Here is a 71,745-nt window from a genome sequence, read left to right as displayed (position 1 = left end):
AACATTATCAATTTATTTTTTAGTTTACCAAGATAATCAGGTTATCAATTTATTCTGTAAACCACCTACCGAATCAGGTTAAGCTTTTCATGTGTTGCTTTGGTATTCATTGAAGTCCAATTTAGCTAACAATGATTTTTGGCCTTTTCAGTTTTAGTTTTAAATTTCTGATGTGGTGTTGTTATTTACCAGATGCCAAGATTGAGAGTAGATTGAACTTGGCTATGAGCTTGGACATCTACGTTCCAAGGGATGAAAGGGCTGATCACTTGAAATTGTCAGACTTTCTTGCTAACGCACTGAAGTCCATTATTCAGGTTAAGGGTGGACATAAAATCCAAATTACAAAATCAAATCCATAATTATCCAAATTCATATTAGTTTTGATCCATTTAAATGGATTTATCTCAAATCCAAATCCATATTTTTTTATTTTAAATTCAATCCATTTAATTGGATATGAATTAGATATGGATTGGATACATTTTTGGATTATCCAAATTGTATTTTGGGTTGGATTTTGACTTGGCCCGATCCAGGTTGAGCCAAGACAATTTAGGCCCAAGTTGAGCAAAGTCGACCCAAGTCCACGTCGAGCTGAGTCGTCCGGGCCCAAGTCGAATTGAGTCGGTATGGACCAAAGTCTAGCCAAGTCATTTCGGACCAAAGTCGAACCGAGTCATTTCAGACCAAAGTCGAGCCAAGTCATTTCGGGCCAATGTCGAGCCGAGCAGGTTCGGGAAAAAGTCAAGCCAACCAAAGCCGGGACGATGTCGAGTCGCCTGGGCCGATATTGAGCCCGGGCTGATGTCGAGACGAGCGGGCCCGGGTCGATGTCGAGTCGAGCGGGCCCAGGCTGATGTCGAGTCGAGCGGGCCTAGATCGATATCTAGTCATTCGAGCTCAGGCCGATGTTGAGTCGTGCGAGCGTAGTCCGATTTTGAGTCGTTCAGGCCCAAATTGATGTCGAGGCGAGCGAGGCCGGGCCGATGTCGAGGCGAGCGAGGTCGGGCCGATGTCGAGGCGAGCGGGCCCAGACCGATGTCGAGGCGAGCGGGCCCAGACCGATGTCGAGCCGACCGGGTCCGGGCCGATGTCGAGCCAACCGAGCTCGAGCCGATGTTGAGCTGAGCGGACTCGGGTTGATGTTGAGCTGAGCGGGCCCGGGCCGATGTCGAGTTGTTTGAGCCTGGGCCGATGTCGATTCGTTCGGCCCAGGCTGATGTTGAGTCGTTCGGGCCCACACCGATGTCGAGTCATCCGGGTCGGGGCCGATGTTGAGTTGTCTGGGCCCGAGCCGATGTCAAGCTGTCTGGGTCGGGGCCGATGTGGAGCCGAGTTGGTCTACTCGGCTTAGGCCCAGTTCGAGCCAAGTTAGTCTTTGTCCATATCAAAATAGATTTAATGTAATTGACAAAGTGGATTTAATCTAGATTCAATCCACTTTAAATGGATTTAAAAAAAATCCAAATATATTTGATCTAGTTAAAGTGGATATGGATTTTAAATCCAATCCATTTATTTGGATTTGGATTTGATCTAATATTGGATTTTGGAAAATCCAATTCATGCCCACCCCTACTTCACGTTATCAAACCTGAGTTGGAATCTCTATTGGACAGCACCCGTGATGAGTTTAATAGATAGCTTTAAAGATGTGTTTAAACTCTACGAAGGTGGGATCAAGGTGTCTGAAGGTATACTTAAGAATGTTAGGGATAAAATTCCTGCAGAGCTGCTCAAAGAACTTCTCCGAACTGATGGAGAAAGGTTCCTCAAGTTTCCCGTGCCTCAAGTGATTAAAGGTATTTTTACTGTGCTGGCAAAGAAACCTGAAAATGTCACGTATTTTTGTAAATGACTCCCATATGATGATGACATTTTTTTAAATTTTTAGCCGAAGATAAGTCTGCATGGAGAACCGATGAAGAATTTGCTAGAGAGATGCTTGCAGGTGTAAACCCTGTTATTATTCGCTGCCTCCAAGTACGAGCAAGTGATTTTAGCCTTACTATTTTATAATAGATCGAATTCAACTAAAGAATTGTATTTATAGGTTATTGTTATTTAACATCTTACTATCAGTTTTTTATTTTATTTTACAAAACATGTTTTATATTAATTTAGAATTTAATTTCTTCTGAATTTGTATTTAAATATTACCTCTCAAATTACCAATATAAAGATTAGGGAATTCCTGTTGTTTGTTTTATCATATGAATTATCAAATAAAATACATCTCGCATAAAAAAAATGGTTAATATTTATTTATTGACAATTTTATAATTAATTTGGTGAAAAGGGTTGTTTAAAAATTGAAGAACTTATTTAAATTTTTTATTATAGTAAAAATAAATAAATAGTATTAAAATTGAACTAAGTGTATTGAAAAGTTTCTCTTACTGTTTAGTTAGTTACAACCTTTGATAGTGAAAGATCATTGCTCTACATACAAATCATTCATTAAAGTTACGTGTTTGGTGTTTGGAGGTTGAGCAGCATCACTCCGCTTATTAATTCCTAAATACAGATTTCAATTTTACCATAAAAGGATATCAATCTGAATATGAATCCAATTATGTAGTTTCAAAATACTAAAGTATAACCGTGTGTTTGATTCCACAGATATGTACGACACCATGGAAAGCGAAAACATATAAGAAAATATATAAGTTTGGATCTATTAATTTAATGAAAAAGGAGTGAGGAATGGATGAATTAGTACTATTTATATAAAACATTTATCGCATCAATTTTAATTCTAAAATTATGAAATTATTTTTTAAAGTGTCTAAAGAAGGAACCAATCCGTACCGATCCACATATAACCTTGGATTAGAGTTGGACAATACAAACTAGCGAATTCAAAATATTTATCTACCACACTTAAATGCGGCAGGTTGAAATATTGATACATATGGTCCCTAACTAAAAGTGAACAATTTAGGTTTTATGAACAAATTTTCTATTAACAATAATATCAAATTGAGGAAAGCGCATAAATAATAAGATTACAAAATAAAGCAATTAAAAGTTATTTAAAAGTACACGTCCCAGTCTGGTCCCATGTGTTGTAATTAAGAAATGGAAAACTAAGTTTTGTTAGTGTATTGTTGTTAAGGATGCAACGCAGGAGATCATTTAAGTGATTTAGTTGAGAGTTGTATAGAGTGAGTGAACTGAACTCCATTATAAGTAGAGAGACAGATATGATTCCATTATATTATATTTGTTAGCTTCAAAACATTTGGAGTGAACACTTGAAGATCTGTTATCGGGTTGAATTCTTTTCTGCTTCTTTCTTTTTTATTACTTATGTTTTCTGAGATGCACAGCAACAAACAGAAGCAGTGTAGCCAAATATTTTGAAGATGGTGGTGGGAGGATTTTATTCAAATGCTGTAATCTAACTATCACTCACTTACTCATGCACTCACACTCACACTTCCACGCATCTTATTTAGCTCCACCCCTTATTTAAATTCTATACTTTTTGTTGATTTAATGGTTAGGTGATTTGTACTGGAAATGGAATAGTTAGATTTGTTTGTAAGGGAAAAACTTGCTATATTTGACTAAAGAAAGTGCAAGTGACGTGGGACAAAAGAAGCAAGGTTGAAAGGAAAAGAAGAAAAAGAATAGAAAGAGAAGAAATGATTTATTGTTGGGTTATAGTACACAGTGAATGAGGCTTAAAGTGTGTGTGTATATGTATGATGCAGGAACAAGTAAGGTTAAGAAAATGTGGAGGTTGAAGATAGGAGATGGAGGGAAGAATCCATACATATTTAGCACAAACAATTTTGTAGGAAGACAAATATGGGAGTTTGATTCTGAAGCAGGAACTGATGAGGAACGAGCTCAGGTGGAAGCAGCTCGTCAACATTTCCATCAAAATCGCTTTAAGCTCAAGGCTTGTGCTGATCGACTATGGCGATTTCAGGTATTCTTCAGGGGCAAAAAGTATAGTAAGTCATTATTTAGTTATTTTAAAATTATATTATGGTGTCGAAAAGGAAAGATATTAAAGAAATAAGTATATTTGTACAGATTTTGAGGGAAAAGAAATTCAAACAAAAAATAAGGAAAGTGAAGATAGAAGATGATGAAGAAATAACATGGGAGAAGGCTACTCTCACCCTAAAGAGAACCTCTCATTACCTGTCGGCACTGCAAACTAGTGATGGTCATTGGCCTGCTCACGTAGGGGGTTCTCACTTTTTTCTTCCTATCATGGTAAGTTCAAATTATTTAAACTATATCGTTTTTTAATATTATAATTTTTTAAAATTATATTATTATGAAATTTTAATGAAAAACTAAAATTGTATAGTGTTAGTTTTTTAAGGTTATGTTTGTACTGAGGAGTGGAAATGAAAATTTAAGAGTGAATATCTGAATATTTAAAATGAAAGTGTGAATATACACTTTGTTTCTGATGACGGAAACATATTAAAAAAAAGGTGAAAAAAAAATTAATTTTTTTTTAAAAAAAGAAAAAATCTTTTCTCAATTTCCATTTTAAGGTACTAGTACAAGAAAATAATGAAATAGAAACCAATTTTTAAAGAACAAAATAATTAGTTGCAATGGTAATTAAATTAGAGACCATCCTATAAACTAAAAAAAATGGTTTCTAAAATTAGTTTATATTATTGTTAAATAGTTTCTAAATTAATATATAATTAGCCACAAAAGTTTTAGAGACCAATTTTAGAAACTAATTTAAAAACCAATTTTTATTTTAGTTTCGATCTCTAATTTAGTTATCATTGTAACTAATTATTTTGGTACCTAAAAATTAGTTTCTATTTCATAATTTTCTTGTAGTGTAAAGTCTTATTTTTAATAATTTATAAATTTATTTTATTATCATTAAATAAAATATAACAAGTATTATCTTTTATTCAAAATGATAAATATATAATAATTAAATTTATAATTAAATAAAAATATTAAAATGATTAATAAAATAAAATAAATTTTAATATTTTGTTAATAGATGTTTTATGTTAAATAAATAAAATAAAAATATTAAATTAATCAATAAAATATTACTAATTAAATTTAATATAATTTAATTTTAAAATAATACTTTTTTATTTATTAAAATTTAATAATATTTTTTTAATATAAATTTATTTTAACCTTAATTTATATTTTAAAATTTTATTAAATAATTATATGTTTTATTATATATATATATATATGTTTATAATTTCTATATTAAATATAGATTATATATTATTAATTAAAATTTATATTTATATTATAATAAATTTAAAAAATTTATATAATATAATATAAATAATAATAATAATTAAAATAAAAATAATAATATATGAAATAAAATAAAAATAATAATAATAAATTTATAAAATAATAATAATAATAATAATAATAATAAGATAATTAAAATTACAAAAAAGTAAAATTTCTGTCAAATCATTTAACTTTCATAAATTTATCTTCACCTTCCATTCTATTTACCTTAATTCAAATAACCTCACTTTCTCTACATTTTTCTCTCAAATCCACCCTTTAAATCATCTCCATGATCCAAACAAAGCATTAGTGTGTTTGGATTAGATTATGTTAGAATGAACTTTTGAGGAAATTTTTTGAGTTTGTGATTAGTTTGATGGTTGTGAGAGTATATTTTTTTAAAAAAAGTGTAAAATGTAAATTACAAATTTACCCTTGTCTTAAAAAAAAGAATAATCAAATATTAAGAATTTTTTTGTGTAAATTTGGATGAATTAAAATTATTAGTAGTATAATTCGATATAGTTCAATAATTAATAAATGAAAAAAATAGAGTTACTTGACAAAAAAGTAATTTACATGTAAAAATTGTCAATTATTATATAGAAATAATAATTTAAATAATCATAAATTTAAAAGTTGTAATTAAAAAATCTTTTAGCGTTAAATGTAAATAGTATTATTATATTTATAATAATAATTATTTTACAATTTATTTATTATATTTTTGTATTACAATTTTATTTTATTATTAATTATTATTCTTTCACTTTATTAAAATATTGTGTTAGTTAAATTTATTTAATAAGGATAAATTAAGAAATAACCCTCATGTTGTAGTGATTTTCCATTTATTTCTTAAGGGTAGAAGATATTTAATGTTCAAATTTATATCATCTATTTTTCTTTTCCACAAAACCTTGGAATCTAAATACTTATATCCTCTCACATTTTTATTTGTTAACCGTATATCCACATAAATAATCAGGCCTTAACCGTAAGTTTTTTCCTTATTAAATAAAAATAAAGTTTAAATAATAATATAAAGAAAGGAAAACTCAAATATGTGTTTTGATTTTTTTATGTGAAATGTTTATGATTTATTTGTGTTGAATCACCTAAATAATAAATATATATACGTATTTTAGATAAGCTTGTTTCATTGTCATAAAAACGAATATATAGAATACATATTTCAAACAATATAAGATTTGAAAATATAAGAAGTTGAAATTTATAAAAATCTATTTTTTTTATTAGCAAGATTTAGAAAAATTTATGCATTTTTTTTATCATCAATAAAGAATTAATAAATATGAACCATTTCAAGAATGATCTAACTCTTTATACAAATTGCACTTTATCCACGCACCTCCTTCCTCCCAAGAAACACCTACTTAACATAGAGAATCAAAGATACAAACAAAACAAAATGATAACAAGAGCATCAACAAACCAACCTCATGAAAGCCAAGAGGTCCAAACACCAATATATGCATAACATTACTTTTCTATATGCCTTAAACATTGCAAGTCATTTCTGTCTACAGTACGGGACATCTTGATTCTATTTTTCCGGAAGAATATTGTAAAGAAATTCTCCGTTACTTATATAATCATCAGGTAAACTTGTTCAATTTCAATATACTCAATTTACATATAATTTCTATCATTTTAATAAAAATTAAAAACAAAATACAATAATAAGAAGAATACTAATGAGTAATTTGATGTGAAGAACGAAGATGGAGGGTGGGGATTGCACATAGAGGGTGCTAGCACGATGTATGGTACCACACTGAATTATGTAAGTATGAGAATTCTTGGAGAAGGAGCAAATGATAATGCTTGTGCTAAGGCTAGAAAGTGGATTCATGATCATGGTAGCGTAACACATGTGCCTTCATGGGGAAAATTTTGGCTTTCGGTGTGTATAAGCTTTTATACAGTTTAATAAACAGAAATAAATGTAAGTAATTTCACTTATTTAAGTTATGTTATTCTTGCATTGCAGGTACTTGGTATAGTTGATTGGAGTGGATGCAACCCATTGCCCCCTGAATTTTGGATACTTCCCACTTTTCTCCCCATGCATCCTGGTTAAATTTTTGTTTTTTTACTATTTAAAAAATATTACTAAATCATTATTCAATTAACTACTATTGTATCTTATTTTTACCTTAAATAATGCAGGAAAAATGTGGTATTATTGTCGACACGTATATATGCCCATGTCATATATATATGGAAAAAGATTTGTGTGTCCAATCACACCATTGATCACAAATTTAAGAAAAGAACTCTTTACTCAACCGTATGATGAAAGTACGTGGAAGAAAGCACGCCACAAATGTGCTAAGGTAATCCTTAATGGAAATATGTCACATTAAATTCATGAAAATTACAATTTTTTTAATTAAATTGTAAAAAACGTACATAATTAGTTCAGTCAAAATATAAAAGAAAAATGATTTGAAAATTATAAAAGAAAATACATTAACATATGATGACAGGAAGATAATAGTGTATTTTATACATATGATGACAGGAAGATCTCTATTATCCCCATCATTGGATACAAGATCTAATATGGGATAGTGCTTATTTAGTTACTGAGCCACTTCTTACACGTTGGCCTTTCAATAAGTTGATTAGAGAAAAAGCACTTGAAGTAACAATGAAGCTTATTCACTATGAAGATGAAAATACACGGTATATAACTGGTGGGTGTGTGAACAAGGTAATCATAATAATTTTAAATCATAAATATTATTTCTAGAATGCTATTTCTAGAATGCTATTTCTAGAATGCATCAATTGGAATTCTTAGTTTTTCTCTAGAAAGAGACTTCATTTAAATACGCCTTTACCTTGTAGGCTTTATCTATGCTTGCATGTTGGGTAGAAGATCCAAATGGAGATGCTTTTAAGAAGCACATTGCAAGGATCCCAGATTATTTATGGCTTTCAGAAGATGGAATGTGTATACAAGTATAATACAACTGAATTGTCATTTTTTTTTTCACCAAAGAATTCTAATATCTAAACTCAAACTCAACTAACATCATCTTATTTTTAATCACTAGCAATACGATAATCATTAAAGATGATATTTTAATTAATGCAATTGTGTGTATATGTAGGGAATTAATTCACAATCTTGGGATGCTGGTTTCATTGTTCAAGCTCTTCTTGCTACTAATCTAATTGATGATCTTGGTCCCACACTTGCAAAAGCGCATGATTTTATCAAGAAATCTCAGGTGAGTATATAATAAAATTACAAGAAACATCATTTTTAATTAATATTCAATATATTCATAACTAGATATTCAATGGTTTAATAGAAATAATGAATTGATATTGTAATATTATAGGTAGTGGAAAATCGTTCAGGAGATTTTAAGAGTATGTTTCATCACATTTCTAAAGGGTCTTGGACCTTTGCTGACAGAGACCATGCATTACAAGTTTCTGACGACACTGCAGAGTGTATGAAGGTATTTAAGTAATTACGTTACAAAATATTTTAATTTGTTAAATAACTTAATGGATAACAACATACATATGTTATATAGTTCTAACTAACTAATCTTTCATGTTTCAGTGTTGTTTACTTTTATCTATGTTGCCAGAAGAGATTGTGGGAGAAAATTTGGAACTTGAAAGATTATATGATTCAGTCAATTTTATATTGTCACATCAGGTGAGTATCATAAAAATTGTGATCTATTGCCTTTATTTTTGTAAAAATGGTAACTTAAAAAATGTTGCATAAAGCAGACGAGTAATCCATCTCTACATAATTTAAAGCATAAAATGCTAATTATTAAAAGTAAAGTCATTTCTATTTTTTCTGATGGTATAAAACAAGCTATTTTATTTTTGCTTGACTTCTTTTTCGAGTTTTATCATATAAATCTTAAATTTAATTTCAGTCCCTTCTTTTTATGTTAAGACTTTTGTTATACCTTAAACAATTTACATAAAATTTAATTTTATACTTCTTAAATTTTATCGGCAAGCTCTTGAATAATTAATATTGCAGTACAACGTTGCGTTCTTTCCATTTAAATTTTAATTGTTTAACTTATGCACATGTTTTTCTCTAATTTATTTATTTTTATAATTTCTTTAATTGAAGTTTCTACACATTTAAATTTGTGATTTATGATTTTTTTTACTAAACTAGAAGTTTGATTACCACAGAGTAAAAACGGAGGTGTATCTGTGTGGGAGCCAGCAATAGCTCAAAAGTGGTTGGAAGTAAGTTTGAATTGATGCTTTCTTTAACAATTACTAAAAAAAATCTGATTTATTTATGGATTTTTATCACGAGTCTGAATTTATAGATAAATATAATATTATTTACAAATATTATTTATTGATTTAAATACGTAGTTAAATTAATATTATTTATAAATTTGAATCCGTAGATAAATTTAATTTTATCTATAGATTCTTATTCACAGATATGTATCTGCAGGTAAATTTTACATTATCTACCAATTTTACCCACAAATCTATATTTACAATGAATTTAATATTATTAATATAAATATCTTTATTAATAATATTAAGAATATAAATAATTTTAAATTTTTTAATAATATTAATCATAATAGTTATATACATAATATTAAAAATATTATTATAATATAAATAATTATAAAATTATAACTAATATTCATAAATAATGATAAATAATAACTATAAATAATCATTATAAAATAATAACTAATAGATATGTATACTATTAAAATTATAAAATTAACAATATTTAATAATAATATTAACAAAAATATTAATAATATTAGTATTATGAATAATTAATAATATTATTAATTTAAATAATAATAATAATAATATTAATGAAATTAATAATATGACTGATATTAATAATTTTTATATTATTAATTATATTAATATTCATAATCATATTAATAAGTATAATAATAATCATAACATGAGAATAAAACTTTATTGAGTTAAAACTTATTTAATTATTTAAGGGACTTCACGTTGAATTTCACTTGTTAAATATGTATAAATTTGTTAGCTAATGTAGATGTGATTTTTTTTATTTATTAATTTGTAGCATCTAAATCCTGCGGAATTTCTTGCTGACATAGTAATTGAGCATGAGTATCTTGAGAGTAATGGAGCAACAATTCAAGCTTTAGCGCTGTTTAAAAAAATATATCCAAAGCATAGAAGGGAAGAGATAGAGAATTTCATTGTGAAAGCAGCACAATTCATTGAAGATGAACAATTACCAAATGGAACTTGGCATGGAAACTGGGGAATTTGCTTCACTTACAGTTCCTGGTTTGCGGTAGGAGGTTTAGTTGCTGCTGGAAAGTCTTACAATAATTGTGTTGCCATTCGTAAAGCTGTGAAGTTTCTACTCTCAATACAAAATGAGGATGGTGGGTGAGGAGAAAGTTATCTATCATGTCTCACGAAGGTTTGTAATTAAATGACTATTTGTGATTATAATTTCCATTAACTTAAATGTCATTACTTATAAATATTAATGAATGAATATGTGCAACGAAGACATATGTGCCTCTTGAAGGGAATCGATCAAATATTGGTCAAACAGCTTGGGCTCTATTAGCTTTGATTCTTGCTAGTCAGGTATTCTCCTCATGTTCATATGTGTGATTTCAACATCTATGGTTTATTATTGTATCCAAAGTAAGTGTTCTTCTTACTCATTTTCTAAATTTTGCATGTAGGCTGAGAGAGATCCAACTCCCCTTCACCGTGCTGCAAAGTTACTCATTAATTCTCAATTAGAAGATGGCGATTGGCCACAACAAGTACATCTCCAATCTCTATCATTTTTAATTGACTCTTAGTTATGTATGATATTATATCATAGCAGCAACATTGTTTAATATTGGTGTGTGTGTTAATTGTGGCAGGAAACCTTGGGGGCGTATAAGAGAAACTGTTTGCTTCATTATCCATTATATAGAATTGTTTTTCCGATGTGGGCTTTGACTGAATATCGTAACAATGTTTTAGTATCATCCACTTCTGTTTAACTTGAGAAGTTGTAAGTTCAAAAACACAATGTCATACTCATGAAAAAATCCGACATATAAAATAAAAGTTGGTGATCAACTTTGTAACTTTATTTCTATTCTACTCTTAGTAATTCTGGAACAAACATTTTGTATTAAATATTGCTTAAAAAAAAGGTAATTATATGGAATATGTTCTCAAATTTATTTTCTATCTTTCAAATTTATATAAGTTTTAGAATTATTTTCATCTTTCAATAAATTGTTTTTTTTCTGGATGTTTGAACAGGGGTGTACAGTTTTAATTCTTTTATTTTTTTATTTTGTATAAGGGTTGACTCGTCCTCATTTATGTTTATTTATTTTTTTCTTAATAATAAAAATAAATAAATATAACATCTATAAAAATAAATAAATATAGCATCTACAATTTTAAATAATAATACTGAAAAAAAGTAAAATTTATGTTTCTCACTGTCCCCTTTAAAACCTCTCACTATTATAGTCTTTGAATTTTATTTTAAATTATCTTTCAAAAAATTATTAAATAGCAATTAAAATTTAAAAAAATTATCATTATATAAACTAAGATATACATTATCTTAGAGACTAAAATTTATTCCTATCAGAGTGATTTATTATTTATTCTGATTCTAATGATATCTATATAAAAAAAATATGATCATATATATTAGTTATTTAGTTTTTATCTTTAGAGTCTAGATGAAAGTAAACGGTTAGTATTTTATACAATTAATATTTTAAGTTTTTTTATTGATAAGTTATTCTATAAAAAAAAACAAAAGTTTATTGTTATAAAAAGCAATGACAGACAGAAGAAAATGTAACAGAACATAAATAAACATATAATTAATATACTTTGTGGTTTGGAGAAATTAAGAAAAGTCACGTACATTTTTCTTACCTTCCATTCCTTTGAAATTGGTAAGTTATTTTGAAATTGGTAAGTTATGGAAAACAAAGTCATTAATAGCCACTTTAAACTTCCATATTGATAGCTACGTTAAACCTCCTTGAATTGGAATTGCAATTCTCATCACTTTACAAGCTACGTTCTAAAAATATTTCATCCTATTTATATCATTCCAATTTCTGCAAAATTCGATTTTGCAATTTCCATTTTCTCTAAAAAAAAATTTATTACAGTCAATGGAGATAAATATTATTTCTCTTATGCGGTGCTTTAATGGATCGCACGTATTCGCAATAGAGAAAGAAGGTTTTGATGAACCTTAATTGTATAGGTATACTAACTTTTTATCATTTATTTTAAATACAACTTTTTATCATTCATTCTAGAATTCATTTTAAATATAAGGATAAAATGAGAACCTTACATACTTATCATTAAAATATATGTTATTTGTCACACGGGTGTATAGTTTCGTATAAGAGGAAAGTATTGTAGAAAACACAAATGTTGATTTAAACAAAGATATATGATGTGTTTTAGGGGTTGTGAGGATAAATATCAATTGAGAGGTTGTTTGTAGGAATGGAAAAGGATTAACTATGACCTCTTAAATAAATTTTTTTTCACTTAAATCTCTTCACAAGGTTGTACATAAAAACCAATATTTTCAATCTAGCATACTCTTTCCCGAGGCATCCTCCGTCGAAGGACACAAAACTGTAAGGAGCTGACACTTGTAATTATATATAGTATATATAATTATTTAATTATAATTTACCATCCACAAAAAATTAATGTGAAATAGCATATTAATTCATCTGAACATTAATTACATCTTTATTAAAAATATATATAATTAAACTACTTTTTATAAATCATATAATTTATAACACATGTATGAAAACAGACAATTTAAATGTTCGAAACTACATGTATACTATAATCGAGTAAATAATTAAATACAAAACAAAGTTGCATGAACTTTCATTTTTTTCCTGTGAAAATGTATACTATAATTGAATATATAATTAAAGAAAAAACAAGTTGCATAAACACACCATAATAATAATATTAATAATACTATGACAAAAACATAGTGAGAAATGAAGTTTCAGAGGAAAGAACAAAGAGAAGAACAGAAACGTGATAGAACTGAAGGAACGTGAGAGAGCTGAAGGAACATGAGATAATTTTTCAGGGATTGATAAATGTTTAAACGTGAGAGAGGTGAACTTTCGAATGAAGAATGTGTAAAAATCTGAAAAAAGGTGAGGAAGTTGTAGTCTGTGAAAAAATAAAACCTGAGAAGTATTGTGCCACCAACCATAGGGGAAAGTGAAAAATACAAAAACTATAGGAACTTATCTTGGGTTTAAAAGAACCCATGTACTAATGAAGGTTCTTATAACCTCTTTTAAAAAACCTGGTATTTTTTTTTAGTGTTATATTTGTGTTTATTTAAATGAAGGTATATGACGTGTTTTAGGATTTTGGGAGGTTGTTTGCAGGAATGGGCAAGGGATAACAATGATCTTTTTATCTGGAATAAGTTTTTCCTACTTAAACCTCTTTAGAGTCAATGAAGATAAATATTTCTTGAATGATGTTGTGCTTTAGTAGAGAGCACGTAATCGCAATGGAGAAAAGAAGGTTATGATGAACCTTGATTACAAAAAAAACAAGACAATGACTCAAGCGTAGAAACACAAAGAAAAGAAAATATAAATATAAAAAAAGGACTAAGACTTAACGAAAAAAAAAAAAAAAAGTTGAGTCAAATAAACAAAACACAATAACTTCAGACAGAAAAACTAAATATGTTAGTAAACACTATGTATATCTGTAAAAAAAAATGTAATCATATATATTAGTTAATATTTAGTTTTCATCTTTATTTAGAGTCTAAATGAAAAGTAAACGGTTAGTATTTTATACAAAATTCCTGAATATAGTGTATAATATTTTAAGTTTTTTATTGATAAGTTATTTTATAAAAACAAACAAAAGTTTCTTGTTACAAAAGCAATGGCATATAAAAAAATTTGTAAGAGAGTATAGGTAAGCATATAATTAATATGCCTTGTAGTTTGAAGAAATTAAGAAAAGTCATGTAGAATTTTCTTACCTTCCATCCTTTTTGGAATTGGTAAGCCATTGAAAATAAAGTTATTGATAGATACGTTAAACCTCCATGATCTGGAATTGCAATTCTCATCACTTCACAAGCTACGCTCTAAGAATATTTCATCATATTTATATCATCCCAATTCCTGCAGATTTCGATTTTGCAACTTCCATTTTCTCTAAAAAAAACTTCCTTGTCTGATGTGGTGCTTTAATAGAGCGCACGAAATCACAATGGAGAAAAAGAGGTTCTGATGAACCCTAATTGCATAGGTTTTTTTTTATCAGCAATAAAGATTGAATAACAGGAACCATTTAAGGGGTTGTTCAACCTTATACATACCTAAAAAAAAATGAGACAATTTCTCTGGTCTCCCAAACCAACAAATAGAGAGACAAAAGATTTACCACTAAAAAACCCGTACAGCCCAGTCCGTACAATTTCAAAAACTAACCCATACAAAATCAGAACTAACCCGTACAAAATCAAATCTAACCCGTACAAACTCAAACAGACTCAAAACAAAACCCAATACAATCTCTTTGCACCACAACAAGGGGCAAAAAGAACAACAGAAGCTTAGAACAGCAAACAACCCAATCGAAGGAGTAACTCTTATAAACCCTAATCGCATAGGTATACTAACTTTTTATCATTCATTATAGAATTTATTTAAAATATAAGGATATAAAATGAGAATTTTACATTCTAGAATTCATTTTAAATATAAGGATAAAATGAAAATCTTACATACTTATTTTAAAAGTATATGTTATTTTTCACACGTGTATAATTCTATGTAAGAGGAAAATACTGTAGAAAACACACATTTGTTGATTTAATCGAATATATATAACATGTTTTAGGATTTGTGGGGATAAAGATGAATTGAGAGGTTGTTTGCATGAATGGACAAAATCAACTATGATATTTTCATCTTGAATAAGTTTTTTCCACTTAAAGCTCTTCACAAGGTTTTGCATGAAAATTAATATTTTCAATCTAGCATACCCTTTCCCAGAACACATTCTTAGTCTCTGGGAAAATGTATACTATAATTGAGTATATAATTAAAGAAAAAACAAGTTGCATAAACGTATAATAATAATAATATGTTGGACTAGTTGGATGAATTTTCAAATTTTGATAAAAATTCACTCGAAATTCAAACTATTATTATATAAATTATCTGTTATTATAAATAATTATCTTTTCATTTGAGTAAAATAATAGTATTAATTATAAAAAAAATAATATGCAAACAATAATATTTTAATATAGAAATAATTTTAAATAATTTTTTATAATTTAAATATTTGAATATTATTTATTTTTATTAAAATGCATTTTTAACAATTTTTTATAATTAAATCATTTATATTTTTTAAATGAAATATTTGATTAATAATATTTTGAAATAGAGTTTATATATAAATAACTATTTTTTTAATTAATTATAATATTATATTTTTATTGATTAAAACACAAATTAAAACAATTTTTATATAAAAAATCAGACATATAAAATCAAAGTTGGTGATCAACTTTTATAACTATATTTCTATTATAGTTTTGTAATGCTGTACAAACATTTTGCATTAAATATTACACAATAAATAGCCTATTATAAGAAAAAGAAAAAGTTATTATATGTTATTTAATGTATGGTGAGAAAGGTACTAAATCATTTTTCTCTCGTGAGTTGTTCTAATGACTAATAACTTGAATAAGAGAGAATTTAAAACAATTATTTTTGCATTAAAATTATAATATTCAAATATTATAATTACATTTAAGGATGACCTTCTCAACTTTAGGAGAAAAAGTAAATATATTTTTTTTTTCTAAAAAAGAATGTTGCTTAAGTTACATATACAATAATATATGTTTTAGTGAATTTAAATAAACTATTTTATTACAAAATTATTATAATTAATATAAAATGATTTAAATAAAAAGTGAGTGTATTATAATAATAGAACATAAATAAATAAAAATATTAAATAAATTTAATTGTGTATTTTAAGGATATATATATATATATTATAACAACATAAAAAAAAATGTCACATACCCCTTCATTTTTTTTCTCTCTGTCCATCTCTCTTTCAACTTCTCTCTTTATTTTCTCTCCTATACATAATTTATTCCAAAATCTGATCACGTCATGTTGTAGCTAAAGATCTCTTATTATTTGTTTTTCTCTATAGTTTAGTCATCAACCTTAGTGAGACCAGTTGATAAAAATGTTTTTCTCAACTTGATTAACCTTAAACTAAAATTTGGTAATGTTTGAATAATTTGTTTTAGGTTACTAAAATTTTATTTTTACTAGCTTACCCTTGTTTTTCTTGTTGTGTTGTGAACTGCGATAACGGTACACGAGTGTACATGATTATACAGGTGTCAGAGAGTCTGAAAGACTTTAAATTTTTTTTTGAACTATGAATTGTAAATATTTGTATTTTAGTTTTAATCTTGTAATAGAAATATTTTGAAAAACTCCAAACCTATATAGAAATATATAAAACTTTGTAATAGTTAGATATATTTTCTGGTGTGTGTTATGTATGTTAATTAAGAAATAACATAAAATTAATCTAACTTAATTATGATTATGATAATGAGTTAAAATAAGATATTTTAGTTTTATCGATAATCTAAATTATGCATATTAAAACATATGAAAAAATGAAAGGTTCTCTATTAGGCTTTACGAAACAAATTTAATAAAATGTCCTAACTTTATTAAATTTTTAGTGATGGGTCCATAGATTTTTATAAGAATCACGTGTTCTTTTGTGAATAGGCTTGCTCGTATCTCTTTTAGTATTGTCTTAATTATTTGAACTTTTGTCATGTTTAAAAATAAGTATGATGATATTATTTCCTTAAACTTTATTGAGATAGGAGTTTGTGCAAGTATGAATTCTCATGATAGAGGTATAGATAGCTGTGAATTTTTAAATGTAAAAGAGTGAAAAATTTATATTTTATTTAGAATAACATATCCGTTTTATAATTGTATTTTTGATGATAAACATCATTAATATATGTAAATAATTCTAGAGAATTATATGCATTAATAATATAATTATAAAATATATGAAAAATATGGGGTTGAGTCTTTAAAATCCTAATTGGAGTTTGTTTAAAGTAATATTTATGATATAACAGTTAGAATAATTTACAGCAATTTAATTGTATATTATTAATTATTTATAAATTACCAATAAATATATTTTTATTTGTTAAAATATTTTAAATTTTAAATTTTAAATATATACTAAAATAATTTTGTTTTAAATTATCATTGAAATATTTATATGAGTTAAATTTTAAATTTATATTTATACTAAAATGACACACTAAATATACTTACAAATTAAATTTAAATTTATTAGTTTTTTATTTTACTAAAAAAATAGCGAGTACTAGTATTTAAAATGAGAATCTAGATTATTTAAAAAAATATTTTAGCATAATCACTTTAATTTCTAAATAATCATGAAATTAAGATCTCTTACTGTGTGAAAAAATGAAAGGAGAAATATTCATTACATATAATATGAGTTTCTCTTACTGTCTTGATAGGGAAAGATGATTGCTCTACACGGACAAATCATTCATTCAAGTGTTTGGAGGTTGAGCAGCAGCATCACTCCGCCTGGCCCGTTAGCCAAAATTATATAGATTCAAATTCATTTTGGGTAATTTCTTCCTACACCACGTCATGTTTAACCTGCACCCTATCATTTTTTTAAATTTTCAAAATTATACTTATTTCGGATTTTAGTAAATAAATTTTTAAAATAATAAATAAATTCTAAATAAAAAATTTCAGAATTTCAAAATGTTCTGGAAGTAATTTTGATCTACACTCTTTTTATGTATGGTTATTTTTGTCATTTAATTTCTATGATGCAGAGGAGAAATTGTCTTCATTTTGTGCTGGATTGGATTGGTGGGTTGATGGGCTCACTCATTATTTTCTTAATTTTCTTATCTGCATCTATTTATTTTATTTTAGTTATTATTATTATTTTTTATAATAAAAATGTAAGAAAAAAATATGAAATTGAATCAAATTTTAATAAATATTTAAAATCTAACAAAATAAACAAATATCAATCATACAATAAATTAAATAATATATATAAAAAATTGATTATAAATATAGTATTATATAAAACAGGTGGAAGCGCTCATCAAGATTTCTATCAAAATCACTTTAAGCTCATGGCTTGTGGTGATCCACTATGGCGATTTTAGTTACTTCTTCTTTACTATATTATTAAGCTTTATTAAATCATTCAAAATTATCAATAAAACATATTAATAAATATATAATCTCATATCAAAAAATTTGACATTAATCAATAATAAATTATTCCACCTTATTGATTAAAAATAAAAATATTTTATAATATATCAGTAAATGTAAATTATATAAAATTCAGTTAATTTACACTAACTTAAAAAAATAATTTTAAAATATAAAATGTAATTTCATTTTATTTTATAAAATTAAAAATAAAAAACTATTGACTTTTAAGATAATAATTTGCAAAGTCCACCGAATATTTTATAGGAAAATTATGAGTGGGTGACCATGTAAAACCTTTTTTTTTTTCAATACACAGTCTTTTTTTTCTTAATTGTCCTTGGGAAAATACTAAAATGAATATTATTGTGTGGCATTTCGAAAAGGATAGATATTAAAGAAATAAATAATATAACTAGACATTCCATTTTTGTACAGATTTTGAGGAAAAATAAATTAAAAAATAAATAAACAAAGTGAAGATGAAGATGATGAAAAAATTACATGGGCGACGGCTACTCTGATCCTAAAGAGGACCTCTCGTTACCTGTCGGCACTGCAAACTAGTGGTTACTTTGGCGTCCTCACGTCGGGGTTCTCACTTTTTTTTTTCTTCCGATCATTGGTAAGTTCAACTTATTTAAAATTATATTATTATAAAATTTTAATGAAAAAATAAAATTAGATTTGTATAGTGTCATTAATTTAAGGTTGTGTTTGAACAAAGGAGTGAAAGTTTAAGGATTTGAGGGAGTAAATATGTCAAAATTTGAGAGAAAAGTGTGAAAAAAGTTAGTATGTTTGGATCGAGATACGTTGAGAGAATTTGTGAAAAAAATGTACTTAAGTCTGTCAATGACGTGATGTGTGAGACTATTTTTTTTAAAAGTAGAATGTAAGATTACAAATTTAACCTTGTATTTAAAAAAATAAATAATCAAATATTATGTATTTTTATGTAAATTTAGATGAATTAAAATTATTAGTAGTTTAATTCGATATAGTTCAAAAATTAATTTATGAAAGAAATACAAGTTACTTTATGAAAAAATAATTTATTATAAAATTTTGAATATATGTAAAAAATTTCAATTGTTGTATAAAAATAAATAATTTAAATATTCATAAATTTAAAAATTGTAATTAGAATTTTTTGTTGTATTAAATGTAAATAGTATTATTATATTCATAATAATAATTATTATATAATTTGTTTATTATAAATAATTATATATTTTTGTATTTAAAATTTATTTTATTATTAATTATTATTCTTTCATTTTATTAAAATATTTGTGTTAGTTAATTTTTTTTTAATAATAGTAATTTCGGAAATAACTTCATGCCGATGTGACTTTTCCTTTTGTTTTTCTTCATTGTAAGGGGAGATAATATTTATTATTCACACTTATATCATATTTTTATCTTTTTCACAACTTCTCACATCTTAGTTTGTGAACAGTACACCCACAAAAGTAAATAAACCCTAATAATAAGTTTCTCGCTTATTAAATAAAAACAAGCTTACATAAAAATATATAAGAAAATAAGTTAAATATGTGTTTTGATTTTTTTTATATAAAATATCTATTATTTATTTTTGTTGAATAACCTCAATAATAAATATGGATAGGATACGTGTTATTATAGACAAGTATTTCAATTACTATAGGATATGGATAGGATACGTCACTACAAGAAAATCATGAAATAGAAACCAATTTTTAGAGACCAAAATAATTAGTTGCAATAATAACTAAATTAGAGACCATTTTAGAAACTAAAAAAAATTGGTTTCTAAATTAGTTTCTATTATTGTTAAATAATTTATAAATTGGTATCTAATTAGCAACCAAGGTTTTAACTACCAATTATTTAGTTTCTAAATTTGGTAGAAAAAACCTTGGTTGCTAATTAGATACCAATTTATAAACTATTTAATAATAATAAAAACTAATTTAGAAACCAATGTTTGCTTAGTTTCTAAAATAATCTCTAATATAGTTACTATTGCAACTAATTATTTTGGTCTCTAAAAATTGGTTTCTATTCCATGATTTTCTTGTAGTGTCGTGTTACAGGCAAATATTTAAGAAGTTCAAATTTAGAAAAATCTATGCATAATATTATTTTTCTATATGCCTAAAGCATTGCAGCTCATTTTTGTCTAAACATCTTGATGTAAATATATGTAAATAATTATAGAGAATTACAAGCATTAATAATATAATTATAAGATATATGAAAACAATATGGGGTTAAGTCTTTATAATACTAGTTGGAGTCTTTTTAAAGTTATATGTATTTAAATAGTTTTGTTTTTAATCATCATTAAAATATTTATATATTATTTACATTATTACATTATAATTTGTTTGGTCAATACAGTCTTCCTTTGAACAGCATAAATAATTTCAAATAATATTTAAATTTCTTCGAATATATTTTTAATAAATTATTTTTATTCTTTAAAACATTTTCATATATTTTAAAATTTTAATATGAAAAAGCACATTTATAAAATAAATAAATTCCATGTAAAATTAATTTAATTAACATTTAAATAAAATACTAAAATACTAAAATACATGCATTAAAACTTTTAATTTTAAAATTTATGAATATATGTTAATGTTGATATACAAATAATTAACATATATACTATAGTAATCCGATATTTTTAAATATCGATTAAAAATTTAAAATTTTAAATAATATTGTCTAATAATGCTTTAAATACAAAAATTAATATGGACAAAATTTAATAATATTTATCACATTAAAAAAGTTTAAAAAGTTGTATAATTATATTATTTATTTTATTCTCAGTTAAATTGAATTCTTCAAATTTTAAAAACATAACATTTTCATATATAGGAATTCATGTTGTTTGTTTTATCATATGAACTATCAAATAAAATACATCTTGCATAAATAAAAATGGTTAATATTTATTTATTGACAATTTTATAATTAATTTGGTGAAAAGGGTTGTTTAAAAATTGAAGAACTTATTTAAATTTTTTATTATAGTAAAAATAAAAGATCATTGCTGTACATACAAGTCATTCATTAAAGTTACGTGTTTGGTGTTTGGAGGACTCCGCTTACTAAGCCCTAAATACAGATTTCAATTTTACAATAAAAGGATATCAATCTGAATCTGAATCCAATTATGTAGTTTCAAAATACGTATAACCGTGCGAAAACATATAAGTTTGGATCTATTAATTTAATGAAAAATGAGAGTGAGGAATGGATGAATTAGTACTATTTACGTTGTTAAGTGAATTGCAAAGGAAGTTAGAAAGACTAGGTAGATCTAATAAAATGTAATTATGCCCTCTTTTATTGGTATACATGGCAATAAATTTGAAAATAAAAATTATCAAATTATAATTTAAAGTGTAGCCTCTGAATTTCAAGGCTGTCAATTTTGATGCAATTAATTTGCAGAAGTATTCAAGGCAGCACTCCGTTCCGCATGAGGTAGAGAGGAATGAAGTAAAGGGTGGGAAGATATTGGGATATGAATGGATTGAAGTGGCCAATAATAATGGTTGACAGGTGCAGCTGGGTGGTTTGTTTTGCAAATGAACCTCGTCATTTGCTATGGGAAAGAATATAAAAAAATGATAAAAAAATAAGAAGAAGATATGTTTCTTATTTTTTTATGTGTATATTACATGTATAAGAGTTTTTCTCCTCAAATTACCATCTAATTAGGTAGGATACTAATAATGAGATTCTATAATTATTAAATTAATTACATATAATTGAGTACAATATTATCAAATATTATATACAATAATTACATATAATTTAATAATTTTTTTTTTTTTATTAAACAACTTAAAGACTCTAAAATCATAGTATATTCTGTACTAGCTATTTAATAAGGGTGCATGGGTGAGGTAGATTTATGTGCCTACAAGCAGGTGGTGGGTGGCTGCAAGCAAATATTGCAATTCTTGGAATCAATGGTACAATCTAATGTTTATTTGACAAAGATCCGAGGAGCTGTTACAGTGCATAAGTATTATGCAGCTTTAATTACATGTAAGAGGGAGAAGTTTGGTTCTAAGTTAGGTCTGCACCCACTTCCTAATGCATAGCATAATTTTGCAGCAACCACGTGTTTTTTTTTCATTGGTTCTGTTGTATTGAATGTATTCTTTATCATATGGTTGTTGGGTTTTTTTCCTAGGGTTGAGTGTCCCTCTTAAATTTTATTTTATTCTTTTTTGTTAAAAAAATCAAATTGTAATTTAAAATATTAAAAATTTAACATAATCAATTATATTATATATAATTAAATACAATATAAATATAAATATTAAATAAATTTATGTTAAAATAAATATTTAATAATAATATTAATAAAAATAAAGAATATTAATAATAATTAATTATAACAATAAAATTATAATTTATAATAAAAATAAATTTATATAATAATAATATTAATCAATAAAATATTTTATAAAATTTTAATTAACTCAAATTAATACAGTACTTTTCATGCATATACAGATATTATCCTATATAGAGATTCCTGATCTTGACATTGACATACACTGCTATATATTTCATATAATAAACATTCAATATATATTTTTTTTATATAATTTTTTATGTTATTAATTATATATCATAATATCTTTAATTTTTAAACATACAATATGTTAGCCAAATTTTAAATACTCATTTACTTTTAAAATATATTAACTTTTTCATGAAAATTATTATTAATATTAATATTTTTATATAAATAATATATATATATATATACTTAATATGTTTATAACATAATATAATACAAATTAAATAATCATAAATAATATTAAAAAAAATTTAAATACATAAATTTAACTAATAAAAATATTTAATTATATTATTAATAAAATTAAATAATATTAATTAATAAAATGAATAATGAAATAAATTTTAATTAACACAAAAATATTTAAAATATTTATTTTCAGTTTTTATTTATTTATGATTCTAATTAACTAAAATCTACACAAAAATAATTCAAATTTCATTTTCCAATTTTTTTATACACAAGGATAAATTTGTAATCATACATTTTACACCATTAAAAATAATTTAAAATATCATCACAACCTTTACATCACTCCATAATTCAATAAACTTTCTTCACACATCTACTCTAACATACCTCAATCCAAATATACAAACTATTTTCACAATTTCTTATCAAATCATCTTACTTTCACTCCCTCAAATCCCCACACTTTCACTCCTCACTCCAGACACAACACAAAAGTAGAGTGGTTTGACATGTAGTAGTCCGCCAAAAGTAGGATGTAAATGCCAAAATTATTATGTTGAAATTGGTTAATGGACTCATTCGTCACTTTTTAAATTTTTTGTTTTGAATTTATTAATTTTATTTTAGTTATTGATATCACTTTTTAGACAATAAAAAAAGTAAGGAATGTTAAGAAGTGGGCTTTAAGCCTAACTCAACCTCATAAAACCGGCTTAATGAGGTGAGGTTTGCATCCACTTATATACTAGGAAAGGCTCTAATCTCTAGTCGATGTGAGATCTCCAACACACCCCCTCACGCCGAGGCTACCAACTCGTGCGTGGAGATATATGTTATGGGTGGTCCGATAACAGCCCGATAGCGGGTGACCTATCTCAATGTGTTTTGTGCGTTCATGAAATACTGGGTTTGCTACTATATGTAATGCCGCTTGATTGTCACAAAAAAGTAAAGTTGAGCTGGCAAATTACATGGCACCTTTAAATCCTGCAACAGATATCGCAACCAAACTATCTCCAAACAAGTATTGGCCATTGGCGCGGTATTCTGCTTCCGCTGATGATCTTGATACGTTTGTCTTTTTTTTTTTACTTCCATGAGATAATAAAGGAACCAAGAAAAATGCAATATCCAGATACTGATCTCCGAGTTGTTTGACAACCTCCCCAGTCTGAGTCGCAATAAGCTGTCAATGTCAGATTGTTTTCGGATGACAATAACAATCCTTGTCCTGGTGATCTTTTGATGTACTTTAGGACTCGAATTGCGGCATCCCAATGAGGTTTCCGTGGATCTGTATATATTGACTTAGGGTCAGAACCGAAAATGCTATGTCAGGCCGAGTAACCGTGAGGTATATCAGTCGTCCCACGAGTCGCCTGTATTTGATTGAATCCTTTAATAACTCTCCATCGTCTGGTGTGAGTTTTAGGTATTGTTCCATTAGAAATTTGTCTGGACGAGCACCTGTGAGTCCCGTATCCTGCAAAATATCAAGCGCATATTTTCTTTGGGACATGTAAATACCAGCTTTGGAACGGGAAAATTCAATCCTAGAAAATATTTTAGGTCTCCAAGATCTTTAATGCGAAATTGTTGTAATAAACAATCTTTAACACGCTGAATTTCTGTCAAATCATTTCCTGTCAAAAGAATATCATCCACATAAATCAAAAGGACAGTAAATGATGAGTTATTCTGTCTTGTGAATAGAGAGTAATCTGTCTTGGACTGTTGAAATCCCACAGATTTAATCACATGAGAAAATGTTGAAAACCATGTTCGAGATGCTTGTTTGAGACCATAAAGGGATTTGTTGAGTCGGCATACAATGTTCTCCCCCTGTTGATGATGCCCAAGTGACAAGTCCATGTAAATAATTTCATGCAATGTACCATGTAAGAAGGCATTTTGCACATCTAGCTGGTGAGTAAACCAATTTCTGGCTGCTGCAATGGTGAGGAGACACCTCAAAGTTGTTAATTTTGCTGTTGGTGAAAAAGTTTCAGAGTAGTCAACACCTTCAATCTGAGTGTACCCCTTTGCGACAAGGCGCGCCTTATATCTATCGACGCTACCATCTGAGTTGTACTTTATTTTATAGACCCATTTGCATCCGATGGGTTTCTGCCCAGCGGGTAACGGTGTCAAGGTCCACGTTTGATTTAGCTGCAAGGCGGAAAGCTCTTCGTCCATTGCTTTTTGCCAATTTGGATCAAGGATAGCTTGAGCATAAGTGTGAGGTTCTTTGGTGGCTGTGATGTTAGCAAGATATGCACTATGTGTAGAAGAAAATCGTGAATTAGAAAGAAAATGATGCATAGGATACCTGGTTCCATTCGGTCGGTCTTGGGCACTGGTCGAATGATTGGCTTGGGATCCCGTTACGTAGTCTTGAAGCCAGGAAGGTTGGGTTGATGTGCGACTGGATCGTCGAACAGGAAGGTCGGTTGGAGAAGGTTTGGTAATGGGTGCTAAACTTCTTGGCATGGGAGAAGAAGGTTGGTCTACTGGAGGTTCAGGTGTATTATGACAAGTAGGAGAAGAAGGTTGGTTTGATGGAGGTTCAAGTGCATTGTGACGAGTAGGAGAAGAGAGTTGGTTTGATGGAGGTTCAGGTGTATTGTGACGAGTATGAGAAAAAGGTTGGTTTGATGGAGGTTCAGGTGCATTGTGATGAGTAAGAAAAGAAGGTTGATCGAGTGAATGTTGGACAGGAGTGGGTAAGTCAATGTCAATAGTGGGCAAAATACCTTGTAATGGAGGTGAGGATTGTGTCTGACTGTTGGCAGAATGGGAAAACACTTTCATGGAAGATGACATCCCGACTTGTAAAAAAAGTGTCTGCATCTATATCAAATAATTTGTATGCTTTTTTACTGTGAGGATAACCAATGAAGATGCATTGTCAGGCACGTGGATCAAATTTTTGCTTAGGTGAAACAACAGTTGCGTAACAGAGGCAACCAAAAGTTTTTAGGTGAGAAAGTGAGGGTGGTTGATTATATAGTAGCTCAAAAGGTGATTTATTTTTTAGTAAAGGTGATGGCAAGCGATTAATGATATATGTGGCGGTTAAAACACATTCTCCCCAAAATTCTAATGGTAAATTGGACTGAAATAGGAGGGCTCGTGCTGTGTTTAAAACATGTCTATGTTTGCGTTCTACTACTCCATTTTGTTGAGGAGTGTAAACGCAAGTGCGTTGACATTCAATACCTTTTTTGAGAAAAAAATCATACATTGAAATAAATTCCAGTCCGTTGTCAACGCGGATGGTTTTAATAGATACCTGAAATTGATTTTGTGCAAATGTAATGAATGACTCTAAGAGATGTTGGGTTTCAGATTTGTGATTCATAAGAAATAGCCAAGTACATCTAGTATAGTCATCGACTATAGTGAGAAAAAAACGTTTTCCAAAATGAGTTGGGGTTTTATGAGGACCCCAAATGTCACAATGCAATAGATTAAATGGAGAATGAGATTTTATTGTGCTTAAAGGAAAGGGTAGTGAAAGAATATTTTCTGTTTTATTCAATCTGTCTTTCATATATAGCAATGATACATATATATAACCATAGCATTAGAACCGTACAGAACGGTACAGATTCTTTTCTAACATAACATCTGTAATTAAGACTAATTATAGGCCCATTAATAGTGATTATATTCCTATAATTAATTCTAATTATAGACTCATTAATAGTGATAATATTCCTGTAATTAAGTCTAATTAAGTCTAATAATGATTTTGTCCGGTAATATCCCCTCAAGTTGGAGCATGTAAGTCTTGAATGCCCAACTTGACCAAGATGGCTCCAAACTTTTTAGCACCGAGAGCTTTGGTGAAAAGGTCAGCTAGTTGTGTATGTGTGGGCACATAGGATGGAAGAAGGCGCTTGTGAATGATTTCATCTCGAACAAGGTGGCAGTCAACTTCAATGTGTTTGGTGCGTTCGTGGAAGACCGGGTTTTTAGCAATGTGAAGTGCTGCTTGACTATCACAATAAAGACGAATTGGGTCAGGATGAGGAACATGTAGAGAAGTGAGAATGTCTTTAATCCACTTTAATTCTCGGGTGGTCTTAGTCATTGATCGATATTCAGCCTCAGCAGAGGAGGCAGAAACCGTTTGTTGTTTCTGGGTTTTCCAAGAGATTGGGGAAGTGCCGAGTTGAATAAACCATCCGGTGAGAGATTTCCGTGTCAGTGGACAACTTGCCCAATCAGAATCACACCACCCAAAGAGTTGTAAGTTGTTCTCTCGAGGTAGGAGTATTCCTTGTCCAGGATGCCCCTTTAAATATCGAACAACACGAAGAGCAGCTTGCCAATGCTCGGAGCGTGGATTTTGCATAAATTGAGATAAAGCTTGGACACTGTAGGCAAGGTCAGGTCGAGTGAAACACAGATAAATTAACCTCCCAACAAGTCTACGATAAGTAGCCGGGTCAGAAAGAAAAGAACCAGTAGCGGAGCTCAATTTGTAATTTTCTTCACATGGTGTAGTGGCGGGCTTCGCACCCAACAATCCGACTTCAGTAATGATATCTAAGGCATATTTCCTCTGACAAAGGAAGATTCCGTTGGGGGAGCGAGCAACTTCAACCCCCAGGAAGTACTTGAAGCGGCCTAAATCTTTCATATGAAAGCATTGATTTAAGTAGCCTTTAAAACATTGGATGGCAGTACCATTATTCCCTGCAATCACAAGATCATCAACGTAGACTAGCACAACCAACTGTATGTCATTATTATTGAGAGTAAACAGGGAATGATCCTTCGGGGATTGTTGGAAGCCGTAACGAGTGAGAGAAGAAGATAGTTTAGCAAACCAACACCTTGGGGCCTGTCGGAGGCCATATAGAGACTTTTGAAGCTTGCACACTGCCCCTGGTTGAGATTCTTGGAAGCCAGGAGGGAGTTTCATATAAACCTCATCATCAAGATCACCATGGAGAAACGCATTATGAACGTCCATCTGATGAAGCTCCCAATCTTTTGCGGCTGCTACTGCTAGAGTTGTGCGAATGGTTACCGTCTTTACGACAGGAGAAAACGTCTCGTTGTAATCCAAACCCTCCACTTGATGATTGCCAATAATTACCAATCGAGCCTTGAATCTTTCAATTGTTCCATCCGAGTTGTATTTGATTTTGTAGATCCATTTACACCCAAGTGCCTTCTTTCCAGGAGGGAGAGCGGTGAGTTTCCAGGTGTCATTGAGTTCGAGAGCATGAATCTCCTGTGCCATAGCATCACGCCACCGGGGTTCTCGGACCGCTTGAGAAAAGAACAGGGGTTCCTGCTCGGTGTGTAAAGAGGCAAGAAAACTTTGATGATGTTTAGAAAAGGAATCACAATTCACAAAATCATGTATAGGATACGAAACACCTGAGGATTCTGTTGAAGGAGGTGACGGAACAGAGGGGCTTGACGGTATCGTGGTGGCTGCGAAAAAATCGCGTAACCGTATGGAAGGCAGCTTCGCGCGATGCCCTCGCCCAAGGGGAACCGCGGCCGTCAGCGGTGGTGAAGAAACCGACGGCGCCGTCTCCGTCGGACGCGGCGGTGGATCCGCGGGTAGCGTCGAGGCTTCTATACACGGATCAGAGTCGTTGATAGTGTGGTCGAAGTCATCTGTGAGGGTAGCATCCTCCTTGGCTGGGATGGGAGATGCAATGGGTTGGTTGACGATGCATTCATCTAGGTTTGAGGAGGCAACTTCATGAAGAAAATGTGGGTCCGTTCCAGTTTCTAAAGAGTTGGCAATAATTGGGTTTTGCAATGGTGGTGCAGTGTCCATCTTTTTGGCTTCAAAATATGGAAATTTATTTTCGAAAAAATGTACATCACGAGAGACAAAGAAAGTTTCTGTTTCCAAATCAAATAATTTTCATCCTTTTTGGCCATATGGATACCCGACAAACACACATTTTCGACTACGACTATCAAATTTATCCCGCTGTCTATTTTGATTATGAGCATAACATAATGAACCAAATACTCGTAAGTGCGCGTAACTGGGTACACATCCATGGATCACTTCATAAGGGGTTTTTCCTTTTAGAATGGAGAATGGTGTGAGATTGATTAAGTAGCCTGCAGTCAAAACGCATTCCCCCCAAAATTTAATGGGAAGATTGCCTTGAAACCGTAATGACCGAACAACATTCAGAATATGCCGATGCTTGCGTTCGACGCGTCCATTTTGTTGCGGTGTCCCGACACAGGAAGTTTGGTGAAGGATACCTTGTTGAGTGAAATATTGTTTTAGACACATGAATTCGGTTCCATTGTCAGAGCGAACCATTTTAACACATTTGTTGTATTGCCTCTCAACGAGTGTGAAATTTTTTTTCAAAGTCACTGATACCTCCGTTTTTTCTTTTAACAAATAGATCCAAACTGCCCGTGAACAATCATCCACAATTGTCAAAAAATATGAAGCACCACAGGATGAAGGAGTTTTATAAGGACCCCATAAGTCACAATGAATTAAATCAAAAATATTCAAAGCTTGATGCGCACTTAAGAAAAACTTATCTCTCGTTTGTTTCGATTTTTCACAAACTTCACAAACTTTATTCAACTCATCACGAGTACATTTCCCACTTATATCAGGAAGCATTTGCACAATCTTAAATGACGGATGTCCTAATCTTTGGTGCCAAAGTGCTAGTTGATTTTCCATCTTGACATGACATGCTTGAGTCTTCCGTACCCCACGATACCAATAAAGCCCATCTTTCCGTTCACCTGCTCCAATCAGCATCCTCGAAGTGAGGTCCTGTATAATACACAATTTATCAGTGAATGTTACAACAAAATTTTCTTCATCCGTCAATTGAGGTACTGAAAGTAAATTGCATTTTAATTTGGGAACATAAAGGACATTTTTCAATTCAAGTCCTTCTTCAAGAGTCACTGTTCCCTGTTCGCAAGCTAGAACACGTTCACCATCGGGTAACCCTACGGGGCACCCTTGTATAGTTTCCTTTTCACTCAAATTTTCCAGTGACCCGGTCATATGGTTTGATGCCCTACTGTCAATAATCCACAAATCCCAAATGCTCTTACCAGTCATTTTCTCTGATTCATTTGATTTTTGTTTGCTGATCATATCAACCAGTATCTTCCATTGTTCATTGGTCAGACCTGCCATCTCAAGTTTCTTGTCGTCATTGTTGGCTTGACTGTTGCTTCCACTAGCGTGTGCCACATTTGCACGTGTCGGGTTACCTTTGTTTCGCATCCCTTGGCGTCCCCTGCCGTTCCATTTGCCTTCACTTTTTGGTCTGTCACCCCACCATTCGGGATATCCGATCAATTGGAAGCATCCCTTCATGTCGTGACCATTTTTACCGCAATGACTGCACGCCATTAATTTTTCTACCATATCTCCACGCCCTTTTTCTTTGTAGTTGGCCTGCATCGCGAGACCCATGACCAACCCCCTTTCTTCCGTTGATTTGGCCATCATTCTCACTCTTTCTTCTTGTACCAACATAGCATATACGCGGTTCAGAGACGGCAATAGGTCTGAGGCCAGAATGTTTGATCTTACTGTCCCGTAGCTTGCGTCATCCAACCCCATAACGAGTTGATGAACCTTCTCCTCCTCCCTTCGTTTTTCCAACTGACACTCTTGCAAAAAGAAGAAAAGGATACGCTTTATTTAGTGCGGCTTTTGCGCTACCCGCTTTCGAAAAAAACGCGGTGGCATTTTTGAAATTATTTTGATTTACGAATGCGGTTATTTGAATAACCGCATTCGTAAATCAAAGCACTTGATTTACGAATGCGGTTATTTGTATAACCGCACTTGTAAATCAAAGCGCTTGATTTACGAATGCGGTTATTTGAATAACCGCATTCGTAAATCCTTTTTTACCCTAAATTTTGAAGCGCGCCACACACAATTTCAAACTTTATTTCTCGTCTTTGCCTTCGTTTCGCGTTCACACTCTGAGTTCGTCTCCTTCTACTGCATCTGCATTCCATTTGTGCAATGTAAGTTTCTTGAACTCTCTTTTTTCCTCTTCATCTTCACAATTATATACATAAATGTTTTTTGTTTTTCTTATATATGTTTTTTTCCTTGAATTGGTGGTCTCGAAGCACTCTTTCATTGTCTTCGTGGTTTCTTGTGGATTTTTTGGTTTGCTTCGTTGCTGCTTCCCTGTCCGTCGTCGCTTTTGCTGCCGCCACCGTTGTTCGCTCCCGTGACTCTTCATCAATCTTGGCTTCACACAAGATTGACGATGTTTTAAAATTTTTAATTTTTTTTTAATGATTTGGCATATACAAGTGCGGTTAAAGAAAATAACCGCACTTGTAAATGGTATTTATAAATGCGGCTATATAGCCGCATTTATATTTCTTGATTTACAAGTGCGTGTTGATCAAATGCGGTTATAAAGCCGCATTTATAAATTCAAAACAACCGCATTTGTTTTATGTTTCTGCACTAGTGTGAGCACCAATCCCACACTTGCATCCACCACACGTACAAGATGGAATTTTGTCACTGTTAGCAAGCTCATCCCAAAGGACCTTCAATTTTCCAAAGTAAGTTGCCACCACCATTCCCTCCTGCTTGCATCTTGACAAGTCCGACCTTAGTTGTTGAATTCTAGGTCCATTCACGACCGAGAATCTTTCTTTAATGTCTTCCCACAAGTTATGTGCAGTCTCAGCATATGCTACTGTGGATCGTAAGCTTGGTTCAATGGTGTTTAGAATCCAAGAGACAATCATGGACTGCACGGTCCACCAATCTTCAAGGTCGGGTGCCTCATCCTCTGGTTGGATATGTGTTCCATCAATGAAGCCCCATTTTCTCCGGGCACGAAGCGAGATCTTTACTGCTCTTGCCCATTCGTCATAATTTTCTCCGCGCAATTGGACTTGCGTGATTATGTTTCTGGGATTGTCACTCGCGTTGAGATCATATGGCGAGTAGGTCTTCTTAGCACCTCCTCCTTCGTGCTCTGCTTTGTTGGCATTATTCTTTTTTGGTGCATCTGTCATGGTTGTGCACCGTTGCCTTTGCTTTGTGTTTGTCGGGTATCAGAGTTTTGTGCTCTGATACCATAAAAGAATATTTTCTGTTTTATTCAATCTGTCTTTCATCTATAACAATGATACATATATATAACCATAGCATTAGAACCGTACAGAACCGTACAAATTCTTTTTCTAACATAACATCTGTAATTAAGACTAATTATAGGCCCATTAATAGTGATTATATTCCTATAATTAAGTCTAATTATAGACTCATTAATAGTGATTATATTCCTGTAATTAAGTCTAATTAAGTCTAATAATGATTTTGTCTGGTAATGTAGCCTTGTCTGTTTAGGTTTGGGACAAATACTACAATGATTATGAATGGGAATGAGATTTTTACTGATAGGAATAGGTAGTAAGGAAGATACAAGTTGTAGACACGTCGGTGAAGGATGTCCAAGGCGCTTGTGCCATAAATCAGGATATTTGAGATGCGTGGGCTTGGTTTGGAAGAGGGGACATGTAGTATAAGCCTGCGTGTTGTTTACCCGAGCCAATCATCCTCCTCGTAGCCAAGTCCTGTAAAACGCAACCATGTGGAGTAAAAACGACACAACAATTTAGTGAACTGGTTATCTTACTAATGGACATGAGATGTAAATTAAAAGAAGGAACACAAAGAACATCTTTGAGAGTGATTTTGTCATTTGAATTTAATTGTGCCTGTAGATGAGATGGACGCAGTTGAGCTTATGGGCAGATTAACATTTGAAATAAATGATGATGAAGTGTGTGTGAAAAATTGTGAATCAGATGCAATGTGATGGGTTGCTCCGCTATCCAAAATCCATGGTTTCGTAAAAGCAGAATTAAGCAGACCTGCAGAGCAAACGTGTCACTTTTACCGTTATCGTTGAGCGAGTAAATAGCCCTTGTCAATTGCTGAATTTGCTCGGCACTGAAGCGTTGTACGAAGTTTCTATCAGACTCCTTACTGATGTCTTCTTTGCCAGACATGATTTTTTATTTAGGGGATAAAAATGGAGAGGCTGTCAGGGCACCAAGATCGGTGCTCTGATACCATATAAGAAAATGATAAAAAATGGTAAGAAGAAGAGATGTTTCTTATTCTCTTATGTGTATATTACATCACTCATGTATGTATAGTAAATATATACAGGGGTCTCTCTCCCAAATCACTCATGTATGTATAATTATTAAATTTAATTGCATATAATTGGGTACAATATCGTCAAATATTGCATACAATAATTGTATATAATTTGACAATTATTATTTCCTTAATAAGGAAGAGTAATAAAATTAATCAATTTTTAATATTTTAGTTAAAAAAAAATAATGTCTAACAAAATAAAGTAAATATTAACAATGTTTTAATGAATCAAACAATATATAAAAAAATTAATGTAAGTACAGTTATATATACAACATTGACAATCACCAATTTTAATTTCAAAAATATGAAATTATTATTTAAAGTGTCTAAACTAAATAAGGACGAATTTGAACAAACTCATCTCGATCCACATATAACCTGTCAGGTTGATGAATTAGACAAATTAGACCAATACTAGTGAATTCAAAATATTTATCCATCTGACTTAAATGTGTCAGGTTTAAATATTAATCCGTATGGTCCCTAACTAAAAGTGCACTTTGAGGTTTTATCAACAAATTTTCTATTAACAATAATATCAAATTGAGGAAAGCACATAAATAATAAGATTACAAAATAAAGCAATTAAAGTTTTTTAAAAGTACATGTCCCAGTCTGGTCACATGTGTTGTAATTAAGAAATGGAAAACTAAGTTTTGTTAGTATATGAAAGGGTGGACATCATTAAATGATTTAGTTGAGAGTTGTATAGAGTGAGTGAAATGAAGTCCATAAATAGAGAGACAGATATGATCCCATTATAGTATATTTGTTAGCTTCAAAACATTTGGAGTGAACACTTGAAGATCTGTTATCAGGTTGAATTCTTTTCTGCTACTTCTTTTTTATTTCTTATCTTTTGTGGGATGCACAGCAAAAGAAGCAGTGTAGCCAAATATTTTGAAGATGGTGGTGGGAGGAGTTTATTCAAATGCTGTAATCTAACTATCACTTTCTCATGTACTGGAAATGGAATAGTTAGATTTGTTAGTAAGGGAAAAAATTTGCTGTCATATTTCACTAAAACTAGAAGAAATGAGGAAGAAAGTACACGGTTGACGTTGGACAAAAGAAGCAAGGTTGAAAGGATAAGAAGAAAAAGAATAGAAAGAGAGGAAATGATTTATTGTTGGGTTATAGTACACAGTGAATGAGGCTTAAAGTGTGTGTATATGTATGATGCAGGAACAAGTAAGGTTAAGAAAATGTGGAGGTTGAAGATAGGAGATGGAGGGAAGAATCCATACATATTTAGCACAAACAATTTTGTGGGAAGACAAATATGGGAGTTTGATTCTGAAGCAGGAACTGATGAGGAACGAGCTCAGGTGGAAGCAGCTCGTCAACATTTCCATCAAAATCGCTTTAAGCTCAAGGCTTGTGCTGATCGACTATGGCGATTTCAGGTATTCTTCAGGGGCAAAAAGTATAGTAAGTCATTATTTAGTTATTTTAAAATTATATTATGGTGTCGAAAAGGAAAGATATTAAAGAAATAAGTATATTTGTACAGATTTTGAGGGAAAAGAAATTCAAACAAAAAATAAGGAAAGTGAAGATAGAAGATGATGAAGAAATAACATGGGAGAAGGCTACTCTCACCCTAAAGAGAACCTCTCATTACCTGTCGGCACTGCAAACTAGTGATGGTCATTGGCCTGCTCACGTAGGGGGTTCTCACTTTTTTCTTCCTATCATGGTAAGTTCAAATTATTTAAACTATATGTTTTTTAATATATATTATAATTTATTTAAAATTCTATTATTATAAAATTTTAATAGAAAAATAAAATTAAATCAATGTAAGTCTAACTCAACTTTATAAAACTAGTTTATAAAACCTGTTATGAAATTTATTAATATCTAGTTAATATCTAGTTGCTGCGGCGTTTTTAACATCAAATTTGTATGATGTTAGTTTTTGAAGGTTATGTGAATATACACGTTGTTTCTGATTACGGAAACATATAAAAAAAAGTGTGGAAAGCTCGAAAAAAAAAATAATTTAAAAAAAAAAAAACTCTTCTCACAATTTCCATTTTAAGGTACGAAGAAAGTCTTATTTTTAATCATTTATAAAGTTATTTTATAAAATATAACAAGTATTATCTTTTATTTTAAAATGATAAATATTTAAAATATATAATAATTAAATTTATAATAAAATAAAAATATTAAATTATTAAATAAAATAATACTAATTAAATTTAATATACTTTTATTTAAAAAAAATACTTTTTTATTTATTAAAGTTTTATAATATTTTTTAAATTTAAATTTATTTTAACTTTAATTTATAGTTTTACAATTTTATTAAATATATTATATGTTTTGTTATATATATATATGTTTATAATTTCAATATTAAATATATATTATATTTTATATTATTAAAATTTATATTTATATTATAATAAATTTTAAAAAAATTGTATAATATAAATAATTATTATTATTAAAATAAAAAATTAATCATATATAAAATAAAAGAAAAAATATTAATAATAAATTTATAAAATAATAATAATAATAAGATGATTAAAATTATAAAAAATAAATTTTTCTATCACATAACTCTACTTTGATAAATTATCTCTTCACTTTCCACTTTATTTATCTTAATCCAAATAGTCTCACTTTCTCTACATTTTTCTATCAAATCCACCCCTCAAATCATCTCCATGATTAATTCAAACAAATCATTACTGTGTTTGGATTGGATTATGTTAGAGTGAATTTATGAGAAAATTTTTTGAGTTTGTGATTAGTGTGATAGTTGTGAGAGTATATTTTTTTTAAAGGTGTAGAATGCAAGATTGCAAATTTATCTTTGTCTTTACAAAAAATAAAATAATCAAATATTAGGATTTTTTTTTTGTAAATTTGAATGAATTAAAATTATTAGTAGTATAATGCGATATAGTTCAATAATTAATTAATGAAAAAAAATAGAGTTATTTGAAAAAAAAAAGTAATTTACATGTAAAATTTTAAATATATGTAAAAATTGTCAATTGTTATATAGAATTAATAATTTAAATATTCATAAATTTAAAAGTTGTAATTAAAAAGTATTTTTTTATTAACTATAAATAGTATTATTATATTTATAATAATTATTATTATATAATTTATTTATTATATTTTGGTATTACAAATTTATTTTATTATTAATTATTATTTTTTATTTTTTTAAATATTTGTGTTAGTTAAATTTATTTAATAAGGATAAATTAAAAAATAACCCTCATGTTGTCGTGATTTTCCATTTGTTTCTTAAGAGTAGAAGATATTTAATGTTCAAATTTATATATTTTTTTTCTTTTCCAGAAAATCTTAGAATCTAAATAGCTGATATTCTCCCGCATTTTTATTTGTTAACCTTGGAATCTAAACAGGTCTTAACCGTAAGATTTTCCTTCTTAAATAAAAATAAAGTTTAAATAATAACATATAAAAAAGAAGACTCAAATATGTGTTTTGATTTTTTATATGAAATGTTTATGATTTATTTGTGTTGAATCACCTAAATAATAAATATGGATAGAATATGTGTTCTAGATAAGCTAGTTTCATTGTCATAAAAACGACTATAAAGAATACATATTTAAATTAATATAAGATTTGAAAATCTAAGAAGTTGAAATTTAGAAAAAATCTATTTTTTTTATCAGCGAAATTTAGAAAGATTTATGCATTTTTTATTAGTAATAAAAAATTAATAAATATGAATTGTTTCAGGAGTGATCTAACCCTTATATTGCACTTTATCCACATCTTTCCTCCATAGAAACACCTACCTAACAAACAAAATCAAAGATACAAACAAAACAAAATGACAACAAGAGCATCATCAAACCAACCTCATGCAAGCCAAGAGGTTCAAACATCAATCTATGCATAACATTACTTTTCTATATGCCTCAAACATTGCAGGTTATTTCTGTCTACAGTACGGGACATCTTGATTCTGTATTTCTGGAAGAATATCGTAAAGAAATTCTCCGTTACTTATATAATCATCAAGTAAACTTGTTCAATTTCAATATACTCAATTTACATATAATTTCTATCATTTTAATAAAAATTAAAAACAAAATACAACAATAAAAAGAATACTAACAAGTAGTTTGATGTGAAGAACGAAGATGGTGGGTGGGGATTGCACATAGAGGGTCCTAGCACGATGTATGGTACCACACTGAATTATATAAGTATGAGAATTCTTGGAGAAGGAGCTAATGGAGGTCATAACAATGCTTGTGCTAAGGCCAGAAAGTGGATTCATGATCATGGTAGTGTAACACATGTACCTTCATGGGGAAAATTTTGGCTTTCGGTATGGATATGGTTTTATACAATTTAATAAACACATAAGTAAAAGTAAGCATGTCACTTATTTAAATTATGTTATTCTTTGTAGGTACTTGGTATAGTTGATTGGAGTGGATGCAACCCACTGCCCCCTGAATTTTGGATACTTCCCACTATTCTCCCCATGCATCCTGGTTAAATTTTTATTTTTTTACTATTTAAAAAATATGACTAAATCATTATTCAATTAACTATTATTGTATCTTATTTTTACCTTAAATAATGCAGCAAAAATGTGGTATTATTGTCGACACGTATATATGCCCATGTCATATATATATGGAAAAAGATTTGTGTGTCCAATCACACCATTGATCACAAATTTAAGAGAAGAACTCTTTAGTCAACTGTATGATGAAAGTATGTGGAAGAAAGCACGTCACAAATGCGCTAAGGTAATAATTATTTTATCACTAATTGAAATATGTCACATTAAATTCATGAAAATTACAATTTTTTTAACTAAAATGTAAAAAACGTACGTAATTAGTTCAGTCAAAATTTAAAAGAAAAATGATTTGAAAATTATAAAAGAAAATACACAACATAAGGTGTGTGTCAACCGTGTGACAAAAAGGATAATAGTGTATTTTATACATATGATGACAGGAAGATCTCTATTATCCCCATCATTGGATACAAGATCTAATATGGGATAGTGCTTATTTAGTTGCTGAGCCACTTCTTACACGTTGGCCTTTCAATAAGTTGATTAGAGAAAAAGCACTTGAAGTAACAATGAAGCTTATTCACTATGAAGATGAAAATACACTGTATATAACCGGTGGGTGTGTGAACAAGGTAATCATAATAATTTTAAATCATATATATTATTTCTAGAATGCATCAATGGGAATTATTAGTTTTTCTCTAGAAAGAGACTTCATTTAAATACGCCTTTACCAGATTTGTGTTTTGTAGGCTCTATCTATGCTTGCATGTTGGGTAGAAGATCCAAATGGAGATGCTTTTAAGAAGCACGTTGCAAGGATCCCAGATTATTTATGGCTTTCAGAAGATGGAATGTGTATCCAGGTATAATACAACTGAATTGTCATTTTCTTTTTCACCAAAGCATTCTAATATCTAAACTCAACTCAACTAACATCATCTTATTTATAATCACTAGCAATACGATAATAATTAAAGATGAAAACTTAATTAATGCAATCATGTGTATATGCAGGGAATTAATTCGCAATCATGGGATGCTGGTTTCATTGTTCAAGCTCTTCTTGCTACTAATCTAATTGATGATCTTGGTCCCACACTTGCAAAAGCGCATGATTTTATCAAGAGATCTCAGGTGAGTATATGATACAATTACAAGAAACACCAGGTTTAATTAATATTCAATATATTTATAACTAAATATTCATTGGTTTAATTAGAAATAATGAATTGATATTGTAATATTATAGGTAGTGGAAAATCGTACGGGAGATTTTAAGAGTATGTTTCATCACATTTCTAAAGGGGCTTGGACCTTTGCTGACAGAGACCATACGGTACAAATTTCTGACTGCACTGCAGAATATATGAAGGTATTTAACTAATTAGATTACAAAACATTTTAATTTGTTAAATAACTTAATAGATAACAACATATATATTATATGTTATATAGTTATAACTAACTAATCATCTATGTTTCAGTGTTGTTTACTTTTATCGATGTTGCCAGAAGAAATTGTGGGAGAAAAATTGAAACTTGAAAGGTTATATGATTCAGTTAATTTTATATTGTCACATCAGGTGAGTATTATAAAATTTGTGATAACACACTTTTTAATTTTATATGATTAATTTGGTAATCGATGATATATTTTCTTTATTTTTGTGAAAATGGAAATTAAAAAAATGTTGCATAAAACACACGAGTAATCCATCTCTACATAATTTAAAACATAAAATATTAATTATGGAAAGTAAAATCATTTCTATTTTTTCTGATGGTATAAATTAAGTTATTTTTTTATTTTTTTATTTTTCGAGTTTTATCATATAAATCTTAAATTTACTTTCAGTCGCTTCTTTTTATTTAAGACTTTTGTGTTATACTTTAAAACATTTACATTAAATTTAATTTTTTACTTCTTAAATTTTATCGGCAAGCTCTTAGATAATTAATATTGCAGTACAACGTTACGTTCTTTCCATTTAAATTTTAATTGTTTAAATTATGCACATGTTTTCTGTTATTTAAATTTTTTTATAATTTTTCTTTATTGAAGTTTCTACTAAATTTGTGATATATGATTTTTTTTACTAAACTAAAAGTTTGATTACCGCAGAGTAAAAATGGAGGTGTATTTGTGTGGGAGCCTGCAATAGCTCAAAAATGGTTGGAAGTAAGTTTGAATTAATGGTTTCTACATTATGTATAAATTTGTTGGCTAACTTGATGTGACTTTTTTTTATTAACTTTTAGCATCTGAATCCGGCGGAATTTCTTGCTGACATAGTAATTGAGCACGAGTATATTGAGTGTACTGGAGCGATAATTCGGGCTTTAGTGTTGTTTGAAAAACTATATCCAAATCATAGAAGGGAAGAAATAGATAATTTCATTGTCAAAGCAGCACAATTCATTGAAGATGAACAATTACCAAACGGAACTTGGCATGGTAACTGGGGAGTTTGCTTCACTTACAGTTCCTGGTTAGCAGTAGGAGGTTTAGTTGCTGCTGGAAAGTCTTACACTAATTGTGTTGCCATTCGTAAAGCTGTGAAGTTTCTACTCTCAATACAAAATGAGGATGGTGGTTGGGGAGAAAGTTATCTTTCATGTTCAATGAAGGTTTGTAATTTAATGGCTATTAGTGATTACAATTTCCATTAGCTTAAATGTCATTACTTATAAATATTAATGAATGCATGTGCAACGAAGACGTACGTGCCTCTTGAAGGAAATCGATCAAATGTTGGTCAAACAGCTTGGGCTCTAATGGTTTTGATTCGTGCTGGTCAGGTATTCTCCTCATCTTCACATGCATTTAAGGGTTGGGACACTTCTTAAGTGTCTCTAATTATTCTATTAATTTATTGTTGATAAAAAAAAATTGTATTTCAACTTCTTTGATTTATTATTGTATCCAAAATATGTGTTCTTCTTACTCCTTTTCTAAATTTTGCTTGTAGTCTGAGAGAGATCCAAGTCCCCTTCACTATGCTGCAAAGTTACTCATTAATTCACAATTAGAAGATGGCGATTGGCCACAACAAGTACCTTTCAAATCTCTATCCTTTTTAATTATGGCTCTTAGTTATGTACAATCTTATATCATAGCCTAATTTTTTGTAATGTTTGTCTGTGACTTAATTATGGCAGGAAGCCTTGGGAGCGTACAAGAGAAGTTGCTTGATAAATTATCCCTTTTATAGAACTGTTTTTCCGATGTGGGCTTTGACCGAATATCGTAACAATGTTTTAATGCCGTCTACTTTTGCTTAACTTGAGAAGTTGTAAGCTCAACAAGAGAATGTCATACCCATAAAAAAATCGACGGATAAAATCAAAGTTGGTCATAAACTTTAAAAACTATACTTCTATTATAGTTTGTAATTCTGAAACAAACATTTTGCATTATATGTTACACAATGACGCAATTATAAGAAAAAAAAAATGCTATTATATGTTCTTAAATTAGTTTTCTAACTTTTAAATTTATATAAGGTTTATAATTATTTATCATTGTCTCATAATACAAGAGTATGCTTTTCTCATGTTTTTTTATCAGCAATAAAAAATAAATAAATGAAAATCACTTCAGAGTGGTTCGATCCTTATACAAAATACACAAAAATCAACTTATAACAAATACCACCAAACTACCTAACAATAGTCCTACCCGTATGTATGTGTACGTCTTTAACTTAAATTGAATAGTTGAATTTCTCATGATAATATAAAAAATAACCAACTTATCATTTTCATAATATCTTATACTTAATTTAAAATAATATTTTAGAATGTATTCTATATATTTTTGATACATTTCTAAATTATAAAATCTAAATAACAACAATAACAAATGTTGGGACAAAGGTAATAGATAACTATATGAGTATAAGGTGCATGCGATATAACATGAAAATGTAAGTGTTATTGGAAGAAAAGTAAATATAGTTCATGAATAGGCATAGCTAAAGATGGCGATTACAAGTCTAATAAACCTTTTAATCAAAATACACCGAACAAAAGTATATTCCAATGAGGGTGTAGAATGTTGGGGTCCGTTTAAAAAAAATACAAATTTAGGCAAGTCGTGTCATGACGACAATTATAATTAATGGTAGAACTAAAGTGCAACAGGTAGGACTCAAAGCCAAGTCCCTTGAGATATATCCATAGAAGCTTTAACCATTACACCAGTTAAGTTTTGTTGTCATGTTATGATTATTATTATATTTATAAGTATGATTATCAATATTAATATAATTAATAAAATAAAAATTAATAACATTCTTCATATATTTAATATCATCATTATTATTAATATTATTAATATTGTTTAATATTATTAAATATTATTAATATGTATAAATTAGTTATGATTATTATTATTTATGAGTATGAATTATGTTTTTATAATTTTTCATATTATATTAATATTTCTAATATTATGTATATAATTATTATGATAATAGTTGGTAGGTAATAGAGATCAGTGGGTGATAGTTCGTAGGTAATAGAGATTCGTGAGTAATAGTTGGTAGGTAATAGAGATCCGTAGGTAAAAGTTGGTAGGTAATAAGATCCGTAGGTAATAGTTGGTAGGTAATGCTGAATTTATCTACGGATTCAGAATTCGTGGGTAATAGTTGGTAGGTAATGCTGAATTTACCTACGGAATCTGTAGGTAATGTCCGTAGGTAATGTTGTTCATAGGTAATATCCGTAGGTAATGCGGAATTTACCTACGGACTCAGATCCGTGAGTAAAAATCCGTAGATAATACTAATTTTTTTTGTAGTGACGACTTTAGTATGACATGGCAGAAGTCGTGCCTAATTGAGACGACTTCTGCATATGAAGTCGTCCCAATTAGGCACGACTTGCCTAAATTTGTAATTTTTTTTAAACGGACCCCATTTTGATAAAACAAAAAAAAAATAACTCCATCATGATAAAAAACCAATATTTGGGTGTCTAAACTCTGGACAACAAAAGATTGTTATCATTTCTGTAATTTGGTGCGAGTTAACACTTTTTCTTCTAAAGAATCTGAATGAGTTTGATGCAAAATTAATATTCATCATCTAGTTAAACAAGACATTGTCTCATATTCCTGTTTAGAAGTACTCAAAATTGTAGAAATCAGGAAGATAGTAAAAGTGTAAGAACAATTTCTGACACAGAAACACCTATGTATTTCAGAGGGAGCATAAACTATCGCAATGCAAACGCTAGTTGTGAGGTAGAGGCTGACACTTTTAAATACCTTCCAAAGAAATGCAGACCAAACTCTCAGAAAGAATCATAAAATTTCAGTTGTTTCAGGAAGCTTACAAGATATGGTAATAATTCTATTAAATGTCCAGAGACATCAGTAAATGAAAAGAAATAGCATAAATACAGAGAGCAACTTCAAGTAAAAGTCAAACATTTAACTAAGTAATCATCATGGTTCAGCGTTGTCAAAAAAATTGTGGGAGAAAAATTGCAACCAAACTATATGATTCAGTCAATTTTATATTGTACTTGTTATAAAATTTATTGTAACACACTTTTCAATTTTATATGATTAATTTGGTAATGGTGGTCTATTTTCTTTATTTTTATGAAAATGTATGGATCCTGTAGTGAGAAAGATAATAAATCATTTTTCTCTCATCTGAATTTTAAGTGGTTCAAATGATGAGTAATAACTTGAATAAGAGGAACTTCCCTATAAAATTATAATGTTCAAATATTATAATTACATCTAAGGATGACCTTCACGACTTGAGGAGAGAAAGTAAATATCTATACAATAATATATGTTTTAGTGAATTTAAATAAACTATTTTATTACAAAATTATTATAATTAATATAAAATAATTTAAATAAAAAGTGAGTGTATTATAATAATTGAACATAAATAAATAAAAAATATTGAATAAATATGTTGTAACAACTTAAAAAAAAACTATATGTTAACTATACATATTCAAGAAAACATCTAATGAAATGATTTTTTATTTATAAATTTTAAATTATTTAATTTAATAATTAATCATATATACTATAATAATATGATATTTTAAATATTGATTTAAAATTTAAAATTTAAAATAATATTGTCTAATAATGCTTTAAATAAAAAATTGAGATGGACAAAATTTAATAATATTTATCACATTAAAAATGTTTAAAATATTGTATAATTATATTATTTATTTTATTCTCAGTTAAATTGAATTCTTCAATTTTTAAAAACATAACATTTTCATATATAGGAATTCATGCTGTTTGTTTTATCATATGAATTATCATATAAAATACATCTTGCATGAATAAAAATTGTTAATATTTATTTATTGACAATTTTATAATTAATTTGGTGAAAAGGGTTGTTTAAAAATTGAAGAACTTATTTAAATTTTGTATTATAGTAAAAATAAATAAATAGTATTAAAAATTTAACTAAGTGTATTGAAAGTTTCTCTTACTGTGTAGTTAGTTAGAACCTTTGATAGTGAAAGATCATTGCTCTACAGGTACAAACCATTCATTAAAGTTACGTGCTTGGAGGTTCAGCAGCATCACTAAGCTCAACACTTACAAACCATTCATTAAATTTTTTATTGGTATACCTGCCAAAAAATTTGAAAATAAAAATTATCAAATTATAATTTAGAGTAGCTTCTGAATTTCAAACCTCAGCTACTGTAGTAAAGGGTGGGAAGATATTGAAATATGAATAGATTGAATTGGTCAATAATAGACAGATTCAGATTGGTGGTTTGTATCGCAAACCTCCTACTATTAATTAATAATAGTGTAGTTTAAATTTAATTCAACTTATGAAACCAGTTCGTAAAGTTTAATGATAAAATACTTTTATCGATTAAAGATGTGGATCTCATCATTACCTATATTGTACTATGTGGTCATTTAAGAAGGTAAAGGGGTGGGGTAGATTTATGTTGGAATCAATGGTACTATGTTACACTTCATAAGCATAAATTTGGTTCTAAGTTATGTCCTGCACCTACTTCCTCATGCATAATAATGCAGCAACCACGTCTTTTTTTTTTTTTCAGTGGTGGTGTTGTATATTATTTTTCATGTGGTTGTTGGATTATTTTATAGTGTTTGTACACTGCTGAATTTTGTCCCTTTCAAATTTAATTTTATATTTTATTGTTAAAAAAATCAAATTGTAATTTAAATATTAAAAAATTAAAATAATCAATCATATTATATATAATTAAATACAATATAAGTAAAAATATTAAATAAATTTATGTTATGTAAATATTTAATAATATTATTATTAATAATTAATTATAACAATAAAATTATAATTATAAAATAATTATTTATAATAAAAATAAATTTATATAATAATAATATTAATCAAAAAAATATTTTATAAAATTTTAATTAACTCAAATTAATACAATACTTTTCACTTCATACATATACAGATATTATCCTATAAAGAGATTCCTGATCTTGACATTGACATAGACTGCTATACATTTCATATAATAAACATTTAATATTTTTTATTTTTTATATCATTTTTTATGTTATTAATTATATATCCTAATATCTTTAATTTTTAAACATACAATATGTTAGCCAAATTTTAAATACTCATTTACTTTTAAAATATATTAACTTTTTCATACTAATAATGAAAATTATTATTAATATTAATATTTTTATATAAATAAAATGTATATACTTAATGTGTTTATAACATAATATAATAGAAATTAAATAATCATAAATAATATTAAAATTATTTAAATACATAAATTTAACTAATAAAAATATTTAATTATATTATTAATAAAATTAAATAATATTAATTATTAAAATGAATAATGAAATAAATTTTAATTAACAAAAAAATATTTAAATATTTATTTTCATTTTATTTTTTTTTATTTTTTTTTTATTTTTTTTTTATTTATGATTCTAATTTTATAATATTTTAATTAACTAAAATCTACAAAAAAAATTAATTCATATTTCATTTTCCAATTTATTTAATACACAAGGATAAATTTGTAATCATACATTTTACACCACTAAAAATAATTTAAAATATCATCACAACCATCACATCACTCCATAATTCAATCAACTTTCTTCAAACATCTACTCTAACATACATCAATCCAAATACACAAACTTTTTTCACAATTAATCCTCAATTCTTCATATTTTCACTCTCTCAAATCCCCACACTTTCACTCCTCATTCTAAACACAACACAAAAGGAGAGTGACCTGATATGTAGTAGTCCGCCAAAAGTACGATGTACATGCCAATATTATTACGTTGAAATTGGTTAATGAACTCATTCGTTACTTTTTCAATTTTTTGTTTTGGATTTATTTTATTTTAGTTATTGATATCACTTTAATAAAAAGGTAAAGAAGAATAATAAAATTAATCAAATTTTAATATTTTATTTTAAAAAAATTTAATGCCTAACAAAAAAATAAAGTAAATGTCAATAATGAATCGTATAAAAAATTAATGTAAGTACAATTATATATAAAACATTAACAAGATCAACCAATCTGTCCGATCCACATATAACCTATTAGGTTGATGGATTCCACAGATTGGACCAATACAAGCAAATTCAAAATATTTATCCATCTCACTTAAATAGATAAATGCAGCAGGTTAAAATATTGATCCGAATGGTCCCTAACTAAAAGTGAAAATTGAGGTTTTATGAACAAATTTTCTATTAACAATAATATCAAATTGAGGAAAGCGCATAAATAATAAGATTACAAAATGAAGCAATTAAAAGTTTTTAAAAGTACAGGTCCCAGTCTGGTCACATGTGTTGTAATTAAGAAATGGAAAACTAAGTTTTGTTTGTGTATTGTGATTGAGGATGCAACGTAGGACATCATTTAAGTCATTTAGTTGAGAGTTGTATAGAGTCAGTGAACTGAACTCCATAAGTACAGAGACAGATATGATTCCGTTATATTATATCTGTTAGCTTCAAATCATTTGGAGTGAGCACTTGAAGATCTGTTGTCAGGTTGAATTCTTTTCTGCTTCTTTCTTTTTATTACTTATGTTTTCTGAGATGCACAGCAACAAACAGAAGCAGTCTACGTAGCCAAATATTTTGTAGATGGTGGTGGGAGAGTTTATTCCAATGCTGTAATCTAACTATCACTTTCTCATGCACTCACACTCACTTTCTCATGTACTGGAAATGGAATAGTTAGATTTGTTAGTATAAGGGAAAAAATTTGCTGTCATATTTCACTAAAACTAGAAGAAAAATGAGGAAGAAAGTATATGGTTGACGTTGGACAAAAGAATCAAGGTTGAAAGGATAAGAAGAAAAAGAATAGAAAGAGAAGAAATGATTTATTGTTGGGTTATAGTACACAGTGAATGAGGCTTAAAGTGTGTGTATATGTATGATGCAGTAGCAAGTAAGGTGAAGAAAATGTGGAGGCTGAAGATAGGAGATGGAGGGAAGAATCCATACATATTTAGCACAAACAATTTTGTAGGAAGACAAATTTGGGAGTTTGATTCTGAAGCAGGAACTGATGAAGAACGAGCCCAAGTGGAAGCAGCTCGTCAAGATTTCTATCAAAATCGCTTTAAGCTCAAGGCTTGTGGTGATCGACTATGGCGTTTTCAGGTACTTCTTCTTTACTATCTCAACCAAAACCTCATTCTTCAGGAGCAAAAACATAAAGTAAGTCATTATTTAATTATTTTAAAATTATAATATTGTGTGGCATTTAGAAAAGGAAAGATATTAAAGAAATAAATAATACAGATTTTGAGGGAAAAGAAGTTCAAACAAAAAACAAGGAAAGTGAAGATAGAAGATGATGAAGAAATAACATGGGAGAAGGCTACTCTCACCCTAAAGAGGACCTCTCATTACCTCTCCGCACTGCAAACAAGTGATGGCCATTGGCCTGCTCATCTCGGGGGTTCTCACTTTTTCATTCCTATCATGGTAACTTCAACTTATTTAAAAAATAGTATCACACTCCTAAATTATTATTTCTCTTTATATTTCTTAATATTATTATTATAATATAATATTTTATTATAAATAACAATTGTGAAAGGGATGTAGATAAAAGGATGGTGTCAAAGAAATAATTTTGTTAAAATATATCAGATTTGCTTTTTATTATTAGAATTTATTTAAAATTGGTTATTAAGTTTTAAAAACATAATTAAGAAATTTTAATGAAAAACTAAAATCATACTTGTATAGTATTTCAATCGATATAGGATTCGGTAATCTAAGTTGAAATTTAGAAAATTAAATGCATAAAAAATACTTTTATATATGTATCAGGTCATTTCTATCTACATTACGGGACATCTTGATTCTGTACTTCCGAAAGAATATCGTAAAGAAATTCTCCGTTACTTATATAATCATCAGGTGCACTTGTTCAATTTCAATATACTCAATTTATATATAATTTCTATGTTTTAATAAAATTTAAAAACAAAATACCACAATAAAAAAAATACTAATGAGTGATTTGATGTGAAGAACGAAGATGGAGGGTGGGGATTGCACATAGAGGGTCCTAGCACCATGTATGGTACCACACTGAATTATATAAGTATGAGACTTCTCGGAGAAGGAGCTAATGGAGGTCATAACAATGCTTGTGCTAAGGCTAGAAAGTGGATTCATGATCATGGTAGCGTAACACATGTGCCTTCATGGGGAAAATTTTGGCTTTCGGTATGGATATGATTTTATACAGTTTAATAAACACAGAAATAAATGTAAGTAATGTTAGTGATTTAAATTATGTTATTGTTGCAGGCACTTGGTATAGTTGATTGGAGTGGATGCAACCCATTGCCGCCTGAATTTTGGATACTTCCCACTTTTCTCCCCATGCATCCTGGTTAAATTTTTTACTATTTAAGAAATATGACTAAATCATTTTTCAATTAACTATTATTGTATCTTATTTTTATAAAAAATAATGCAGCTAAAATGTGGTATTATTGTCGACATGTATATATGCCTATGTCATATATATATGGAAAAAGATTTGCGTGTCCAATCACACCATTGATTAAAGATTTAAGAGAAGAACTCTTTACTCAACCGTATGATGAAAGTATGTGGAAGAAAGCACGTCACAAATGTGCCAAGGTAATCCGTATTTTATTATTAATTGAAGTATGTCACAATAAATTTATGAAAAATATAATTTTTTTTAATTAAATTGTAAGAAGTGTACGTAATTAATTCAATCAAAATTTAAAAGAAAAATGATTTCGAAATTTAAAAGAAAATACATTAACATAAGGTGTGTGTAAACTATATGACAAAAAGGATAATAGTGTATTTTATATATATGATGGCAGGAAGATCTCTATTATCCCCATCATTGGATACAAGATCTAATATGTGATAGTGCTTATTTAGTTACTGAGCCACTTCTTACACGTTGGCCTTTCAATAAGTTGATTAGAGAACAAACACTTCAACTAACAATGAAGCTTATTCACTATGAAGATGAAAATACTCGATATATAGATGGTGGATGTGTGAACAAGGTAATTATCATAATTTTAAAGCATATATATCATTTTCTAGAATGTATAAATTAAAATATTTAGTTTTTCTCCACAAAGATTTCCTTCAAATTTGCCTATATCATATTTGTGTTTTGTAGGCTTTGGCTATGCTTGCATGTTGGGTAGAAGATCCAAATGGAGATGCTTTTAAGAAGCACGTTGCAAGGGTCCCAGATTATTTATGGCTTTCAGAAGATGGAATGTGTACACATGTATAATACAACGTGTATTGTCATTTTCTTTTTTCACTAGAACATTCTAATATCTAAATAAAACTCAATTATCATCATCTTATTTATAATCACTTGCAATAGGATAGTAATTAAAGATGATAACTTAATTAATGCAATTGTCTATATATAGGGACTTAGTACGCAATCATGGGATGTTGGTTTTATTGTTCAAGCTCTTCTTGCTACTAATCTAATCGATGATCTTGGTCCCACACTTGCAAAAGCACATGATTTTATCAAGAAATCTCAAGTGAGTATATGATAAAATTACAATTAAGAAACACCATTTTTAATTAATCTTCAATATATTCAGCACTAAATATTCATTAGTTTTAGTAGGCAATAATGAATTGATATTTTCATATTATAGGTAGTAGAAAATCGTTTAGGAGATTTTAAGAGTATGTTTCATCAAATTTCTAAAGGGTCTTGGACCTTTGCTGATAGAGACCATGCATTACAACTTTCTGATGGCACTGCAGAATGTATGAAGGTATGTAACTGATTAGATTAGAAAACATTTTAATTTGTTAAATAACTTATGGATATCAACATACATATGTTTCATAGTTCTAACTAACTAATCATTCATGTTTCAGTGTTGTTTACTTTTATCCATGTTACCAGAAGAGATTGTGGGAGAAAAATTAGAACCTGAAAGGTTATATGATTCGGTCAATTTTTTATTGTCACTTCAGGTGAGTGTTATAAAAAATGGTACACTTTTTAATTTTATGTGATTAATTTAGTAAACGATAGTCTATTCTTTTTATTTTTATGAAAATGGAAATTGAAAAAAAGGTTGCATAAAGCATACGAGTAATTTATCTCTACTTAATTTAAAACATAATATACTATTTATCAAAGGAAAATCGTTTCTGTTTTTCATATTGCTATAAAATAAGTTATTTTATTTTTGTTTTACTTCTTTTTCAAGTTTTATCATATAAATGTTAAATTTACTCAGTCGCTTCTTTTTATATTAAGACTTTTGTTATAGTTTAAACAAATTACATTAAATTTAACTTTTTACTTCTAAAATTTTAGTTCGGCAAGCTCTTAAATAATTAATTAAAAAAAATTAATTGCAACGTAAGGTTCTTTCCACTTAAATTTTAACTGATTAGATTATGTACATCTTTTTCTGTAATTTTTATTTTCCTATATCAATGTTTCTTACATTTAAATTTGTGATATATGATATTTTTTTACTAAACTAGAAGTTTGATTACTGGAGAGTAAAAATGGAGGTGTAAGTGTGTGGGAGCCAGCAATAGCTCAAAAGTGGTTGGAAGTAAGTTTGAATTAATGGTTTTTACATTATGTATAAATTTGTTAGCTAATGTAGATGTGTCTTTTTCTTATTAATTTGTAGCATCTGAATCCCGCGGAATTTCTGGCTGACATAGTAATTGAGCACGAATATCTTGAGTGTACTGGATCAACAATTCAGGCTTTAGTGTTGTTCAAAAAACTATATCCAAATCATAGAAGGGAAGAGATAGATAATTTCATTGTGAAAGCGGCACAATTCATTGAAGATGAACAATTACCAAACGGAAATTGGCATGGGAACTGGGGAGTTTGCTTCACTTACGGTTCCTGGTTTGCAGTTGGAGGTTTAGCTGCTGCTGGAAAGTCTTACAGTAATTGTGTTGCCATTCGTAAAGCTGTGAAGTTTCTACTCTCAATACAAAATGAGGATGGTGGTTGGGGAGAAAGTTATCTTTCATGTCCAATGAAGGTTTGTAATTAAATGACTGTTTGTGATTACAGTTTCCATTAACTTAAATGTCATTACTTATAAATATTACTTAATGCATATGTGCAATGAAGACCTACGTGCATCTTGAAGGGAATCGATCAAATGTTGGTCAAACAGCTTGGGCTCTACTAGCTTTGATTCTTGGTGGTCAGGTATTCTCCTCATCTGCACCTGTGTGATTTCAACATCTGTGGTATCTTGGATTTCAACATTTGTGGTTTATTATTGTATCCAAAGTAAGTTTTTTCTTACTCCTTTTCTAAATTTGCATGTAGGCTGAGAGAGATCCAACTCCTCTTCACCGTGCTGCAAAGTTACTCATTAATTCTCAATTAGAAGATGGTGATTGGCCCCAACAAGTACCTCTCAAATCTCTATCGTTTTGAATTATGGCTCTTAGTTAGGTACGAACTTATATCATTGCGTGCAAAATTGTTTAATGTTTGTGTGTGACTTAAATGTTGCAGGAAGCATTGGGAGTGTACAAGAGAAGTTGCTTGCTTCATTACCCATTCTATAGAACTGTTTTTCCGTTGCAGGCTTTGTCTGAATATCGTAACAATGTTTTAGTGCCATCCACTTGAGAAACTGTAAGCTCAAAACGACAATGCCAAATCCATAAAAAGCTCAAAACGACAATGCCAAATCCATAAAAAGTCAGACAGATAAAACCAAAGTTGATGGTGATCAACTTTAATAAGTGTATTTCTATTATAGTTTTGTAATTATGGAATAAACATGTTGCATTAAATACTATACAATAAAGGGTAATTATAAGAAAAAAAAAGATACTGTTATATGTTCTTAAATTTATTTTCAACTTTCAAATTTATATAAGGTTTGGAATTATTTCAAATTTATATAAGGTTTAGGATTATTTCACATTGTCTCGCAATACAAGAGTATGCTCCCCTTAGATATACGTGTCTTAAACTTAAATTGAATTGAATAGTTGGATTTTTTTCTCTATATGACAATTCAGACAATTCCATAATTTCTTCTCTTACCATGATAATATAAAAAATAATCAACTTATCATTTTCATAATATCTTATACTCAATTTTAAAATTATATTTTAGAATATATTTTATACCCAATTCAAAACTACACTCTAGAATATATATTTTGATACATTTCTAAATTATAAAATCTAAAATTCCTTTTTGGAATAACACATTCCCAAAAAATATTCTCAATTTCATAATTTATAATAAGTTCTGAATATATTATGGCAATGAGACATTAATCATATCTATACTGAGAGTAAGAGAAAAAAAGTATGAAAATAGAAAATGAAATAACATCAGATTAATGCACTGGACTCCCTAAGTAAATCACTTTTTCCATTTTAAACTGTCAACTGACCTAGAGTTTATATTTTCGCGGTCTATCGAGATAAATTTCGACTTTAATTAAATTGAGTTTAATGTATACATTAATTTGTGACAGTTCCCTTATAGAAAATTTTATAAAAGATGTTTTTTAACTTGTAGAAAGATTATTTCATATTTCCTTTTTAATTTCTTCTAGAAATGCTTATAAAATAATTTAGCCCATTGATATTATGAGTCATGCATGAGAAAATACTGCTTGAACCTTTACAAAAAGCTTTGAATTGAAACAAACTGGTAAGGAAGAATGTGATCCATCAAAATCTTATAAAACATAACAAAACCATCCACACTTTCCTCAGTTCATCTTTCCATCTTTTCCAGTGTGTCGTAAGGTCCCTTTTTCCAATCTTATGAAATCCCCTTGCCCTTGAACATACACACCTAACACTAAATTTTCACATCAAACAGAAAGATGACAAATTAACTGAATGATGAAAACACGTAACATCATTACAGAATGCTCTTACCGATGGAGTGGCATATATTGTTAGACAAGGTAGTACTCAGACATGAGAGCCACTCCTATGATAACTGTCAAGAACAGCAAGCATATAGCATCTGCAATCCCAAAAGATGATTCTGACAAAAAGTAAATTTTATGACTGCTACTGTCCCCTTTAAAACCTCTCACTATCATAGCCTGCGGAATTTTATGTTAAACTATCAGAACAGAACCTTCGATTTGTTTATGATGAATACAACCATAACAACCGATTAATGTGAACAAGTCAGCTTATAAGATGTCCAGGGAAATTGAGTACGGTAACATGCTAGACTAATTTAATAAAAGTAAATATTTTCTGAACTCAGCATTGTTCATGAAATCAACATATAGTTCAAACTATCAAATAAACGAAAGAACACATTTCTAACTGTTTCTCTTTTCATATATGGGAACTGAAAGTAACAGTAAGCTTGAATCTGAAAAACCTTCAAAATGGTTTACAAATTTGGAACAAAATCATCTGATTATTTAACAGATCAAGCATGAGTTGCAAATATGATAAAGTTGAAGAATTTAAAAGAAACCTAGACAAAGCAGAAGACTATGTAAATTTAAGATAACCTGAGAAATTTGCTCTGCATGGTTGAAAATATTTTTGAAGATGCGCCGGAAGTAATTAAAAAAAACTGCAAAGTCATATAAGGGAAACAAAAAAATCAATGACAATGAAGAAATATCTTCAAGTAAAAGCTTTAAGTCTAATGTAAACCCATTAAACATTACACTAATTAAGAATAGTTAGTCCATTGCAGAACTAAGTTTCCAGTACTAACTATCTACCGCATAATATAATATCCTAATTATACTGCATGCAAAAAAAAAATCCTAACTTCTTTTCATTCTTTGTCATTTAGAAGGAGGTACACATACCTGTTAGCATTACAGATGAAGAAAGTTAAATGTGATTATTATACTGGCATTCGTTATAGTGTTCAGGATCAGACAGATGTGATATAAGGTAACTATGGCAATTCATGTATCAGTCAATACTGTCACTTTATTATAACAAACTGTTGGAACAAATGTAATAGATAACAATATGAGTATAAGGTCCATGCCACATAACATGAAAATGTAAGTGTTATTGGAAGAAATGTAAGTGTAGTTCATGAATAGCATAGCTAAAGATGGCGATTACCAGTCTAATAATCAACCTTATAATCGATATACTCCGAACAAATGTGTTAGGATAAGCACTTCGTTGTATCAACTTCTAAAGCCTAGACTACACATCAAACAGTACTTATACTCCTGTTTGGAATGTATATTCCACTAGGGTGTAAAATGTGATGCTCAACCAATGTATATTCCATAATTTTTGCAGTATTAACTTACTATCAATGGTCTCCATAACAGTCAGCTGCTTCCAATTTATCCTACGGGATACAATCCCCAAAGCAATGTTCCGGACCTGCAACAAAACAGTATGATATTATGGATTTTAATGAGTACAGAAAAAGGAAAATGAATGGATTAAGCTTAACAGTTGAATTGGATTATAACTGTCGATTGAAGTTGTTGAGGAAATGCCTAATTTTACTTCCACTTGTTAAAGGATTTTTATTGATTCACATATTTACTACTATTATCTACTTGTGTGTTGTACTTGGCTAATATCTAGGCCTACCTTCCCACTATATTATCTTAAACTGCTAATATTATCTTTGCTAAATCTAATACAATCATGAGTAACGACTGAAAATTTTATTAAACAAGACATTGTCTCCTTCCTGTTTGGATGTACTCCAAAATTGTATAAATCAGGAAGATATCTTTTACCACACTGTTTACTTTCCCATAGTATATCCTTAAGTTTGATCTCTCCGTGTTTTTTATGGCACCTCCCAATACCCAAAGGCTCTAACTCTTCTGAATTGACAAGATACCCCTTTCTTTCACATCTACTGTCTTATTTCTCTAATTATCTCAGCCCCACCTAACTAATATAACAGATTGAAAACTAACAGCTACCTAACAGTTTTCTAATTCGTTATTCATAAACAAATGCAACATCCAAAACCCTAATTTCTTGCAACAAGATGCAGTGTTTATTACACTGATTTAAACCAAATCACACACGCTAGTTAACAATCATCAACACTAGTTAAAACAACAACAAAAAAGACTTCATCAGTAACCAGCAATATCTATCGGAACAACCACCACACCTCATGTGCCTATGCATGGTCGTTTTAGTAATCATGGAAGCATATAACTTTGAAACAATTAAAACAAGCTGTATATTTATCAAATTCAGATGAAAACTATATTTATCAAATTCATAGGTTGTATGTAAAATCCCCTAATCTCCTACCTCATCAAAAACGAGACTGATAAACCTCAATGACAGTAAAAGTGTAAGCACAATTTCTGACACAGAAACACCTATGTATTTCAGAGGGAGCAGAAACCATCGCAATGCAAACGCTAGTTGTTCGGGGGTTGTAGTTGTGAGGCAGAGACTTGCACTTTGAAATACCTACCAAAGAAATGCAGAACAAATTCTCAGAAAGAATCATAAAATTTCTGTTGTTTTAGGAAGCTTACAAGATATGGTAATAGTTCTATTAAATGTCCAAAGACATCAGTAAATGAAAAGAAATAGCAGATATACAGAGAGCAACTTACAGTAAAAGTCAAACATGCAACAGTGCTTGCTACAGATAGGCCTTTTCGGGTAAAGGTTAATGGACCTAACTTTGTAATTGTATATGCATAACCTGTTAAAGATACAGGAAGATTAGGAAGCCCCATCATTGCAGGTGGTGGTGTTCTCAACTGAACAAGTGCAGGTACACCATCTGAACCCAGCCCCAATGTTATGAATAATAATCCTGATAGCAAATAAACTCTTCCAAGTTGATCCTACAAATGAAATTATCAGGAAATTTCTCCAATCAACATATCATTCAAGAAAAAACAACAACTGAATAAATAGCCAACAACCAAAAAGATTTGACACAACATAAAGGAAATCCAACTTATTTATGATATGGTGCGAGCTAGCTCAAATCATAGATAAGCATTAGGAATGAGAATGCGATGAGCTTAATTTTGAATAGAGGGAGAGGAAAAAGCAATTAACATGATGATTAAAAAAAATAGTCAACATCAAATGAAACACAATGCAAAGCTTTAAGTGACAAATCAAACACCATTGAATGATTAATCGCAACAGCCCCCTAATTAATGATCAAGAACCTACTATAATTAAGCAATGTGAACAATCCATCTATATATGAATATGATCCCACTTCCTGTGTTAGATAAATCAAAGATTAACAATTATTTACCTTCCAAGCATTTCTCGGTAGAACCCACATTGAAAGCAAAGTCAGGTATATCACTAATCCAAATCGCATAACTATGTGAGACCTTGCAGGTAGAACAACCAGAGCTAAAAGCCATACCTGTGAAATCAGACTGATTGGTCACAAAAAACACATAAACCAAGTAACCAAAACAAACAACTCAAACATTTTTCCACCTACACAATCAATATATTAACAACATTGAAATATCCACCGCAATTTATAGCTGATAAGATCTCTGACGTTAAACACCAGAAAGTGAAAGTACTCAAACATGTATCAAAAGCAACGTCACTACCAGTAAAATATGTTCACAGCAGTCCAATTCCATAGCTGATCAATAAGCAAATGGCGTTTTAGAATTGGAAAAAAACACAAAATCGGCTCACCCAATGATTTATTCTTATGTTTTATTTACCGGTTTGTTGTTGCATTTCTCTTTATCAAGGACAATCGCAAAGTAGAGTCAGCAGAAGCCAACCAAAGCCCAGGTTACATGAACAGACTTGGTACACATTTGAATGCATTTTGCAAACTGAGTTTTCAAAAGCAACCTTGGTATTGCTTTTAATTGAAACTTGACAGTGTGCAAACAAACTTGTAAGAAAAACCAAACATATCATTAAAGTGAGTTTATTGAAAAATCTTGAGCTAGCAGAGGCCAAATAGGAAAGCAAACATAGCCTTAAAATATTTTATATTATGCAGAATACACTCTCACTAAACTCTCTTGGCTCACACATTGAATTCACCAATTTCTGTGCTAAAATGATGATGATTTTATCAAAAGTTTATTTATTTTTTAATTTGTCACGACTTGGGGTTACTCAATTTCATATTACAGAAAATAAAATCCCTATTTCATTTTCACACTCTTGTACAAAAAAAATACTCTAAACCCAAAACTAAAAGACTCCACAGTGAATACCTACTAAGGAATAAATTATCAATTTAGTCCCTAAGTATGACATTTTCTCCTGAATAGTTCTTCAAAACTAATGAAATTATATAAGTAGTCTCTAAAATATTTAATATCTATCAATTTAGTTCCTCGGTTGATTATTTATACAAGAGACTAATTTGAAGAATTTTGCAATACTTAAGAAACTCTGCGACATGATTACTGGTATTGTAGAGACTACTTATATAATTTTATAATTATAAGGACTATGCGACAAAGAGGATGAAGACCAAATTGTTCGTTTATTCCTGAATAATCAAAACTTAGCAGAGAACATAGCACAAGTTTTAAGTGGCGAAAGATAAAAAACCATAAATTGATATTACATGACTGACCAATTTAACTCGAGGGTCGACAGAGTGAAGAAACGTGGTGGGGTACGCAACAAACTGGCCAATGGGACTGGCGGTGGCGCCGGCGATCAACCTGAAAACTTTGTCGGCGGCGAAAGATCCCACGGGGACCCACTGGGACCAATTTGCTGCCTGAGCATTTCCATCACCCTTTGAAGCGCTTGCTCTGACTCTGAGTCTCACCTTCCTGACCAAAAGGGTTTGCTTCGGCGTGAGGTTTGCGGAAAGGCGTTTTGGGAAAAGCACGGAACTTGGTGGCGCGAGAGAGACCGAAATGAAGGTGGCATGGTTACAGTTCATGGGTGGGTAAGATGAGAGGCAATTCGGTTTTGAATTGCCTCACAGAATCGGTGACTTTGCTGCAATCTCCGTGGTGTTGTAATCATGCGATGTTTCAGAATTTGGTCCAGTGGTTGAAAGATCGATAACAAGTTAGCTATGGGTAGCACTCTCTTCTTCGTCTTCACTGTAATTACAGACTTTCTTATTATCATCTAACTCGGAGGAATTAACAAATAATTTTTAATATTTTTTGCTTTCTTTTTTCTCCCAAAACAATCTTATTTCGAGAACATTTTTTCTGCCAGATTAACTTTTTTTCTATTAAACTCAACCTAGTAATTTGAAGAAAAATACACAGATCTTGGAAAACTTAACCTATTTAGAATCAATGAATTACATAAGAAAATTTTAACAATGACATGGGACCAAGCTAAGATTTCCACCATTTTTCTTCTTTTGAACATGATAGCAGTGGAAAGAAATTAAAATATTTTAGCCTCTCTAATATATCATTTTAATCTAATATAAAAATTGATAAATATATATATGACAAAACAGATAAATTTCATTATTATTTTGTATATATTTATATATTTTTAAATATTAGTTAGTTAATTAATATTTTCAATTGTATTAATTAAGAATATTTTTTTTATATGTTAAATTATTAAATTATAATTAATAGTTGATATATAATTGGTAGGTTTTCATGATTTAAAATGCAATTTTATTGTATGTTTACATTTTTTAATAACATAATACAAAATTGTAATGTTAAATTATAATTATTTTATTTTATTTTAATAAAGATTTGTAATATTTACATATATGATATAAAATATACAAATGCATTATTAGATAATGAGATTGGCAGGATAAAATATCATCCCCTCTAGTAATATTATCTGATGTATCATCACTACTGAGGAAAACCTTGACACCAGACACTAAAATAGTACAAACTCTGTTATGAATTTCTCACTGTTATTAGCGGTGACAGTTCATTCTCTCTGTTTGGCCTACTATAATCTCTTGTTTAGTACTGTGTAAATTATTATTAGTTTTGGTAATACTGAAGACATGTTACTTCTCCACACGCAAATGAATATATAATCTCACAGACACATGATAATACCATAACAAATATATTCATATAAAAGATAATTGGATCCTGGTAGATGAGTTGGACAGTATAATACAGCAGAACAAGAAAACGATCAACAATGGCTTGATTCCTTCTTGATTGAAGAATAACAAGATATAGATAGATAAGGAGGAAAAAACACCAACCAACAGAAAACGGTTATACAGGTGGAAACTAACTATAACTTACAGAAGCTAACTATAGTCAAGCCGACACACTTTTTCTTTAAAAATCTAGCACGGTTTGTTAATTGATACCGACCAATTCATTCAATTTCTTATGTATGTCGCTTGTACGTGTACACTTCATACGTCTTCGTTATCAACTAATCTGATTTGTTTTTACTGATAAATATTGTGAATGTGTGGATAATATAATATCACTGATATGTAGCTCACAAGACAGGCTCACTGACAATGACACGGTTCTTTTCCATCACCCATTAACATGCGCACACAAAGGATGGTTTGTAATTTCTCCCACCATTTTCCGGTTTTACTAATGAAAGGGTCAATAAATCTTTCACACAATGTCTTGTTAATGTTCCATGTTCTTTACAAGGTTCTCAATATTTTAATTGAGCTAAGTCTTCCCTCCGAAGAAACAGTTGTAATGTGAGAAAAATTGAACGACTTCAATTCTGATCTATACAAGCTCAGTTATTTCTAAGCAAAGAAATTATGTGGGAACGCTGAATGTTACTAAGCATAAATGAAAATTTGTCCTGAAGCAGATAGTACCAACCAAACTTCTGATATTACGATGTGCATTTCATATGACAACCAATATAACTGGGCATGGTAACCTCTTTGGTCCAAACAAGTAATGATGTAAAAGGAAAGTGCGAGAGCTTTCAAGCTCCTTACAAACTACAGGCTCCGTCCAGAATGCCATCAATCAATAAATTTAGACCTTCAATGCTAACTTCTGAGCTGCAAGAGCTTCAGCCTCCAGAGTTGGCTCCCACAATAGTGTACTCTCTGCAAGTAAAGATGTCACGACATATGGATCCATGTTTGAAGCAGGGCGCCTGTCCTCCAAGTAACCTATGATCAAGAGGATTGGTAAGGTTAATAACTCATCTACAGTAATGTTTGACAATTTTAGATATTGTATAACTTTGGTATTATTTTGGTGGTATAATAAAATATTTGGAACAGAAAAAGAAAGGAATAAACATTGACAATTTGCTAAGAGAACACGTGAATTAGGAAAGAAAGACATGAGATTTTGCAACACGTGAAGGAGAACAATAAAATTAGAAAAATGGGACCAAAGGGACACAGCAAGAATATCCAAATCAATAAGCCTAATAGTAAGCTGAAGTTGTTGCATTGGCAATTAGCAATTATTCAAAAGTCAAATAAGATACTAAAGAATTTCAGATATCAACTTCAGCACAAGCACAACTAACTAAAGAAGTCAGATAATAATCCCAAATTACAAGTCTAAACGTTTGTATATCTATTTCATCTAATGCCAGTAAACAGTGACCATAAAATTGTTGTAAATGACCTACCTTTGCCATTCTTCTCGGTGTCTCTTCCCACACGGATTGAGCAACCACGATTGGCAACTCCCTGCACGTTCAATTTTATTAGTATCTTTCACACAAGAAGAAAAACTTTATACTTGATTATCGTGTCCTTAACAATAATAGGTATTGGCAATTTTGAAAACATACCCAAGAAAATGTGTTAATGCTTGCTGTCTCATGCTTTCCTGTCAACCTTCTTTCATTTCCTTCTCCATATGCACTAATGTGCTCTTTGTGGCGAAGTGATAGATTCAAAATTGCCTTCTTTATTACCTCAAAGCCTCCATCTTCCCTCATGCTCTTTGTACTAACAGGCAAATGTGTTTTACTAACTTAGTAATTTAGTAAATAAAAAAGACACATGCAAAGAAGCATAGGCAAAAACCTGTAATTGGTGTGGCATCCTGCACCATTCCAGTCACCCTATGTTCACCAAAACAATTAGTACAATTAAGATAGGATAACCGATACTGCCAATTAGAGCATTACGGTACCTCTATTGGTTTTGGATCAAGAGAGAGCACAACACCAGCTTGTTCAGTAATTCTCTGTCAGGTCATACCAAAAATGTAATATTTTTAATTAGAAGATACAAAATTGGACAAGGGACAAGAGAATAAGCTCAAAGTATTGTTTACAGGGGACAATCAATAATTTTCAGTTACAAGCAGTGGCATGAACCTTTCACCTGCCATCAAACTTATTCTTAAAGAATGCTAAAGACTTCAGAGATCTAAAGAATTGTACAAAAATATAGATGGAAATTTATAATAATTCAGGGTTTTCTTTGACCTTACTTATCTGCCTTTAAAAGAAGATTTATGGGCAGTAATTGTCCATTGAATATAATGAATAACTACAAGCACAAGGAGCAATTCTCAGGTAAGCAAACAAATAATGACAACGTATCAAGCCTCGCGCAAAGAGTCACTTCTTACAATTCACCTGGACATGAACAAGAATCACACAAAAGCCAAAACCTTTGACATTATATTGAACCAAAAACCTCCACAGAATTAAGATACTGCGCTAAGACATTCTTTAGGAATTGGTTCTTTCAAGAGTTTAACCTTTCTGTGTCAAATAGTCCAACAGTGTGTGTGTGTAAAGGTAGGCCAAAGTGAATTACCTCGAGGATGTACCTTGATGCCCAGATATGATCACCAGCCTCAATACCTACACTAGGACCAACTTGATACTCCCACTGCAATGTGTATAGAAGAAATAATGAGAAAAACTGATGTGACATTCATTGGATTTAAAACAAAGGGAAATGCAAGAGATGTACCTGCCCAGGCATAACCTCCCCGTTGGTGCCACTAATGTTAATTCCAGCAAATAAGCAAGCCTTGTAGTGAGCATCAGATATATCACGTCCAAATGACTTATCTGCCCCAGCACTGCAATAATAAGGACCCTGAAATATGAAAAAAATAAGTAAATCCTCGTTATGAAATTGACATATTGCATGGAGTAGGAGATCAGTGTGAGTAGCAGTCTCATAATATGTAAAAATGAACAAGTGGAACAACATACAAGTGAGAAAGACCCAAAAACTGAATTTCTTAAGGCCCTTGAAGAAACACATCCCCCACCCTAACCGGGAAATGTGAATAAAAGCCAAAAGAAATAAAAGAAGTGACATTACCTGAGGACCAGGATAGCCACCAACAGGCCAACCTAAAGGCCAGTTCACATTTGTTTGAAGTAAGGTGTACTCTTGTTCTATTCCAAACCTTTGAACAATCAACATACAACATTAGCACGTTTTCTATTAAGATTGTAATTCAAGACCAAAGTTCAGTTATCTTCTACAGTAAGTGTAATCAAACAAAGGAAAAAGATCAGTCATGATTTGGTTAGGCATCACAAGAAATATCAAACCTGTCAGAATTTTAGTTCCACTATTGCTCGTTAAGTCATTATCTATTTTTATTTTCGGTCATAAATCATCATACATAGAAGTTGTGCATATATCACAGTAATAAGTACCCAAACGCTTGGAAAACCCAATCTCAAAAGCTAGCTACAAAGGTTAGGCATCACAAGATATGAAATACTAAACAGGTCAGAGTTTTAATTGACATTATTACTCATTAAGTCATTATCTATCATATCACCCTATTCAATGTGGAACCTGGACAACCCATAATACCCAAGTACCTATCACAGTTATTCAACAATAGTTGGTATTAACACTGAACCAAGAATAAATAAATAAAGAAATTATTTTATGTGTAAAGATAAGAAGAATTATATATACCATGGAACTTCAGCAATGACCCTTGGGTTACTGAAAACTTCAGCAGCTCTGTGTCGCTTATTTGTAGGGATAGGTTCACCAGCAGGTGTGTAAGCATCACAAATGACCTTAGCAAAACAAATATCAAGTTAACTTGATAATATCTGTGTTTTAATTTCAATCAACATGTCATGAGACATCATTCAAGCATAACAGCCCTCACCAAAATATTGTTACCACCACGGAAAGGATCTTTGAAAATTGCCTGAGGACTGGGAGAATAAAAAACAGATTCAAATTAAGATTGCAATGTCGTAGAGTTAGCAAGATTAGTAAAAGGATGGGTGCCAAAATTCTTACTATAGGATTACTTCACTATCTTCACCGGGTGCCTGTCCAGTACTAGATCCATCATAGTTCCATTTAGGAAGCTCAGAGGGATGTTCAACAGGCTTTGATATTGTCTAAAAAATGAAGTATAGGGTTATCATGAGTATCATGAAATAATTCAAATGACAATGGTAACACTAATTCCTGTTATCCTGTTTATAACATTATAAGTAACATACTCTTGATTTACTGCGCACATCAATTCCTGTCCCCCCAATCCTGTTTCAAAATACAAAAAAAAAAAACAGTTTTAATTACCTGGCATTGTCACCCAGGAAATAGTTAGGATATCAACAAACTTCTCTATAAACATTTCTAAGAGACAAAAATGAAATAAGTTTCTCCATAAACTAAAATTAGTTTATGTATAAATTAAAAATTAACTTAAAAAGAAAATATACGAGAAAAAAGTTACAAATTAATTCATGCGTGAGCTAATTTTAATCTTTCTGATAAGTTTGTTTCATTTTGGCTGAATTATTGATTAATCCTTGAAATTTAGGATGAATTTGGTTTTGGAAAAAATCATTTTAATCTCTCAATTTCAGTGACTAAGAATGTTTTTTTTTCAACTTGAGGGACTAAATATTTCTTTAAAAAATTTAAAGACTAAATCCGGATTTCCCTCAAATTTTAGAGACTAAACATAATTAAGTCCTTAAATTTTCTTCTTTTTTTTTTGTATTAGAAGTACTTGTAGAGAAGTTTGTCCTTATATGCTATGAAGTATGATATTCAAAGGCAGAATAGAAAGAATACCAAATGTACTCAGCAATTATCTTGTCCGTGAATGGAGTGATATCCAAATTAAGTAGACCCTCCAGCCTGTTGATGGTGCTACCATCAGACTTAACTGCCAGCACTCTAAATTTAGCAGAACTGGTTTTCTTATTTTGTTTCATCAATAAAGAACTCCACGTGTTTGATGTAATGGGACTTGCATGGCGAGAGGATTTTGTGAATCTCATCTGCCATTGTGTAGAGGGAGCCAAAATCTGTGCCATGTTCTGCAGTTCTGCTCTGAAAATGAATGAAATTAGAATACATAATACAATTTTCTGTCTAATATTAAATAAAAATTATACTACACATAATTATAATTTAATGCATAATGTTTGTCAACTATTTTGCAACCACTGACAAATGATGACTAATGAAGCCAAACATAAAATCATTCTAATGTAAATGAATTAATCCTTCTTAAAACTAACTCCAGCGTGTGAAAAAAGGCAAAAATCATAAAAACTTCCCCTCCCAGAGGGAAAAGAATCAATGTTGGCTAGATATAATCATCGGGATAAAACAACAAAGAGCATTATAATCATTGTGATAAAACACCAAAGAGCATTATAATCTACAAAGTGACATTTATCTACATCAACCATACCCAATGACTACTTAAGATCATACTGAAAATTAAACAAATTCTAATTTAGAAACATGACAGTCCAAACTGAGTCACCGTCACACTCTATAAGATGCAAATTGCATAATATCAGATTAAATGCTCTCAGATATGAATTAAATATGTTTATCTAACCATCATAGAAGAGAGTATAATTGACTAAGAATTTGCTTTGGAGTTCAGACTTAGATCAACATTTAGCCATCGTTACCACACAACCAAACTTAGTCTTTAATCAAATCCCGAATACCCTCTGAACCATTATAGTGGCCCCTCTTTCCCTGCTACTTTACCTTGTTCTTGTAGCACATTTTAGCTTCTTCTCCCTTTCACACGCACTAAACATGTAAATGGGAGCATTTATATTAGACCTAAAAAGAAACGTGAATAATCCTAAACTATAGGCTAGTTTAAGAAACCACAATATGGGAATTAAAACTTCCCCGCTTTGGTAGTGTATAATATGAAAATTCAATTTGCTTGAATTGAAAATGGCACCCTTTTTAATCGTTAGAAGTCATACATACAATGACGAAAAAGTGAGTTAGGCTGATAAATAAAGTCACGTGTGAAATAAAGACAACAAGTTATTCACTACCCAAGTTCATAGACATGTGAAACAACAATTTGAAGCAACCCCCTGTAAACCAGGTCTGCAAAAAGCATCACCAAATAATAAAACAAGCCACTCCTTTTTATTCTATATTTTCTTCGTTTATAACATAAGAAGCATTATAATTACTTGACCAAAACAAAATTTGTGATTTGATGAAAGAGCAGTAGAGATCACATTCTGCAGTTGTTAAGCACTCACCAAACCTGGCTTTTCAAGCCTCATACATTTTCATTATTTACAAAAAAAAAAATACTGTAAACTTACCCTTTGAAGTGAAAAAACAATAATAAAAAAAATGGTGATGGGAATGGGATGATGAGTGAAACTTTACTAAGGGATTATTCCACAGCATAAAAGCCCGTGATCACTGTATCAAAAAGCTAGCATGAACAAAAACAGATTCACAGCCACAGAGAAAATAAATAATACTAAAAATGTGACCCTTTACGCTTTTGCCCCTCAGAAAAGAGTTTGAACACAATGACACAGAGAAACTCACCAATACAGAGTAGAAAAAATGGGGAAAGGTTGGAACTTGGAAAGTGGGTTGAAGTGAGTCTGAGTGTGTCACCACCTGAGACACAGTGAGAAGAGCAGCTATAGTATATCAGAGTAGGAGAGACTGGTGTAAAATAGGGGTTGGTGGACACAAACTTTCTTGGCTTTTCTAAAACCGATAGGGGTGTGTTACGAGTGGATGAAATTTGTTTTTGGTCCCTTTAAGAGCATCAAGAGAACCTTGCTCTCCAAATGTTACAGATAAGGTTCTTCTCGGCTACCTTTTTTTCTTTCAACATATTATGCAAATACCTTTTTTTAAATCATAACATAACACATGTTGTCAAGGGAACTTTGTTTTCTGCTTGATTTATAGTAATCACAGTGATTAACAAATATTTTGCATTTGTCTCCTATAGCTTTTTTAGATCTTGGATTCACTTCTTCACCCCTGATATGGCAGTTCCAGTGTGGACTTTCTTATTTCTAATAGTTCTTATATTAATGGTATATCATAACTAAATTCAATTTGATTATTATAATAAGGGAACATTTTAGGTATTAAAAAACAACAAGAGTAACGAACGGGGTTAAGTACAAGAGGACAATGGATAACAATGTGACCAACCAAAACTTTAGGAAAAATGACATTTATAAATTTTCTTACATAATTAATTTAAATTTCACTATGTTTGTTTACATTAAATATTTAAGTATGTCTCAAATTTAAAGAATTTTTTTACTTGGAGAAATCAAAGTGAGAATTAAATTATATGTGTACTGTGAAACCATTTATGGAAGCATTCTACTATGATATAATAATTATTATAATAAGAGGTGGTTTTGTTTGGTGCATTGTCCCACTTTTGCCTAAGCATTGGAGAAATCTAGATTTTGTTGCGTTGGTCATGCTAGATTAAGTAACCATTTAAATCGCTATTCTGTCTTTTTCTGGAATAAAATATCACTTACAAGCACATCAAATTTTAAAAATTTGAATTAAAATATAGAAAGCGCGTTTTGCTTTCAAACGAGCGATTGGTAAATAAAATAAGTTTCTACTTTTGCTAAAAAATTGATCTCACTTCACCATATTCTATCCATTTCCTATGTGTTAGTAGAGTTTTGTTTATATCAAATTGACTATTTTATTTTTAATATAATAATTAAAATTTTATTTTAATATTATCATAAATAAATATTCAAACTAATATGATTATATTCATTGTTAATGTTAATTACAAATATCAATTTGGTGGGACAGAAAAAAAATCAGCTTAAAGTGGGTTGAAATTTAAGTAAAGTGGTGTAATTTTGAAAGTAGTTTACGAAAATGAATAATTTAAAATAAAACACGCATAATTTGAATAAATCATATTTATAAAAACGGCTTTAAAATAAAATAAAAAATTATATACATGGAACATGTTCAGTAGAAAAATATACAGCATAGTGACTGTTGCTAAAGTCTTGGATGAACTTCTTTTAATCTATTTACTTTTTAAGATTAAGATTTCCATGCAGATAACTCACTAATTATCAAAATGCAATTAATGTTGAACAAATACACGTGTTAAACCCTAAATCTAATCTAATACTAAAAAATAAAAATAAAATTTAGGATACATTACTTGAATGGATTGGAATAAACGTGGAAAAAAAGCAAGAAAATATGACACTTTTAAAGTTGATAAAATTAATAATTTAATAGAACAAATTAAATTGAAAAAAAAAAGATAAAAATTAAAATATTAATCTAAATTTATCGGTCGTATCAGACAAGTTATGTTACTCAGTCTTAATAATAGACCAACCGGTTGAAGACACATTTAAAGTAACTACAATAAATAACTTGTAAGAACTCCCTGAGAATCTAAGACACGTTTCACAAAATCCGGGTAAATTATGAAAAATTATGGAACCTCCATAAAAATAAGTTAACATTGGTATATGATATATTCAGCCCACTAAAATATATGACTCATTACCAAATACTATAAATAAACAATTTACGAAAATCTGAAATAAAGTAAATTTTCAATTAATTCTTAATATACACTCTGAATACTAAATACTTATTTGATTGTCATCAAAATACCTTTTACAAATCAAACTCGACCGATAAATTGAAAAAACTTAAAATAAGAAATGAGTAAAAAAGAACGAAGAAAGAATGATTGAAATATCAAAGAGAATTGTTACCCCAATAATATATATATATATATATATATATATATATATATATATATATATATATATATATATGCCACAAGTAGATTAAATAAGAAAAAATTATCTGTAAAAATGTACATGCATATAGCTAGACTTGAAAGGGTGCAGGACCACTCTCGGCAGATTGGGTCTGCAGGTTAAAATTTCAGGTGGCTAAATCTTCTAATTTCCTGTGTTGGGTGTGAAATCAATTTCCTTTTATACACATTGGTTAGAAAAATAATAAAAATTGAAACTTAGCTTCTGCGGGTAAAAAATGGGAGATAGGAGAGAAAGTGCTCACAGTTAAAGCTTTTTTTTTATTAATATATATTTATAAATTTTTTATTTTAAACTACAGATTTTTTTTAATATATAAAATAAATTACAACATTTTATTTTAAAGTTTTCTTAAGTATATTTATCTATTTTTTAATTGAATTTATATATACTTTTATTTTATTATCTTTTTTTATTTTTTAGGTGATTTTTTAAAATCAATTATGATTTATTTTATTCAATATTTTTTTATTATTTGGACGAAATTGAGTGTTGTTTATACATTTTACACAGCAACATAATGCTTTTTTTTATTATTTCTACATGTCTCATTCAGATCACTTACTATATACCATATATTTCAGTTTTGTATATTTCTCTAATTAAATTGTCCAATAAATTGTTATACAAAATAGCATATTTCAATTATTGAGAAATGGCTGTTTTTGGTGATGGATAGGAACTTATGGTTTGGTTTAAGTGGACCAGCATTGGATAAGGAGCTCTAACCTATGAAATGCCCTTCCAAGTATGAATCCCTAACCACCACAACCTTCACAATTCATCTCTAACCCACCATATCTTTTCCTTTTTGTGAGCTCAAATTTTGGTAATGGAGAAATCCCTTTTTTGGTAGTGCTTGAAAGTTAAAACATTTGTAGTGATAAAGGTATATATAGTAGCGATTGATCACTGATGAGTCAAACTCGTTTTTTTTATATGTCCTTAAAAGAAGTTCTGAAAAAGCTGGCAAGTATTTCCTCATCAATCAATTACTGTGCTGAGACTCGTAAAACTACTCTGTCTTGTGCTTTCAGTTACCACGCATTCCCAAGGTTTTGTTAGAGTTCTCATCAAATGGAGATGCTTCATAAAGATCAAGATACTCAACTAAAATCATGTTTCGTATTTCCTTTTAAGGTACAAATGTTACGTAAAATAAAATAAAATTAGGAATGAAAATGCGAAGTGATTCACTTTGTAAATCCAATAAATTCATATCACAAAGTGGACTTTAAGCTTAACTCAACTCCATAAAATTAGTTCATGAGTTTTCACGTTCTCATCTTACATAAAATGAATAACCAATGTTATTTATGATTATTTAAAAAATTAATGGATTTTAAACATTAATTTCCAAGCACTTTTTATTATTATTTAAGCAACTTAATCGCACGGTTGTCAACTTGTTGATTATTTGAAGTTTACCTTTAAGAAAATGTACACATATTTATAGTGAAATGAAAGGAAAGGGTGTATGTTATGCTTTTTTTTTTTTTTTGGTTACCGTATTTATTTTTCCTATCAGGGCCTTTTCTTTTTGTGTTTTTTAATTGTTAAAAAAGTTATGGATTTTGGCCCAGTTCTTACTAATGGGGCATAGACACTTTTTTTCTACCTCCCTTTCATCAGCCAACCTCTCCTGCACCATATTAATTTTAACATGCACTTTATTATCTTTTAAATTTATTCTTATTTTAGATTTGAAAATTTAAAATTTAATAAATATAATTTAATATATATATATATATATATATTTTTAAAACGAAATAAAAAATAAAAAATACATGAATATATATTTTGGGTTAAGATTTAGGATTTAGGATGAATGTATATCTGAAAAAGTAAATTTTTATCTAATCCTACTTTTCATTTAAATTATTTTCATTATTTTGTAAGAGTATTTTCATTATTTTTAATAACAGATTTGATGATGTTAGAATTGATATGATAGAGAGGAAATTTGCGCTTTCATCACCATATGAGGAGGGTGTACTTTTTTTGGGGTTTTGTTTATAAAGAGTCAGCTTGAGGAGTTATTGTTATTGATTTTTTTTTCTTTCCCTATTGTTACCAGTGGGGTGTTTTTAATTTATTACTATTCACTGATATTAGTATTGGAGTAAAATTTGATTTTTTTTAGCCACAATGTGAATTTGGGAATGTTACCCATTTTAATAATTTTCAAGTTCAACTTTAATTTTATAGTTTAATTTGTTGGGTTTTTATAAATGCATTATTTTGAAGAAAAAAAGGGGGGAAAGTAACTAATTCAAAAAAATACTAAAATAAAATAATTAATAATTTATTTGGAACATGAGAAGATAAGTTATTTTGATATTTTTTTATATATTTGCAAAACTACAATTATTTTAAGTGAAATCTATTTAAGAGGAAATGCCAAAATAGAAAAAAGGATATGATTGAAATGGAACCTCAATCATGGTTAGCACTTTACGATTATCACATGCCATGTTCATTTTACTTTTTCATGATGTTAAAGTCACGGTTTCCTACATAACTCGAACATCAATAATTAATTACTATAATTTGTCAAATGGCCATGTTTTTGAGAAAGGAGAAGAGGTTGTTAGAAGCTATAAATCCAGAATCATAGATGTCTTGCTAACACATGAAACACAACATAAGTGGTGGTGGAACCTCATGTTCATTGTTGTTGGATAAGTTCATATATTTTGTTTTCGAATTTACCAAACAGTATCAATGGATGTTTGATGGATAAGTTCATATATTTTGTTTTCGAATTTACCAAACAGTATCAATGGATGTTTGAATGAGTATTTTCTACAAACTTTAAAAAAATAATTAATAAATACCGTTACAAGAAAATCATGAAATAAAAACTAATTTTTAGTAAAAAAAATAATTAATTGTTATAATGAATAAATTAGAGACTATTTTAGAAACTAAAAAATTTTTGCTACAAAATTTAGAAACTAAATAATTGGTAGTTAAAACTTTGGTTGCTAATTAGATACTAATCTAGAAATCA

At 29.6% G+C, this 71,745-nt stretch overlaps 6 protein-coding genes and 1 pseudogene across 24 annotated transcripts in view; 4 read left to right on the top strand and 3 right to left on the bottom strand.

Moving 5' to 3' along the window:
• Positions 1 to 2,145, top strand: part of LOC137832287 (L-ascorbate oxidase-like) — a 5,687-nt gene extending 3,542 nt beyond the window's left edge. For 8 of the 11 annotated variants that reach the window (XR_011084548.1, XR_011084547.1, XM_068640363.1 and 5 more), the window contains 2 exons: positions 193 to 1,805; positions 1,898 to 2,145. The gene's annotated coding sequence lies outside the window, so the exon portion shown is untranslated. Of the gene's footprint in view, positions 1 to 23; positions 78 to 192; positions 1,806 to 1,897 lie in introns of all 11 variants that reach the window. The other 3 variants (XM_068640355.1, XM_068640358.1, XM_068640356.1) reach the window with 2 other exon arrangements.
• Positions 2,146 to 3,597: 1,452 nt separating this feature from the next.
• LOC137832303 (beta-amyrin synthase-like) lies at positions 3,598 to 11,318 on the top strand (annotated as a pseudogene).
• Positions 11,319 to 28,137: 16,819 nt separating this feature from the next.
• On the bottom strand, positions 28,138 to 32,511 carry LOC137833561 (uncharacterized). Its single transcript, XM_068641903.1, has 4 exons — positions 31,966 to 32,511; positions 30,623 to 31,117; positions 30,062 to 30,268; positions 28,138 to 28,179 (listed from the first exon to the last, which is right to left on the bottom strand). The coding sequence occupies exons 1-4, from the start codon at positions 32,509 to 32,511 to the stop codon at positions 28,138 to 28,140; spliced, it is 1,290 nt and encodes a 429-aa protein (XP_068498004.1).
• A 1,876-nt stretch (positions 32,512 to 34,387) lies between these two features.
• LOC137832301 (beta-amyrin synthase-like) lies at positions 34,388 to 41,640 on the top strand. 2 transcript variants are annotated; one of them, XM_068640383.1, is made up of 17 exons: positions 34,388 to 34,488; positions 34,856 to 35,076; positions 35,184 to 35,369; positions 37,607 to 37,696; positions 37,812 to 38,009; positions 38,094 to 38,178; positions 38,273 to 38,439; positions 38,654 to 38,845; positions 38,966 to 39,079; positions 39,231 to 39,350; positions 39,466 to 39,588; positions 39,701 to 39,799; positions 40,339 to 40,395; positions 40,476 to 40,844; positions 40,935 to 41,015; positions 41,186 to 41,269; positions 41,376 to 41,640. In XM_068640383.1, the coding sequence occupies exons 2-17, from the start codon at positions 34,876 to 34,878 to the stop codon at positions 41,496 to 41,498; spliced, it is 2,289 nt and encodes a 762-aa protein (XP_068496484.1). In that variant the 5' UTR covers positions 34,388 to 34,488; positions 34,856 to 34,875; the 3' UTR covers positions 41,499 to 41,640. The 2 variants fall into 2 exon arrangements, with proteins under 2 accessions (XP_068496484.1, XP_068496483.1); XM_068640382.1 differs by lacking the exon at positions 34,388 to 34,488 and having other exon boundaries at positions 34,578 to 35,076.
• A 5,530-nt stretch (positions 41,641 to 47,170) lies between these two features.
• Positions 47,171 to 52,631, top strand: LOC137832302 (beta-amyrin synthase-like). 2 transcript variants are annotated; one of them, XM_068640386.1, is made up of 17 exons: positions 47,171 to 47,272; positions 47,673 to 47,893; positions 48,035 to 48,220; positions 48,572 to 48,661; positions 48,776 to 48,973; positions 49,058 to 49,142; positions 49,230 to 49,396; positions 49,612 to 49,803; positions 49,923 to 50,036; positions 50,188 to 50,307; positions 50,428 to 50,550; positions 50,657 to 50,755; positions 51,295 to 51,351; positions 51,433 to 51,801; positions 51,894 to 51,974; positions 52,098 to 52,181; positions 52,290 to 52,631. In XM_068640386.1, the coding sequence occupies exons 2-17, from the start codon at positions 47,693 to 47,695 to the stop codon at positions 52,404 to 52,406; spliced, it is 2,283 nt and encodes a 760-aa protein (XP_068496487.1). In that variant the 5' UTR covers positions 47,171 to 47,272; positions 47,673 to 47,692; the 3' UTR covers positions 52,407 to 52,631. The 2 variants fall into 2 exon arrangements, with proteins under 2 accessions (XP_068496487.1, XP_068496486.1); XM_068640385.1 differs by lacking the exon at positions 47,171 to 47,272 and having other exon boundaries at positions 47,397 to 47,893.
• A 728-nt stretch (positions 52,632 to 53,359) lies between these two features.
• Positions 53,360 to 59,048, bottom strand: LOC137832299 (protein ABCI12, chloroplastic). 3 transcript variants are annotated; one of them, XM_068640380.1, is made up of 8 exons: positions 58,330 to 59,048; positions 57,016 to 57,132; positions 56,351 to 56,587; positions 56,037 to 56,201; positions 55,058 to 55,133; positions 54,284 to 54,348; positions 53,685 to 53,857; positions 53,360 to 53,604 (listed from the first exon to the last, which is right to left on the bottom strand). In XM_068640380.1, the coding sequence occupies exons 1-7, from the start codon at positions 58,645 to 58,647 to the stop codon at positions 53,705 to 53,707; spliced, it is 1,131 nt and encodes a 376-aa protein (XP_068496481.1). In that variant the 5' UTR covers positions 58,648 to 59,048; the 3' UTR covers positions 53,360 to 53,604; positions 53,685 to 53,704. The 3 variants fall into 3 exon arrangements, with proteins under 3 accessions (XP_068496481.1, XP_068496480.1, XP_068496482.1); XM_068640379.1 differs by having other exon boundaries at positions 53,360 to 53,598; positions 58,330 to 58,981; XM_068640381.1 differs by having other exon boundaries at positions 53,360 to 53,583; positions 58,330 to 58,981.
• A 1,459-nt stretch (positions 59,049 to 60,507) lies between these two features.
• Positions 60,508 to 66,806, bottom strand: LOC137832298 (glutamine synthetase leaf isozyme, chloroplastic). Of its 5 annotated transcripts, none has more exons than XM_068640377.1 (14): positions 66,463 to 66,806; positions 64,702 to 64,962; positions 64,122 to 64,161; positions 63,913 to 64,016; positions 63,776 to 63,824; positions 63,574 to 63,680; positions 62,959 to 63,046; positions 62,599 to 62,727; positions 62,440 to 62,514; positions 61,805 to 61,858; positions 61,696 to 61,733; positions 61,458 to 61,617; positions 61,293 to 61,353; positions 60,508 to 60,819 (listed from the first exon to the last, which is right to left on the bottom strand). In XM_068640377.1, the coding sequence occupies exons 2-14, from the start codon at positions 64,944 to 64,946 to the stop codon at positions 60,680 to 60,682; spliced, it is 1,290 nt and encodes a 429-aa protein (XP_068496478.1). In that variant the 5' UTR covers positions 64,947 to 64,962; positions 66,463 to 66,806; the 3' UTR covers positions 60,508 to 60,679. The 5 variants fall into 5 exon arrangements, 3 of the variants coding, with proteins under 3 accessions (XP_068496478.1, XP_068496479.1, XP_068496477.1); XM_068640378.1 differs by having other exon boundaries at positions 64,702 to 64,957; XM_068640376.1 differs by lacking the exon at positions 66,463 to 66,806 and adding an exon at positions 66,228 to 66,445 and having other exon boundaries at positions 64,702 to 64,957.
• Between the last annotated feature and the right edge of the window lie 4,939 nt (positions 66,807 to 71,745).

The sequence above is a fragment of the Phaseolus vulgaris genome, chromosome 6 (genome assembly GCF_000499845.2).
Source record: "Phaseolus vulgaris cultivar G19833 chromosome 6, P. vulgaris v2.0, whole genome shotgun sequence".
NCBI lineage: Eukaryota > Viridiplantae > Streptophyta > Magnoliopsida > Fabales > Fabaceae > Phaseolus > Phaseolus vulgaris.
This window is presented reverse-complemented; position numbering and strand designations above follow the sequence as displayed.

What these genes read in the sequence shown, in the direction of transcription:
- LOC137832298 (XM_068640376.1), bottom strand. Translation starts at nt 66,315, where the DNA reads ATGCTGTGGAATAATCCCTTAGTAAAGTTTCACTCATCATCCCATTCC. An exon ending in CATCAAGGTACATCCTCGAG is followed by an intron (nt 61,859 to 62,439) that starts GTAATTCACTTT and finishes ATGACCTGACAG; the next exon opens with AGAATTACTGAACAAGCTGG. An exon ending in GGATGCCACACCAATTACAG is followed by an intron (nt 61,618 to 61,695) that starts GTTTTTGCCTAT and finishes TTTGCCTGTTAG; the next exon opens with TACAAAGAGCATGAGGGAAG.
- LOC137833561 (XM_068641903.1), bottom strand. Translation starts at nt 32,511, where the DNA reads ATGACAGATGCACCAAAAAAGAATAATGCCAACAAAGCAGAGCACGAA. An exon ending in GTGGTGGATGCAAGTGTGGG is followed by an intron (nt 31,118 to 31,965) that starts ATTGGTGCTCAC and finishes CAAGAGTGTCAG; the next exon opens with TTGGAAAAACGAAGGGAGGA. An exon ending in TGGCAGGTCTGACCAATGAA is followed by an intron (nt 30,269 to 30,622) that starts CAATGGAAGATA and finishes TGTATTATACAG; the next exon opens with GACCTCACTTCGAGGATGCT.
- LOC137832302 (XM_068640385.1), top strand. Translation starts at nt 47,660, where the DNA reads ATGTATGATGCAGTAGCAAGTAAGGTGAAGAAAATGTGGAGGCTGAAG. An exon ending in ACTTTTTCATTCCTATCATG is followed by an intron (nt 48,221 to 48,571) that starts GTAACTTCAACT and finishes TATATGTATCAG; the next exon opens with GTCATTTCTATCTACATTAC. An exon ending in CTTTGATTCTTGGTGGTCAG is followed by an intron (nt 51,975 to 52,097) that starts GTATTCTCCTCA and finishes ATTTGCATGTAG; the next exon opens with GCTGAGAGAGATCCAACTCC.
- LOC137832299 (XM_068640380.1), bottom strand. Translation starts at nt 58,647, where the DNA reads ATGAACTGTAACCATGCCACCTTCATTTCGGTCTCTCTCGCGCCACCA. An exon ending in TTGCATGTTTGACTTTTACT is followed by an intron (nt 56,202 to 56,350) that starts GTAAGTTGCTCT and finishes TTTCTTTGGTAG; the next exon opens with GTATTTCAAAGTGCAAGTCT. An exon ending in TGTTATGGAGACCATTGATA is followed by an intron (nt 54,349 to 55,057) that starts GTAAGTTAATAC and finishes ATGACTTTGCAG; the next exon opens with TTTTTTTTAATTACTTCCGG.
- LOC137832301 (XM_068640382.1), top strand. Translation starts at nt 34,843, where the DNA reads ATGTATGATGCAGGAACAAGTAAGGTTAAGAAAATGTGGAGGTTGAAG. An exon ending in ACTTTTTTCTTCCTATCATG is followed by an intron (nt 35,370 to 37,606) that starts GTAAGTTCAAAT and finishes CAAACATTGCAG; the next exon opens with GTTATTTCTGTCTACAGTAC. An exon ending in GCACTGCAGAATATATGAAG is followed by an intron (nt 39,589 to 39,700) that starts GTATTTAACTAA and finishes TCTATGTTTCAG; the next exon opens with TGTTGTTTACTTTTATCGAT.